We start from the raw sequence: 53,333 nt of genomic DNA, 5'->3' as shown, positions 1-53,333 counted from the left end.
ACTTTATGGAAAAAATAACCATTTTGGATAAACTTCATTCAGGTGTGAGTTATATCAGTGTTGCTTATGATTCAAAGTTAATGAATCAAAAATAAGATACACCCAGACAAAGGAAGATGAAATTCATCTCTATATGAAGCCACTCTGGAGAGTACTAAAGTAACATATGTAGCGTGTGATATAAATATGGAAAAGATGAAAAAGAGGATAAATTTGTGGAGTCAAGAGATGACAATTAATAAAAAAAAAAGTGCAATAGACAGCATTGTGGTGAGGTCAAAGATGGTTACAGTTACATCACCTGGGGTCAGAGAAAAAAAAAATCAAGCTCTTGTTGGATAGCACTGAGTTTGCTAGTACATTTCAAAAAGCAACGAGGGATATACAATATTAAACTTAGAGTCAAGGCAGATTTTGCTAATTAGGAGGCTGCAGAAGAGATTTTAAAGTGCCTATTAAGTGTACAGGAAAAGGATTATGTAGAAATCGGGTTTTCAATACCAGTGAGACTCTCTGTTGTACACAGATGTTGGTGAATGAAACACAAGTGGCCTCCAAAGCTCCTGGCTTTCGATCATTTAAAGTCTGCACGATTAATCATAAGAGCCATGACCAACCTGTAAGAACTATGTTCTTAACTTATGATTCAAAGGAAGTGTCTCTCACAGAAAAACACACATTAAAAAATGTATGTATTGATTGATTGACAAAAATGTTGTGTATTTCCCCTAAGAGCAAAGGCACCAAATTTCCTAATTCAGTGTTCAAGGTGACTTTATAGAACACAGCTACTGAGGATAGTGAGAACTGACAATGCTTGTTTGAATACATACATGTGTATACACACATACACATGCACACACACACGTGCACGCGCGTGCGCACACACACACACACACACACACACACAGATCTGGGGGCAGGCTTGCCCTTTCTTTCCCCCATGAGAGAACTCAGGGGCTGACGGAAGCTCTCCTGGGGCAGAAAAGTACCAGGCTAGGGTAGAGGGGATGTGGATAAATGAAACTTTTCTTCTATCCTTTCCAATTTGTCTTTTGTTTTATGTACCACTAGAGTCCTGTAATCTCTCATCCAAATTCTGGAACTCTCATAAAGGCCTTTACATCCATCAGTGCTTGTTAAATCTGTGTTTTTGTACTGGGAGGAGTACTGGGTCCTCCTGTCATCTTGCTGACCTAAATCTCACTCCTCTGCCTTCATTTCTTTCCAAGCCAGGGACTCCTAATAGTTCTCTCTTTTTGAATCAGAATTAGACACTAGAATCCTCAGAGACTTTGTGTTTTTTACCAAACTGGATCCAGGGAATTTCCTGTTGCAATCTCCTCCCAGGCAAAGAGCAGCACCCTCATAAAGACTGAGCAGGTGAGATAAAACAGAGACAGGATTCCATGCTGGTGCTCAGTCTGGTGAGTCTTCCCCATCTCCCAGCTCACGGAGCATCCTTACTTTACAGTGAAGGGTGAAAAGAAAGATGGCAGATAGGGGAAGAAGAGAGGAAACACGGGAAAAGTGTGGGGCAAAGACTAAGACTGGTGCTTAGAGAAGGAGTAGGATCATGATAGGAAAAACCATCCAATCCTAGTGAGAGCATTTGGATTTTAGCCTGAATCCAGTCAATGTGCATTTTAAAAATTAGTCTGCTTGAAGATATCTAGGGAAAGATGGACAACCAGTCTCTTTGGAACATGCTTCAAAGTGCTTTAAAAAATTATCAGTTAGGGGCACCTAGGTGGCTTAGTGGGTTGAGCCTCTCCCCTCAGCTCAGGACCCTGAGATCCTGGGATTGAGAGGTCCTGTGGTCCTGAGATCTCAGGACCTTGAGATCCTGGGATTGAGCCCTGCATCAGGCTCTCTGCTCACCAGGGAGCCGTCTTCCCCCTCCATCTCTGCCTGCCTCTCTGCCTACTTGTGATCTCTCTCTTTCTCTCTCTGTCAAATAAATAAATAAAATCTTTAAAAAAAATTATCACTTTAGAACTAATAACATACTTAAGGTTTTTATCTTTATTATCCCTATTTTGTGATAAAAATACATGATAAAAGGTGCTTGTTATTTACTTTCTTTGGATTACAGAGTGAGTTAAGTCATGAATCTGGGTTTCAACACAGTTGGTCAGACTGTAGAACTCTTGCTCTTAAGCACTGTAAAGTACTGTGTTATAGTAAACCTCCCAAATGATCCCATTAGGATGGAGATAAATGTACAGTTTTTAAAGATATTGGAAAAGTAGAATCAGCTTTTTGTTTGATTTGGTTTGGTTTGGTTTTTTTAATGTGTGAAAGAGAAGGAGGGTGGTTTTCAGACTTTTTTCTTCTCTCAATTTTTTTTTAAATTTTAGAAATAATTGACATAGAACATTATATTAGTTTCAGTTATACAACATCATGTATAATTGGTAAATGATCACCACCACAAGTCTGGTTAATATCCATCACCATACAGCCTTATTTAGAGTTTGATCTAGTGAGTTCATTGAGTGGTAATGATATAAACCAGACAACTACAGAATTTCATTGCTGTCTATGCTATTCATATCACTGCCTCTCTACTTAGCTACTGAGGCCTCATAGTAGGTTATAGTTATCTGAGTTGAGAAACACACTAATTTCCCTCAATAATGAATAATCAATAATCAATAATGAACTCTGTACTATGAGCTACAGTAATCTTTTTTTTTTACTGAGAATCTACTGGGTATGAGTATGATGAAATAAGGAAAGCATTGTTTTTATAGCTTTCTAAGACTATTGCATACATTTCTGATCTACAGAAATGTTACTGAGGAATACAAAAAATGTTTTAATAAAAGAATCTGCCATTAGCATTTCACTAACATTAATAAATCATAAGAAGTTAAGCCCTCATAATTGAATTTTACCTTTTATCCTTGTGTGGTTCACATCACACATTTTTAAACTATTCACTATTCCATAAAATTGATTACAAAGAGGGAAACAGAGAAAGAAGCAGGCTGCAGATGAATATTATGTACAGTCTTGCAGGACTTAACCAGCTGGGGAATCTCTGGTTTTTTAATGTTATTAATAAAATATTTATCCAAATTTGGACTTTTCTTTCACTTTTCTCAGGAGGCAATTAGAGTTGAGATATTTTCCTTCCTATCTCTCTTTAGATTCCTCTATGTTTCCTTCTGTTTTTCCTTTCTTCTTTTTTTCACTTTTCTTCCCTTCTCTTCCTATACTCATTGTTTATTTCTTTTTTCTATAGTACTAACTTATATCTGCTAGTTTTTTTTTTTCTATAGGAAGAAAGAAAGAAAGAAGAGAAGGAAAGAGAGAGAGAGAGAAAGGAAGGAGGGAGGGAAGGAGGGAAGAAGGAAAGAGGGTCGAAGGAGGGTGGAAGGAGGGAGATTGGGAGAATGAGGGAGGAAAGGAAGGAAGGAGGTAGGGTGGAAAGACGAAATAAGGAACAAAGGAAAAGACAGATATTAACTACAGTGTGGTAAGTAAGGAGCATGAATTTCTTAACCCTGATGTTGACCACCATCACTGTCATTGGAAATACATCTTTACCCCTCAAAGTTTCTCCTTTCAAAACATCTTTTCAGTATTCTTTCCCCAAACCCTTCTCCCAAACACACACAAGGATGGGTAGAATTGTTGGCTATCCAGGGACATTCTTGATTTGGCAACCAACAGAAACCTTGGAGTTCCTTATTAAGTAAATTCCTATCACAATGCTATAACAAAGAGATGCATTTCTCTCCTGGAGGTCATTTCCAGCTGCAGTATTTTACTATCTTTGCGTGTCTCTTTTAAAATCTGAGGCACAGTACAGTATACAGTGTGTCCACCCATCTTTGTGCAACTCTTACTATATTATATCTTAATATATCTTATTATATCTGAGATTCAGCACAGCACATCTGTGGGGGACATATGATTAAATATGGAGGGATGCAGTAATGAAGCACAGTTCTTCATTTTGGATCTGGTTTTCTAAATATGTATCAAAGTATACTGAACACTGAACAAGTGGTTAATGAAATCTTGTATTTGCTATAGTTCTATAGCTCTAGGTACATTTATATTCCTTTTATATTGTCATATTCTGTGTGCAGTTGTCTGTACTGTTGCTTAGTGATTTTGTGTTGATCTGTTTAGGTAAAGTGAACTTTGTCTTCAAAGAAGATTGATATTTCAGTATAAATAAACTCGTTTTATGTTTTTAAAATTTGATCCAATTTTTATTTGGGGTTTCAGCAAAGGAATATAAGATATTATTGTCCAAAATGTGAGAGGGAGGGAGACCTTTCATAAGGTTATGTTCCTTCTATCTGAAGAGTGCTAAGTCAGTTCCTGCATATTACATAGAACTCAAGCTATAGCATTAGTTTTCTGTTTTGTTTTGTTTTGTTTTAAAGAGAGAGAGATTGAGGGAAGAGGAAGGGCAGAGGGAGAAGGAGAGAGAGACTCTTAAGCAGGCTCCATACCCAGCCTTGAGCACTATGTGGGCTCGATGTCATGACCGCGAGATCATGACCTGAGCCAAAATCATGACCTGAGCCAAAATCAGGAGTTGGACATTTAACTGACTGAACCACCCAGGCCCCCCAGCATTAGCTTTTATAATAAGAAAACTACAGATAAAAATTAAGTCTACTGGAAAGTTTTGAGATATGCTCTTGTTTTTCCTTCTAGAGTAGTCAACTACTTCTCATCTTATCCGTGGCAAGATGTTCCACACAAACACTTCCATTTTCCACCCAGACACCTTCTTTATTACAGGCATCCCAGGACTTGAGAGTTCCCATGGCTGGATCTCCCTGCCTTTTTGCTCCATTTACTTAATGGCTCTGTTGGGCAATGCTACGATTTTGCTGATCATCTGGTCTGACCATACTCTGCGGGATCCTATGTTCTTCTTCCTAGTCATCTTATCAGCCATAGATCTGGCCCTCTCCACAACCTCAGTGCCCAGAATGCTGGGTATCTTCTGGTTTGATGCACATGAAATTGGTTTTGGAGCCTGTGTGGCTCAGATGTTTCTGATACACACTCTTACAGGAATGGAGTCCACTGTTCTGCTTGCTATGGCTTTTGACCGCTATGTGGCTATCTGTGTGCCACTCCATTACACAACCACCCTGACACCCCGAGTGCTAGCAGGCATTGGTGTGGGTATTATAATGCACCCTGTCCTGCTTACGTTGCCCATTCTCTACCTAACCCATCGTCTGCCCTTCTGTGAGACTCGAATTATTGCTCACTCCTACTGTGAACACATGGGCATCGCCAAGTTGGCCTGTGCCAGCATTCGAGTTAATGCCATTTATGGGCTTTTTGTGGCTTCCTTTCTTATTTTGCACGTGGCATTGGTTGGAGTCTCTTATGCCTACATCCTTCGTGCAGTTTTCCGCCTCCCATCTCGAGATGCTCGTCACAAAGCTCTGAGTACGTGTGGGTCACATGTTGGGGTCATGTGTGTTTTCTATACTCCTTCTCTCTTCTCCTTCCTCACCCACCGATTTGGCAAAAAAATTCCCCGTTATGTCCACATCCTGGTTGCCAATCTCTATGTGGTTGTTCCACCTGCCCTCAATCCTATCATCTATGGTGTGAGGACAAAGCAGATTCGTGAGTGTGTGATCCGTGTTTTCACCTCAAAATAGAATCCCTTGTTTCCTTAGTTATTGAGGACATGCACAGAACTGAAAGAAGTTGATTTTGACCCAACTCTAGGTTAATTATCTTTTGAAATGCTCCTCCTGTCAAGAGATCCTCCAGCTCCTAAAGGAACAAACTTTGGAGAATGCTTTCTGTTCTTTTTTTTTTTTTTTTGAAGAATAAGAATCTAAATTTATTCCTATCATATGTTACAATGATAACATTGAATTTCAATGATTTAGTAACAAAAAGATGAATGGAAAATAATTATTACTTTGTGTATAGTCTTTCCTTGTTGAAATAAAAACAGACTTCATTTTAAAGACTTAGTAAGAAGAATGTACAAGTAACAATGATATGTTGACGTTCTTAAATCTCAATGTTTTCTCTCCTGGTTGGTGTTGAGTACTTATTCCTTTGAATATAGGGTTTGACAACCAACTGAGAGCCTTTTACCTTTAAAGTATGGAGATTTAGTGAACCTCCATCTCTCTGTGTTTAAAATAGGATAGTATTCCAGCTGGCACACTTAGTTTAAGGCCTATCGCCATACTTTCCTGAAAAAAAGAAATAAATCTGAGTGTAAAATAAGTAAGATCCTCATAGATTTCTGTTAAAAACTTAAATGTATCTGATTTCACTGGGGACAATCCTGGGATATTTAGTGTAGTTAAAAAAAATGACTCCAGCTTTTACCTTTCATTTTAGCATCTTTTCCCTTTTCCCATAATACCTACCCTGTAGATATTATGTGCCCTCACTGTGCCACTACCACCCTTTCTGAAGAAGCATGAAATGAATGTACCTGAAAACAATACTTGTGTTAAGGAATGAAAATCCTTGTTTCTAAGAGAAGCTTGAATGTATAGAACTCTAACAGTGGTTTTCAGTTATGTTTCATTAGATTGTTTCCTTGAAAGGGTATATGTTGTGTGTGTGTGTGTGCACGTGTTAAGTGTATTTAGACAAACTTCTGTCTGAAGCACATTTCTGGCTCTCCAAAGCCCTCCTTCTTCATGGACTGCAACATACATGCATCCTTTGTGACTTCAGGCTTTGCAAAAGTAGATGAATCTCAAACAAGTTCAGGTAGAAAATAAATTTTCAAAATCTCCTACTTTTACAAGAATTTGTTGGATATCCTTACAAGTATTTTCTGTAATCCAATAGGGACGTATCTCCTCCATGATTCCTGGGCATCAAAGATCTATTATTCTTCCTGAATTTGTTGTGAGCAGAAACTGATGTGTACATAAAAAATCATGAGACAGAACATTAAAGCAACTGTTCAGGAGGGTAGGAATGTTTCCTGATGTCATGTTTGCCATCTGATGGTACAAAAATGACTGTACAACTCTGCAACATGACTGAGCCAGAATATGTACCTGCAGGGTTTGGAAATATGGAAGGTTATCTTTCAGCAAGGAGCATGGACTAGAGATATTGATGAAGGCTTTCTGAAAGGAATTAATGGAAGGTGACACAGGGATATCTAAATACAATTGTCTGAAGAATTTACTTCCTGGGAGCATCTTGAGCCCATTAAAAGCTCTTTTCTCTTAGAGAAGGAAAGATGTATATTCTAAATTATCGGTGGCCTCTTTTTCAAAAGAACAGCAACAGTGTTCTTCCCAGTGTTTTCCTTAATTTTGATGTCATGTTAAGCACAACTCAAATTTAGTAATATTTAAGAATAAAATACATAAAATAAAGATTGATATCTTTCCATTTATAAATTATTTTTATAAGTCAATTTTAAATCTCCATCCATTATGAGGTCCCCTATCTTGAAAGCCACACAGGATTACCAACAGGATTCCTCAAAGAAACTAAATTCAGTGTCCTACTTTTGAGGGAAAGTTTGTACATATTTCCAGTTATCTGAATGATAAGATTCAGATATGCCAATCTGTAAGTAATGATTTTTTCTATTAAAATGTTAATAGCTACTATATATTCATGTTCTAACCATGTCTTTTATAGTCCTAATGTTCATTGTCTCCAACCATCTCCCAAGGTTCCTTTCCATAAATTCCATACAATTAAAAAGCCAAGCAGGGTTTTGCAACAACAGCATTGAAATTATCTTTAAGTCCTACTTATAGGGTCAGCACCCCCAAACCCTATGTTGGTGGATCTTGATCCCAAACAGCACAGAAAATGGAGCACTGTTCCCCCACCCCCATGCAGTCAAAAATCCACTTCTAACTTTTGACACCCCCAAAACTTAACACTAATAGCCTACTGTTGACTTGAGCTCTAATACAAACAGTTGATTAACACCTATTTTCGTAAGTTATATGTTTTATATATGTATTCTTATAATAAAGTAAGGTAGAGAAAATAAAATGTTGTTAAGAAAATCTTAAAGAAGAGAAAACACATATATAGAGTTGTACTGTATTTAAGTGGATCCACATAGTTCAAACTCATATTACTCAATGGCCAGCTGGATATATACAAATGATATAAGGCCAACAGAAGACAATTTTCAGTTCCAAATACCTAAATATCTCCATATTTATTAAATAAGTTGCACAACTAATTAATAACCTTCCAAAACAATCAGGTTCTGAGGGTTTCACTGATAAATTCTATCAAACACTAAAGAAAGAAATTACATCAATTGTTTTAAAACATTTGAGACTATAGAAGCTAAAAAATACTTAGATTATGAAGCTGGACATACCTTAATACCAAAGTCATTTAAAGATGTCCAAAAAATATACATAGAGACTATATCTAGCTATCTATCTATATTTAGAGACTATGTATCAAAATTATCTCGTGAATAATTGCAAAAATCCTCAATGAAATATTATTAAATTAAGCTAACAATTTACAAGAATAAGTAAGTATACATGGAGCAATCATGTTTATTCTTAATATACAAGATTGATTCAATGTTCAAAAACAAACAATGTAACCTATAACATCAGCCTAAAGAAGAAAAGTCATATTGATCATATCAATGGTTAAAAAAATATACTTTCTTAAAAAAAGTGACAACACACAAAAAAATGACAACACATATTTATAAAAACACACAGCAAACAAGGATTCAAGAAGAACTCCCTCAAATCAATTCATGTTTAGATAGATGATAAATGATAGAAAGATAATAGATAAATAGATGATAGATATTTATAGATATGTATACATACAGAGGTTGGAATTTCCTTGCTTTTCCAGCTGAGAGGGTCTTAAATGAATCACAACCCAGTAGCAAAGTACATCCAGCACCCTAAAATTTGTTTATAATACCATTATCCAATTAAAGGTATCAGTAATTTTCAGAGAAATATCACATCTAAGATGGAGGCACCTGATACATGGGATACACCTGTAGCAACTTGGGGTCCCAGAAAGTAAGGATGTGACCCTTCCCACCAAAAAAAAGGACGCACAATTATGGAGGTAAGTAAAAGGATACAAGAGATAACTGAAAGAACTCCCAATAGCCAAAACTGGTCAATATGACAAAACAAAGGAGTATTGGATTACAACCTAAAGTATGAAATACATATTTGAGTCCATCTGGGTAAAATTGAATCATAAACAAATGGGGAAATAGATTATCTCTCATGCAAAAACAAATACCAAAGAAAAGAAAAACCAAAAAACAAACCAACCAAACAATATATGAGGATGTTCCATATCCAAGGAGGAGGAGCATAACTACTCACTGTTTAATTTGTGGGCTATATACTGCAAATTAGTTGCAAAGAGGAAACTTGGAAATGGAGGAGAAAGAGACCCTGACATGATCACAGCAGATGATAAAGCTCAAAATCAACAGTGATAAACCATGTAGATAGTATGTACTTTTGATATATTTTGAAATAAATAGAATTTTACCTCATTGATCTTCCCCAATCACATAACTCTGGTCTAGTCATGGGGGAAATAATCAGACTAATTTCAATTGAGGGATATTTTACAGAAACCTGACTAGTATTACTTTAACAACAAAACAACAAAAAGATTATTTGAGAGAAAGGGTGTGTGCATAGAGACAGGGAGGAGAAAGGGAAGAGGGATACAATCTAAAAGGTTTCCCCACCAAGATGAGAGCACACTGCGGGGCTCAATTCCAGCACCCATGAGATCATAAACCTGAACTGGAAACAAGAGTCAGATGCTCAACCAGCTAAGCCACCCAGGTACCCCTAAAACCTGACTAGTATTTCTAAACACTGTGAAGTTATCAAAACTAAGAAAAGCCTCAGTAATTGTCACAGTCAAGAGAACTAAGAGACATAACTAGATAAAACTAGTCAATGTAATGTGGTATCCTGGATGGGATTTCCACTAAAGAAGAACATTAGATTCAACTAAAGGATTCTGAATAACATGAACTTTAATAAAATATGAACTTTAGTTAATATTGTTTTGTTAATTATAATAAATGACCATACTAGTAAAAAGTATTACTGATAGGGGAAATTATGTATACATTTATATGAAAGCTTTCCTTACTATATTTACATTTTCTATAATCTATAGTGTTAAAAACTTTTTAAAAAAGCATATGGAAAATCAATTGGCTAGAAATTACTCTAGACTTGGGACGCCTGGGTGGCTCAGTTGGTTGGACGACTGCCTTCGGCTCAGGGCGTGATCCTGGAGTCCCGGGATCGAGTCCCGCATCGGGCTCCCAGCTCCATGGGGAGTCTGCTTCGCTCTCTGACCTTCTCCTCGCTCGTGCTCTCTCTCACTGTCTCTCTCTCTCTCAAATAAATAAATAAAATCTTTAAAAAAAAAAAAAAAAAAAAGAAATTACTCTAGACCTAGGAGAGAGAAACAGGATATGCCTATGAAATATCAGCAATTTTAGTATATTTGTATATTTAATATTTATACATTAATTATAATTTTATATATTAATTATAATAATGAATATTCTAATATTATTACATTATAATATTATATTAATATTTAATATATTGTTGGAATTATGATAAGAGAATTCTGATAAAAGAATTAACAAAAAAGGTGAATACACTGAACAGAGAACATAGAAACACATACTTAATTGTCACATGACAGTGTTGACTTTGCATACCCTCGTTTCTGCTTAGATGATCTGTCTATCGCTGAGAGTGGAGTGTTGAGGTCTCTTATTATTAACATATTATTATCAAGATGTCTCTTTATTTTGGTTAACAGTTGGCTTATGTAGTTGGCTGTTTCCGTGTTGGGGGCATAGATACTTAAAATTGTTAGATCCTCCAAAATTACTTTTATCTCCAAAATTCAGGAGTTCCATAAGTTTCCTCACAAGACTCTGCCCCTCCAACAAAAAACCTTAGCTTCTGAGGTAAGTTAAATCTGGGGGGCTTGAGAGGGCAAAGATTGTTAGAAAGCACAATTTTCCAATTTGGATGCACAACTAAACTAAGAAATACTACACAACTTTTATTCAGTAATAATGCTGATATTCTAAAAGCCATTTTTTGTACTCATATGTTTTATTCTTTATTGGCAATAAATATAGGAAGGAAAATGATGTCACATTTATCAACTCGCCTGTAACTCCAAAAATGAATCTAGGAGACATATCCATGGCAACTCCTATCAGTATGAACTTCCACAAAATACCCTTGCCTGGGAATACTGTTAGTTAAGTGGTTTAGACTATTACCAACAAATCATAATAAATTTTTTACTATACATCAGGAAATGTTTTAAGTGTTATACAGGTATTAGCTTTTTAAATCTTCACAACAATGTTTTCCACTAGATATTACCCTGCTTATTGTAGAGGAGGAAATGGAGACACAATTTCTTTCCCAAATTGATATGTCCATTAAGTAGGGAAGACAGGATTTGAACCCACATGTCTGCCTCATAGTTCATTCACTTAACCAATTTTCAGTATCTCACATTTATTTCCTTAGATCCCTTTATACCATAAATTAACCCCTCTCTTATTTTACTATTAATAAGAGCCAGAAAGCAGAAAGGATTTGTGTCCAAAACAACTGGTCTTTGTTTTATTATATTATCTCTCCCATCAAAGTTCTAACAAGTACGCTACTCCATGAAATGGGAGCTATTAGCTGGGCTTCATTTTTTTCCTGATAGTATTTAACGTTGAATTGTGTTTAGTATGGAGGTGAGAGGGTGAGGTAAGTTTTAGAGAAATTGACCTGATAACAGCAAGGTAAACAACATGGTAATGAAAAAAAAAGAGCCAGAATGACTTGCCAATCCCATACATAAAATCATCCTGATCTTCTGTGACCTGGCCATGTTCATAGGGTCCATGAAAAGGAATCTAGAATAGAGGGATCTTGAAGAGAAAGAGTGTGAGGTAAGCCCTCCTTATAGCTATTCCTGCCTAGAGATGAGCCAATTTATCACAAGTCATCCCAAGCTTGGGAAACAGTATTCAGAATCAGGATATTTTCTTCTTTCTTTCTTTTTTTCTTTCTTCCTTTCTTCTTTCTTCCTTTCTTCTTTCTTCCTTTCCTCCCTCCCTCCCTTCCTTCTTTTCTTCTTTCCTTCTTTCCCCTCTTTTTCCTCCTTTCTTTCTTTCACCAATGATTCTTTGCTTCATATTTGTTTAATAAAATATAATGTATTATTTGTTTCAGAAGTACAGGTCTGTGATTCAGTAATCTTATATAATACCAAGTGCTCATTACATCACATGACCTCCTTAATGTCCATCAGCCATTTATCCCATCTCCCCACCAGCCCTCCCCTCCAGTAACTCTCAGTTTGTCTCCTAAGATTAAGAGTCTCCTCAGGTTTCATCTTGTTTTATTTTTCTGCTTTTCCCTTATGATCCTCTGTTTTGTTTTTTATATTTCATACCAGTGAGATCATATGATCTCAACCCATGGAATGGGAGAAGATATTTGCAAATGACACTACAGATAAAGGGATGATATTCAAGATCTGTAAAGAACTTCTCAAACACGATACCCAAAAAACAAATAATCCAATCAAAAAACGGGCAGAAGACATGAACAGACACTTCTGCCCATTTCTTGATTGGATTATTTGTTCCTTGGGTGTTTGGCTTGATAAGTTCTCTGTAGATTTTGGACACTAGCTCTTTATCTGATTATACCATTTGCAAATATCATCTTTCATTCTGTAGGTTGTCTTTTGATTTTGTTGACTGCTTCCTTTGCTGTGGAAAAGCTTTTATCTTAATGAAGTCCCAATAGTTCATTTTTGCCTTTCTTTCCCTTGCCTTTGGAGATATGTCTAGCAAGAAGTCTGCTCCAATTTTTATTGCTTCTCTTCTTCTGCTAGGTTTAGGCTTTATTTGGTGTTCATTCTCCAGATCTTTTAGGTGTAAGCTTAGATTGTGTGTTTGAGAACTTTCTTGTTTCTTGAGAAGGGCTTGTATTGCTATATACTTCTCTTTTAGTACTGCCTTTGCTTCATCGCAAAGATTTTGAACAGTTATGTTTTCATTTTCATTTGTTTCCATTAATTTTATTTAATTCTTCTGTATTTCCTGGTTGAACCATTCATTAATTAGTAGGATGCTCTTTAGCCTCTATGTATTTGAGTTCTTACCAAATTCCCTCTTGTGACTTCCAGTTTCAAAGAATTGTGGTCTGAAGATATGCAGGGTGTGACCCCAATCTTTTGGTACCAGTTGAGACTTGATTTGTGACCATTATGTGGTCTATTCTGGAGAATGTTCCATGTGAACTGGAGAAGAATGTGTATTCTGTTGCGTTAGAGTGTAATATTCTGAATATATCTGTGAAGTCTATCTGGTCCAGTATTTCATGCAAAACCCTTTTTTTCTTTGTTGATCTTCTGCTTAGATGATCTGTCTATTGCAGTGAGTAGGGTGTTAAATTCCCCCATTATTACATATTAGTTTCAATATGTCTCTTTAATTTTGTTGTTAATTAGCTTATACAATTGACTGGTCCCATGTTAATGGCATACGTATTTACAATGTTTGATCTTCTTGTTGGATAGACACTTTAATTATGATATAGTGGGTGTCCTGCCTCATATCTTATTACAGTTTTTGGCTTAAAATAAAATTTGTCTGATATAATAATTGCCACTCCAGCTTTCTTTTGATGGCCTTTAACATGATAAATGGCTTTCCACCCCCCTCACTTTCAATCTGGAGGTGTCTTTGGATTTAAGTGAGTCTCTTGCAGACAGCATATTGATGGGTCTTGCTTTTTTATTCAATCTGATACCCTGTGTCTTTTGATTGGTGCATTTATCCCACTTAATTTAGTGTCATTGTATTACCTGTAAAGTGACTATTCCTGTATATTGTCTCTGTTACTTTCTGGTCTATGTTACCTTAGGACTCTCTCTTTGCTTAGAGGATCCCTTTTCATATGTCTTGTAGGGCTGATTTGGTGATCACAAATTCTTTTAGTTTTTATTTGTCCTGGAAACTTTTTGTCACTCCTTCTATTTTAAATGACACCCCAGCTGGACAGTGTATTCATGGCTGCATATTTTTCTCATTTAGCATCCTGAATAAATCATGCCAGTCCCTTCTGGCCTGCCAGGTCTTTGTGGATAGGTCTGCTGCCAATCTAGTGTTTCTACCCACAAACCTCTTGTCCTGAGCTGCGTTCAGGATTTTCTGTGTGTCTTTGAGATATTCCAGTTTCACTATTATATGTCAGGGTATTGGCTTATTTTTATTGATTTTCAGGGGGGTTCTCTGTACTACCTGGACATGGATCCCTGTTTCTTTCCCCAGATTCGGGAAGTTCTCTGCTATAATTTGTTCCAGGATACTTTCCTGTCCCTCTCTTTCTTTCTTCTTTGGGATCCCAATTATTCTAATAGTGTTTTTTCTTTATGGTATCCCTTATCTCTCAAATTCTCCACTAGTGATCCTATAGTTGTTTATCTCTCTTTTTCTCAGCTTCTTTATTCTTCATCATTTGGTCTTCTATATCACTAATTCTCTCTTCTTTCTCACTTATCCTAGCAGTTAGAGCCTCCATTTTTTAATTGACATATAATGTATTATTTGCCTCAGGGGTACATGTCTGTGAATCATCAGACTTACACATTTCACAGCACTCACCATAGCACATACCCTCCTCAGTGTCCATAACCCAGCTACCCTATCCCTCCCTCCCAGCCCCCAGCAACTCTGTTTGTTTTCTGAGATTAAGAGTCTTATGGTTTATCTTTCTGTACAGTGTAAGAGAATGGTCACGTTTCATTCTTCTACATATAGCTGTCCAGCTTTCCCAGCACCATTTATTGAAGAGACTGTCTCTTTTCCACTGTATATTTTTTCCTGTTTTGTCGAAGATTATTTGCACATAGAGTTGAGGGTCCATATCTGGGTTCTCTACTCTGTTCCACTGGTCTATGTGTCTGTTTTCATGCCAGTACCATGCTGTCTTGGTGATCACAGCTTTGTAATAAAGCTTGAAATCAGGTAACGTGATGCCACCAGTTTTATTTTTGTTTTTCAGCATTTCCTTAGTGATTCGGGGTCTCTTCTGATTCCATACAAATTTTTGGATTATTTGCTCCAGCTCTTTGAAGAATACTGGTGGAATTTTGATCAGAATGATATTAAAAGCATAGATTGTTCTAGGCAGTATAGACATTTTAACAATGTTTATTCTTCCGATCCAAGAGCATGGAATGGTCTTCCATCTTTTTGTATCTTCTTCAATTTCTTTCATGAGTCTTCTGTAGTTCCTCGAGTACAGATCCTTTACCTCTTTGATTAGGTTTAGTCCCAGGTATCTTATGGTTCTTGGTGCTATAGTAAATGGAATCGATTCTCTAATTTCCCTTTCTGTATTTTCATTGTTAGTGTATAAGAAAGCCACTGATTTCTGTACATTGACATTGTATCCTACCACATGACTGAATTGCTGTATGAGTTCTAGTAGTTTGTGGGTGGAGTCTTTTGGGTTTTCCATATAAAGAATCATGTCCACTGTGAAGAGAGAGAGTTTGACTTCTTCATTGCCAATTTGGAGACCTTTTATTTCTCTTTGTTGTCTGATTGCTGTTGCTAGGACTTCTAATACGATGTTGAACAAGAGAGCCCAGATATGGACCCTCAACTCTATGGTCAAATAATCTTTGACAAAACAGGAAAAAATATACAGTGGAAAAAAAACAGTCTCTTCAATAAATGGTGCTGGGAAAACTGGACAGCTATATGTAGAAGAATGAAACTCGACCATTCTCTTACACCGTACACAAAGATAAACTCAAAATGGATAAAAGACCTCAATGTGAGACAGGAATCCATCAGAATCCTAGAGGAGAACATAGGCAATAATCTCTTCGATATCAGCCACAGCAACTTCTTTCAAGATATGTCTCCAAAGGCAAAGAAAACAAAAGCAAAAATAAACTTTCGCAACTTCATCAAAATCAAAAGCTTCTGCACAGCCAAGGAAACAGTCAAAAAAACAAAGAGGCAACCCACGGAATGGGAGAAGATATTTGCAGATGACAGTACAGACAAAAGGTTGATATCCAGGATCTATAATGAACTCCTCAAAATCAACACACACAAAACAGACAATCCTATCAAAGAATGGGCAGAAGGGGGCGCCTGTGTGGCTCAATGGGTTAAGGCTTCTGCCTTCAGTTCAGGTCATGATCCCAGGGTCGTGGGATCAAGCCCTGCCTCAGGCTCTCTGCTTGGCAGGAAACCTGCTTCCTCCTCTCTCTGCCTGCCCCTCTGCCTACTTGTGATCTCTATCTGTCAAATAAATAAAATCTTTTAAAAAAATGGGCAGAAGATATGAACAGACACTTCTCCAATCAAGACATACAAATGGCTATCAGACACATGAAAAAATGTTCATCATCACTAGCCATCAGGGAGATTCAAATTAAAACCACATTGAGATATCACCTTACACCAGTTAGAATGGTCAATATTAACAAGATAGGAAACAACATGTGTTGGAGGGGATGTGGAGAAAGGGGAATTCTCTTCCACTGTTGGTGGGAATGCAAGTTGGTGCAGCCTCTTTGGAGAACAGTGTGGAGATTCCTCAAGAAATTAAAAATAGATCTTCCCTATGACCCTGCAATTGCACTCCTGGGTATTTACCCCAAAGATACAGATGTCGTGAAGGGCCATCTGTACCCAATGTTTATAGCAGCAATGGCCACGGTCACCAAACTATGGAAAGAACCAAGATGCCCTTTAACGGACAAATGGATAAGGAAGATGTGGTCCATGTACACTCTGGAGTATTATGCCTCCATCAGAAAGGATGAATACCCAACTTTTGTATCAACATGGATGGGACTGGAAGAGATTATGCTGAGTGAAATCAGTCAAGCAGAGAGAGTCAATTATCATATGGTTTCACTTATTTATGGAGCATAACAAATAGCATGGAGGACATGGGGAGTTAGAGAGGAGAAGGGAGTTGGGGGAAATTGGAAGGGGGGGTGAACCATGAGAGACTATGGACTCTGAAAAACAATCTGAGGGGTTTGAAGTGGCGGAGGGTGGGAGGTTGGGGTACCAGGTGGTGGGTATTATAGAGGGCACGGATTGCATGGAGCACTGGGTGTGGTGCAAAAATAATGAATACTGTTATGCTGAAAATAAAAATAAAAAAATTTTAAAAAAAGAGTCTTATGGTTTGTATCCCTCCTGATCCCATCCTTTTCTTTCCTACCCCCGACAACCCCCTGTCCTGCCTCTCAAAATCCTCATATGAGTGAGATCATATGATATTTGTCTTTCTCTGATTGACTTATTTCACCTAGCATAATACCCTCTAGTTCCATCCACATCATTGCAAATGGCAAGATTTCATTTCTTTTTATGGCTGCATAGTATTCCATTGTATATATACCACATCTTCTTTATCCACTCATCCATTGATGGACATCTAGGTTCCATAGTTTGGCTATTGTGGACATTATTGCTATAAACATTCCAGGGCACATTTCCCTTCAGATCAGTACATTTGTATCTTTAGGGTAAATACCCAGTAATACGATTGCTGGGTCATAGAGTAGCTCTACTGTCAACTTTTTGAGGAACCTCCATGCTGTTTTCCAGAGTTAGAGCCTCAATTTTTAATTGCATCTCATGAATAGCCTTTTGGTTTCAAGTTGCTTAGATTTTAGTTCTTCTATTTCTCTGGAAAGGGATTCTCTAGTGTCTTCTATGCTTTTTCAAGCTCAGCTAATGTCTTTATAATCATTCTAAATTCCAGTTCTGACATCTTACTTATATCTGTACTGATTTGGTCCCTGGCAGTCATTACTGCCCCTTGTTCTCTTTTTTGAGGTGAGGTTTTCCATGTTGTCATTCTTCCAGAAAGTAATCATCACTTTTCTATTTGCAGACTTGCAGGAATTCTTTTCTTAGGTCTCTGGTTGAGTTCACAGGTGTTCAGAATGTTTTGATAGCTATCTAGCTGAATTCCTGAGACCAGACAAAACTAAAGTCTCCTACTCCTCTGCCATCTTGGAACATTTCCCTATAAATGTATCTTAAAACACTGAATCTTATACTTTATTTTTTAATAAGACTTTATGTATTTATTTATTTATTTGAGACAGTTAGAGAAAGCACACACATGCCCATGAGTTGGGAGGAGGAGCAGAGGAAGAAATAATCTCAAGCAGACTTCTCGCTGAGCCCAGAACCCAAGGTCAGGCTCGATCTTCACAACCCTGAGACCATGACCTGAGCAGAAACCAAGAGTCAGACACCTAACACTGCAACACCCAGGCACCCCAAATTACATACTTTAATTGAATGAATTATATGTAGGTGAATTATATCTCAGAAAGCTGTTAACATTTTAAAAAAATACAGTATTTAGCAACCTAGTCACCTAAAATATATATTGAAGTAAAGGGATAGAGATAGATATAACATGCTAACATTAGTAAAAACAAACAAACAAAAAACACTAGAGAAGCTATATTAATTTCAGAAAAGACAATCTTTAAAGTGAGAAAAGCTATCAAGGATTTAGGGCATTATATTTAATAAAGTGATTTCCAAGAGACATAACAAATCTTAATATCTATGCACCCAACAAAAGAGAATCAAAATACCTGAGGTAAAAACTGAGAGAATGATGAAGAGAAATAGAAAAATCCACTCATATTTGGAAGCTCTAACAGCACTCTTTCAGTAACTGATAGATCAAAAGCCATCTTAAAATCTATTCTTCAGAAATTTAGGAACCTCCGAAAGTGTAATGAACACTTCATTAGACTGTTGACTTCATGACTCTTAGTTTCCCAAACATTTACTGCTAATTATTAAAAGAAAAATCATAATTCTGGTAAGAAGGACCTAACTTAGGTTTAGTGACCATATTCCCTAGTTGTCAACATAAAGACAAAACAAAACCATGTCTTTTTTCTCTATACTGAAAATACAGATTTTACTGCTATTGAGGTTTATATCTATCAACTTGAAATTAAAATATTATTAGCAAAATTTAATTCAAAATTCAACATTAATATGAAATACTCTCATAAATATAAAGGAGAAGGGGAAGAAATATGTCTTTTAGGTTCTCTCTCACTTAAACTTTCTGTTTCTTGAATTTCCGGAGGATTCTATCACGAATTTGCTTGGTCTTGACACTGTAGACAATGGGGTTCATTAGGGGTGGGACCAGCAAGTAAACATTGGCCATGAGCACATGGACAATTGGGGAAGCATTCTGCCCATAGCGACGGATCATAGAGAGCCCAATCATTGGTATATAGAAAGTGAGTACGGCACAGATGTGGGAGATGCAGGTGTTGAGGGCTTTCACCCTCTCTGTCTTGGAGGCTATACTCAATACTGTGCCAAGGATGAGGAGATAGGAGAGGAGAAGAAGCACTGAATCAAGTCCCATGGAGCAAATGACCACCATGAGGCCATAGATGCTGCTCACTTGACGGCTGGATACAGTTGTTTTTATGAGGTCCTGGTGTAGGCAGAATGGGTAGGAGAGAATATTGACAGGATGATATTGAAGCCTCTTTAGGAGGAAGGAAGCTGGAAAGACCAGAGCCAAGGCCCTTCCAGCAATTGCCAACCCAATTCCAATGATTACACCATTGGTTAGAATGGCCACATAGCGCAGGGGCTCTCGGATTGCTACCAAGCGGTCAAAGGCCATAGCCAACAGCACAGCTGACTCAATAATTGAGAAAACATGAATGAAGTACATCTGGATCAGGCAAGCATTAAAGGAGATCTCCCGGGCATGGAACCAGAAGATGCTGAACATTGTAGGTAAGGTAGTTGTGGATAGGCCCAGGTCAGTAAGTGCCAGCATTGATAGAAAGTAGTACATTGGTTGGTGGAGGGAAGGCTCAGTTCTGATGATAAACAGAATGGTAATGTTTCCTGATATTGAGGTGGCATAAACCAAAAAGATGGGGATGGAAATCAAGCTATATCTGCTTTCAAGGCCTGAGAAGCCTGTCAGGAGGAAGCGAGGGTACAAGACAGAGCTATTGAAGACAGACATCGTGGTGATGGAGGCGTCCTCAGTCTAAGTGGGAAGACAAGAACCTGCAACAATTCATGTACAGTCAATATTGTAAGAAGAACCAATGCTCTGATGCATACTGCTCTGCATAGTCTTTCTAGTCATTCCTTTGTTCATTATATATAATTACCACACACATTTATTATCTTCCCAATTAATCTATTTCATCACTGTACATTTATTGAAAATATATTTTATAAAAGGAAAACTGTTAATGCTAAAATGTAGAGAAATATATAAAAACAGAATTCAAATACTTATAGCCTAGTAAATGGAGAGATCTAAAATCAACGTAGTAGTTTAATACAAGCCCCAACATAGAAAGAGGAAGTTAACCTGACCCAGAGATGTCAGGGAAGATTTAATCAAGGCAGATTTATTTATTTATGACCTGATTCAAGATCTGAACCCAGTCTTGAATTAGGTCTTCAATGACAAGTATAAAATAGAGGGAACAAAAAGCTGTGTTGGCTATTCTGTGCTGATTGAAAACCAGGTAAATGCAGAAAGTTGTTAGCATTATACATGTAAATGAATGCCACTGAGCAAAACAGTAGGATAGGGTGATTTTCAGATAGTTATCAGAGTGAAGATTGAATAGAAATGGACCAGAATTTTGAAGGAATTTGTGTATAAATATAAAGAACTTAGACTTAATCTTAGAAGACACAATATAGTCATTTTAATAAAAAGTAAACAGTATGACCAGATTTATATTATATTGCCATCAAACTAGAATCATTGATAAGAATAGAATAAAGTTTGGCAATATAAGGCAGGGAAATCCTTTAGAAGTTTATCATAGTAATATTTAAAAGTGGATGAAAGTAAAATGTGGGATGATAAAGGATAAATAGATATAAATGTTGCATAGGGAGAAAAGATACTGGTTGATGATCATATGGTAGGAATGTGAAAAAGAAAAAAAAACAAGGCAATTTCAATTATTTGGTAGACTGTGGTGTCATCTATTGAAACAAACAAGCAAAAATTCAAGAGGACCTCATGAAGAACTTGTGAAACTAGCAGATAAGATTAATTTAATTTTATTAGGATAAATTTGAGGCATGCATTTCAAGGGAGCAATGGTATATTGGGTTCCATAGGGAGTTGTGGAAAGGGAAATTACTCCTACTTAAGGAAATTTGGAATGATGCCTAATAGGGCAAGGATACACAGAAATGCATTCTTAAAAAAATGAAAACAACAATAACAAAAAGAACACCTGACATTTTATATGAAGAGTGTAAGAGTTTTAGTGCTCAGGGCTCAGGTCCAAATAGATGGAATGCACTGGAGGGAACATAAGAGGCAGAACTGGCCAGGGACTGGGAAAGATGAGGCATTATAGAAAAGATCCCTAAAGACTAATTACTTAGACGTTATGGCCACCCAATTCCCATTACTTTGGACACTAAACATAAATTCTTTTTCTACTTAGCATATTTGATGTCACAGTTTCTCCAAAATTCATGTGACCCCCAATGTATCTTGCTCCACCAATACAATTGCATTCCATAGTTTTCTCTGACAGACATAATAAAAATAAGTAATTCCCTCACCCCCTACAATGACCGCAGGAGATTTTCCACTTTGATACCATCTTCCTTGCATTTTTGGAGAGATAACAATGAAGAGAAGAACTGCTTTACATATCCTCATCCTGTGATGTATACACTATACTATTCATAACATATTGGGCAATACCTTTATATACCTCTCTAATTATCCTAGCTTTTTATAGTCACAAACTTCTGGTCTGCTTCAACATCACTTGAACAATGTGTCATCATGTTGACAGTTGAGCACACTTATTTTCTTCTTCCTTGACACCCTGCCTCAAATCTTTCAAAATCTTGAGACTTCATCCTGGCCACATATGCCAAGTCTTCCCTCTGAGATCACTTTCTCCTATTACTTCAATTTAAAGACTCCTCTGACTTAGGATATTCATAATCCATCTTCCAAAAATGGGTCTATTGGATGTAGACACAGCACCCTGCTCTCAGTGGTTACTCTTCTAGAGTCAGAGGAAGTCTAATGACAACTGTCATTCACTATCTCTATCACTTTGGACAGATTAGTAAACTTCTTTGAGCATAAAATCTGGGAACCATATTACCTTACTTAAGAGATTATGTAAGAAAATGTAGCTAAAGTTCTTGCACAGAGTCTGAGACATTTGGGCTTAAGTGAAGCAAAATGTTAATGGAGATACCAAAGTACCCACAATTTTAAGTGTACCAAATTTAAGTGTAACAGGTGTGTAACAAAGGCAGGTGTGACCTGGAGTATCTAACTTATCACTTATAAAGACACTACACTTCAGGGCTTCTCTTGAGAGCTATTTTATCAAATTTCTTTTTGGCCCATAATACTGCCAAGAGTGTATGATACATGGGATAATGAGATAAAGGAGGTACTCAAATCACCATGAACACTAACATCATCATTTTTAATGGTATAATTTTTAGTTAATATCAGATACCAATGTTTCAAAGAACAGAGATTTCAGTACGTCAATTCCTATCATGTGTACTACCTATATCTGGAGATGAGTTTACAATGGTATCCCATCCTAGGGCTCTTTTGATCAGCCTTTGAAGATGATACTCTGGCTCACTTTGGAGGAAATGATACTCTATACCTCTGACTTATCCTAAAGCTGTGAATTTGCATGAGCAAATACTGGTCTTACCTCTTGACATCCTTCTACTTCTTGGATTCTTCAAATATATTAAGTACTTATCATTTCTTGCCCATTTTGCTCACTTTTGAACCCTTCCTTTAGGCATACCTGAGTCCTCAAGTGTGGACAGCCATCCACCCTGCTACAGATTTGCTGGGCTCCATTCTGCCAGGTCAAGGGAATTGTTGCAGGTAGAGAAATCCACTGAATATGGACATAAAAGAAGACTAAAAAGCACAGTAGCAGGTAGATCTCCAAGGAAAGTATAGATGTCCTGAATGAGGCATCCGTTTCTCCTTCAGCAACTCCAGAGCCAAGATAACATGTTTGCTTTCAGCATCTCTGACTCTACCCAGCTAGGTGCTTTAGCCATATTACACTTCTTGGCTTTAACTACTTTAAACTGCATTGCCCCTCTTGACTAGCTATCCCCTCAGGAACGTTCTTTTTTTTTTCTTAATATAAACTTCAGAGAGGATAAATGCCACTGGAGATTTTATTCCTGCTCAGACAAAGAAGATGATTATGCCAAATTCCCAAACTGGGAATCCAGATTTGCTAGCAACTGAGCAGTGTCCTTGGGATCCTCTGATGGAGTAAAACAGTGAATTTAGTCAGAATAGTGTACTAGAAAAAGTCTGTGCTCTGAATAAAAGACAAAGGTAGCAGTTATTTACTAGCAGTTGAATGTTGGGAAAATTACAATAGTTCCTCCTTACTTTAAAGTGGTTTCACTTTATGTGGTTTCAGTTACCCAAGATCAATTGTGGTCTGGAAGCAGATGATCCTCCTTCTAAAGTATCATCAGAAGGTCAGTTGTGGCACAGGCTTCAGTGCACTAGAAATATTAATCATAGCTTCTTTCCTCATTGCACTTTATTTGGTGCCTTGATCAAGCCTTCGCTGAAATAACCTTCTTCTAATGTCTAACGTGTGGCACCAAAAGGAAAAAAAAAAAAAAAGATGAAAATGAAAACAGACAAATAGACTAAAGAATAATTAATATGTGAGACATTCAAAGGCTCTAAAGATACACGAGAGAAGAGAACAACACAGAACCAATATCTGAGGGACAATGGCCCAGAAATTTCCATCTGAAACTAGTGTTCTGCAGATTATCAGGAATTTATGTCTTTCTTGAAACCTTATTTGAAAGTTTTATAGAAAGAAAATCCCAGGCCCAGATAGCCTTTTTGTTTGAAGATTTCATTTATTTATTTGAGATGGAGATCACAAGTAGGCAGAAAGGCAGGCAGAGAGAGAGGGGGAAGAGGCTCCCTGCCGAGCAGAGAGCCTGATGTGGGGCTCAATCCCAGGATCCCAAGATCATGACCTGAGCTGAAGGCAGAGGCTTAACCCACTGAGCCACCCGGATCCCTCCTGGATAGCATTTTTAGTGAGTAACTTAAAACAGAAAGAAGAATGATAGAAACCCTACATATGTATTTCTAGAGAATATAAAAAGAGGGATCATTTCTTCATGATTTTTATGAGGCAAGTATAACTGTATGCCATTTCCAGAAAATGATATCACAGAAAACAAATATCAAAGAGCAAAATACTCTGTAAAATTGATTATGAAATTCGAAACCAAATATTAATAACTGTAATCCAATGACTACATGCACATGCGAGCACGCGCACAGACACACACACACACACACACACACACACACACACATACACACTATGATCCTGTTGGATTTTTATGATAATACATAATCAGTATTAAATTTAGTCAAATATTTTTTCTTCATCAGTCTGGAGTAACAAATGATTTTCTCCTTTTTGCTTGTTTAAGTCAAGCATCAAAGTTGTTTTACATGCAAAAATTACACAGTATAATTAACTATATGTAATATAGTGAATAAGGCATATATAGAAAATATAGTGAGTATACTAGATATAAAATATAGTGACTAAAAGGGATAAATCACTTGGTAATGTAGATTGATGAAGAAAAAATATTTGACTAATACTGATAATCCTTAATAAAACATATTAAACTAAAAAAAATCTTGATCTGATTTTAAAAACAAAAATAAACTTGATGTCCAGTTTCTTCTGGTTCCTCATGTCCTAACAATGAGGAAAAAACTGAACAGACTGAAAATCAACCATCTCTTCTTGGATCCGTGAGAGAAAGGACACAGGGCAAAACAGCACCACCAAGAACAGAGAGTCAGGGAATATAGGGAGTCACAGCTTACAGAGTAGAGGCTCACAAGAAAGATGGCTTCAGGAGACACCACTAGTGTAGGAAAATCTGAACCAAATTAACAGGTTACTGGAACCTCAGCGTGGACAAGTCTGACAGTTAAAATCCGCAGGGGGACCCAACAATGGCCGAGGGTGGAGAGTAAAATAACGTGATATTTGCCTCCAGAAACACTGGAGAAAAATTTTCTCATGCTCCAAGCATGGAGAAGGGAAAAGGAACCATTTTGAAACATGCCATTGCTCTCTGTTCATTTTCATAAGGCCTTAGGAGAAATTAGTTAATCAGGGCCTAACCTGCTAGAGTATTAGCATCTAACTGACCTTAGGAAAGCAAAATACCCAACTCCAGCCCTCTCTAGCTTGTCCATGTGGGAGATGGAAATACCCAACTCCAGTCCATGCTAGCTATTCTATTTCATCTAAGGCAGGAGAATTAAAACAAAACAAAATAAACAAACTAAGAAACAGCTGTGAAGTTCAAATTTCAGGCGTATAGATAGGCTCACTGAAAGACTGAAACTTAATCATAAGACTATAGGATACTTCTGCCTACCCTCACATATCTTCCTGTATATTAATAAAACCCTATTTAAAGTAGTTCTTTTTACTTGGTACATCATGTCCAGCTATTAGGGGAGCGAAGGAGCTTCCTAAAAGGCTGAAAATATAATTTGAAGAAACAGAGCAAGCATCAGAACTAAGTATGACAAGGATAGTTGAATTATCAGACCAGGAATTTAAAAACCTTATTATTAATTAACATGCTAACAACTCTAATGGATAAGGTAGAAAGCATGCAAGAACAGATGAAATTTCCTTTTCTCAACCTAGCCAAATGAGAGCCTCCACAACCCTTTTCTGTCTATACTTACACACAATGCTTAGGAGTAGAGGAGTAAGAATTATGTACCTTCTCCCAGGCTTATACACTGAATTTGGCCTTTTCTTAAGGCTTAGAATAAAAAATCATGGCTATCTGCTCTTACTTTGTTCCACCTTCCTGCACAAGGATGTCTCTGTGAGAATTAAATTTCATCTTTCATCTTTATCACAGTTTTTCTGGGAACCTCTCATCCCAGGGTTTCTAAGAAAGCAAACTTTGAAATAAAATTTAGTCTGCAATATGTTTCAGATAGAGAGTCCTTGGGATAAACACCCTAAGATGAAGAGGGATAGACATAGAATTGTCAGAAGGAGAAATTGAGCTGTGAGTCATATCTGATGCTATCTATGGTCCATACCACAGAAGGTTCTAGGGGTAAAATTGCCCAAGTGAATTGTTTTGCACTGGCCAAAAAGGTCAGGGATTTATACCTTTTATCTCAGTGGTTGGATAGGTCCTGACCTTGGGTGAGGCTCATATCTGCAACTGGGGAAATTCTTGAAGAGGCTGAAAGGCAAAGGCTCTTTACTGATGGCCCTTCCAGCAGCTGAAGCTACAAATCGTTTATTGAAGTGGGATCTGGGCAGGAGCATGTCCATGTCCATTACAACTCATTTCAGAGTCATTTCTTTTCTTAGGTAATGTGAAATAGTTCAGGAAAGTCTCAAGTTTCTCCTGGAGATGGGGGTATATTACTAACACATACTCTTTCTACAGTCTTTTTTTGTTTCATTCTACCTCCCCTTCCTGGAATACCTTACCCGGTGGGGTGCTGGTAAATGCTTAACAAACAACTCTTTAGGAAAATGTTTAAAAGCTTTGGTATAGGGACGCCTGGGTGGCTCAGTTGGTTGGGCAGCTGCCTTCGGCTCGGGTCATGATCCCAGCGTCCTGGGATCGAGTCCCACATCGGGCTTCTTGCTCGGCAGGGAGCCTGCTTCTCCCTCTGCCTCTGCCTGCCGCTCTGTCTGCCTGTGCTCGCTCTCTCTCCCTCTCTCTCTGACAAATAAATAAATAAAATCTTTAAAAAAAAAAAAAAAAAAGCTTTGGTATATAGTGTTTACTTATTTTTGTTGTGTATTATATAATGTATACATAATGTATTTCCATCATGACCAGTTTCAAACTACCAATGTTTTATAGAACATAGATTTGGAACAAGATATTGCACAATTGGCTTTCATAAGCCAAAGAAGCTAGCTTCAGCACACCACTTTCTTTCACATTTAGTCTAGATGGCAAGAATGAATTTGACCCACTAGACACAGTCAAAGTGTCAATTGCTTCAATCTTTAATAACAATATTGTACTATTTACTTATTTCAATGATAGCATCTGTTAACTTTAATAATCCTTTTATAAATGTGTCTCTGCTATTAAACATTAATTCTTTAACATTAAGACCATGCATTCTATATTTTATATATCCACAGTATTGCAAGCAGTAAGTGCTGCAAAACTATTTCATTTTTCTCAGTATGTTTTACTTGGATGAACAAATAGGCAATATCATTTACACTTATGAGTACACTTATGATGGTTGGGGGAGGCCAGCCCAAGAGTGATGTGTTAGTGTAGCAGTCATGATAAATAGTAAAATATCACTAATGAAAGCATATGTGTAAAGCATATTAGTGAAAAAAGAGGAGTCACAGGTTATTGACAATAAAGAAACTGAGAAAGACAATAATACTAAAGATCTACATAGAAATGTAGAACAAGAGGAGAACATTTTTATTAAAAGATAATGATGGCTATTCTGCACAATTCCCAAACTACTCACTGAGGAAGACATGAAACTCTGTGCTGTTGAACAAAGAATCTACACATATGCCTGTCAGGCTTTCTGGAGCAACTCCCATGTGTCTTCCTCAGTATTTGCTAATAAACTGAAGAAACTGATAGACCTGCAGCGGCCAGGGGAGAAAAGATGCATCACTGTGTGATGATGAGGTGAAAACTTAGTTTAGAGCCAACAGTCACAGTAGCAGTTCAAAGTCTTGTCAAAAAACTCAATTTCCAAACTTGCCCCCAAGAAGTCAGAAATCTTTTTATTAAAAAATATGACATTTTGGCTTGAGAGACACACTATGGGCAAATGAGAGAGATTTATTTCTGGATCATAAACATGAGAAATTATATAAACAGCTACAATTTATGAAGAAAATTCTATTATTGTCATTCATAGTAATAATTTAATGATATCAACAATTTTGTAGTTTTCAAAAGTAATCTTTTTTACACACATTGTCCCTTGTAAGTCTCAATTATTTGGGGCATAGGAAAGAACATACTTAGCACAATTTGGTTATGAAAAATCTGAATCTCATAAGGGTTGATGATTAACTGAGATCATATATCAAGGGAGTGAAAGAATTATATATTTAACCTGTTGACCAAGATCCAAGTATTTTACTTCTCATCTACTCAGACAGCTGCCCCAAGATTTTGTCAGTGGGAAATCTTGAGAATATAGGTTATTTAAAACCTCCTCCCTAGCCCAAACTTGCGAAGAATTCTTAGACGAATCTGCTTTGTCCTGACACTGTAGACAATAGGGTTAAGTACTGGGGGGAAAAGCAGGTAAATATCGGCCATGATAAGGTGAACTATGGAAGACAGATGTTTCCCAAAGCGATGGACCATTGACACCCCAATAACTGGCACAAAGAAAATGAGCACCACGCAGATATGGGACACACATGTGTTGAGGGCCTTAAGCCGCTCTTCATGAGATGCGATGCCCAAAACAGCATTCAGAATCAGAACATAAGAAAGAAGTATGAAGACTGAATCCACGCCCAGTGTGGTGATAACTACACATAGTCCATAGACACTGCTGATTCTGGCATCTGAACAGGATAATTTCAGAACATCTTGGTGCAAACAAAAGGCATGTGAAAGGACATTGACATGGCAGTAGTGATAACGTCTCAGGAGCAAAGGTGTAGGAAGTACAACACCCATGCTTCTTAGCAAGCAGGCCAAACCAATCTTGCCTATTACACTGTTGTTAAGGATTGTGGTGTAGTGCAGTGGACGACAGATAGCAACAAAACGGTCGAAGGCCATGGCCAATAGCACCGAGGACTCCAGGAATGTGAATGTGTGGATGAAGAAGAGCTGAGCATAGCAAGCACTTGCCTGGATCTCCCGAGCATCCAGCCATAACACAGCAAACATGGTGGGAAGTGTGGACATGGACATACCTAGGTCAGTCAGTGCCAAGATGGAAAGGAAGTAATACATGGGTTGGTGGAGTGAGGACTCTATCCAAATGACAGAGAGGATGGTGACATTACCAATAAATGCTACCAAGTACACAAAACAGAATGGGATTGAGAACCAAGAATGGACATACTCTAATCCAGGAAATCCCCTCAGAATAAATATGGGCTCTATAGTGTTATTGTTACTCCAGACCACCATGGTGACCTTTGGCAAACAGGAAGAATGTTTTCTCGTTTTTCCTTCAAAATTATCCCGTGTGAACATGAGCAGTACAATCAGGATACAGTGTATCTTTCCTCCAACCTCACAGAGATAGGAAGGATGTACTTCTAAAGGTTCTTACATGAGAATCAGTTCCCAGTAGAGCACCAAATTCCAGAGCAAAAAGTGTGTACCATACAATCTGGTCATCTCTGACAAGAAATCTGATGAATTTGCACTGAGAACACTAAAAATTAAAGCAGTAGAAGAGTAGATAAAGAAATTTTTATCAAACATTATAATAATAAAACTAGAGAAAAGACAGAGTAAATGTCTATGAATTTGCATTGTTTCCTGTCAATGATGTTCTTGAGTTATCTTTTGTTGCTTCTACACAGTCTCTTAATTCATAACAACTGAACTGTTTCCAAGAAGTAAACATAATTTCCCTTCATATTTAGTTTTATTTAATACTTTGTAATATTTTAAAGATTGAGAATATTTAATATTTTAATAATAAAAAATAAATGTCACATTATATAAAATGGAGACATGAAAAAGAGTAAAGTCCATAATCCTAGCACACTTGCATATTTTTTGCTGTTTAATATAGCAATTCTTCCTTCATCTAAACTCCTCTCAGTAGCAGGAAAAGTATTTATTATGATCAATATATCATAAGATTACAATGTAACTATTGAAACTCTTCCTATATCACCTTCCCACAAAATAAAATTAAAACAATATATTTAAATTAAACATCTGTTAGTAATAGTGGATAATATCTGCTTCATTTCTATTGATCTTTTCCTGCATTTTTCTTTCAAAATGATGCCTATAATCATATTTTTTAAATGTTCAACTTAAATATTAAATGTTTTTCCAATTTTATGACCCAGTTCATGTACCTCCATGAACCCAGAGCAATCCCAGAGATGTCACCTTTAGCATCCACCATCAATACCTCTTAGAAACAATCAATTTTTTTTCCTTTTTCAAAATAGAATTCTAATGTCTGGCCTTACTTCCTCCCATCAGTCTTCACTGTGATCACCTCTGCTGATGCTGGTCTTGCTATTCCCCAGGCTGATAACACTGGTCACAGCAGCTAAGCCCTGTGGAATTCTCTGTCCCTTCAGTTCTCTGCTTCCTTATTTTAGCCCTGTCTAATGCCATTGACTGTACTTGAGAAAATTCTTCACTTACCCCATCTTTTCTCTTTTTTTTCCTCTCTCTCATTATAGAAAGAAAGAGAGAGAGCAAGCTTCACCAACTGAGCCACCCAGGTGCCCTTATTTCCTCCAACCCTTAAGGTCAGACATCTCTTCTGCAACATCTCAGCATCTTCCTTATCCTACCTTGTAGACACTTAGTGTCTGAACTCTTAAAAGATTTCAGCTCTGGCCTGAAGTGAAGATCTTTCCAAATGTAGCCCCAGATTGGCCATTGGTTCCATTTGTCCAGTACTGACATTTTATTGTCTCTATTTTATTTCATAAAACTTCTTTTTTTTTTTAATTTCCCCCCTTGGTGGATTCTTATCTGCATTTTTTATAGTGTTAACACTGAAAGTTCTCCAGGCTGAACAATCTGTAATTCCAAAGAACTCTTCAGCTTAGAATCTACAATCTGAAGAACAGAAGGAAATACCAAGCCATCCTTTCCATGTAGTAAGACAGACTTTTTCCCCCAAGCCCAGGCATCCCATCACCTAGGAGTGAGACACCTCCCTGGTCCTTTTCTCCAGCCCTAAGGGTCCCAAACTGAACGTTCACTGGCCCCTTGTCTTGGAGAAAGCAGTCAGCTAAGCAATTATGCATCTACCAGGCAAAATATCAGTTCCATGCATTTCTTTTTCTTTACCTCCAAGTAACATTTTTCTCTCTGGTCTTCAAAATCTACTAAAGTCCCTAGCTGCCTTTCTTTTTTCTTCCTCCTCACTCAGAAATATTTCTTCTAATTTCTGTTCTAAAGCTCAGCTCATGAAAACACTCTAGACTTTAACATTGAAGTATACAGCACACATGGGCATGTGTGTGCACACACACACCCCCACACCCACACCCACACACCCATACACCCACACAAAGAGAACGTATTGTGGCCACAAAAGGTAAGTAGTTTACTCCATGCCAGGAAATCAGTCTATGCTTTCTCTTTCAACTTTGATATAAATCACATTTTCTTTAATTCTCAGAGAAGTTGCAGAAAATAAAGTGGATCACTGGTGTCTAGAAATGGTTTTCTCCCTGGTCTGAGCCCTCTAAATTCAGATTGCAAGGTTTAGAAAACTTCAGTTGCAAACCTGTGCGTGGATTTAAAGCTCAGACATTTGTGCTCTTTCTTGTCTTTCTCTCTCACCAAGTAGCTATCATATCTTTCATTCTTTCTCAGTCCCTTTATGATTGTCCTTTCTCAGTTCATTTTTTTATGACTCTATGTCTATGTCATTCACAATGATTCTTTGTGGTTCTTGACTTATTTTAACACAACTTAGTCATGGTAAAGTAAGAAAGAAATAGTCGAAAGAGGCTGAGACTCATTTCAAGGCATTTCAAGGGCAAAGACTCACATCGCACACTCACCTATTCCAATTAAGGGAGAGCCGCTGAGGGTGAGGACACCATTTTACCACAGCCTCTCTGGGGTCTTGCTGTGGTTCTCAAAAAATCCCTTCTCCCCACTGACTAGCCTATATTAAAATTGTTGGAAAAAGACATTATGATATGTCATACACTTCATATTGTTTCTAAACCTGTTCTAAAGAAAATGACACTCACTTCCCCCTCCTGCATAAATTGTGCATTGTCTCAATGATTTTACTCTCTTTGGCCTTTGTATAATAACACAAATTGTGCCTAAATCTATCTTCTGTTTATTTGTAACTTAAAAATTACACTTACCTGACTTTATAAGATTATCACATCAGTATGAATGCTTAATCACATAACCAGGAGCCATTTTCCCAAAGGATCCAGTTTCCTTGTGTCTTTCTCTGCCTAAACTTTCCTCCATTGGAGGTAAAATCATATTCTCTTTCTGTTTCTATCTCTGGGGCTTTCTCTCTCTCTGCCACTTTAGTTTCTAAACATCTTTATCCTTCTTAATCTGCCCCTTGCTGCCATTTTCTTGTGTTTTATTTCACCTAAATCTGTGTCCTTTCACAAATTTAGGAAAAAACAAGTGTAACTATCGTTTTCCAGTCCTTTTATTGCCCCTGTCTTCTCGTTTCTTTGCTTTTAGTTCTGTTTCAGTTTAGCCCTCACTTGAGAAGAACTCTCTTCTCTATCTGAAAGTCGCTTGTGTAGTGGTTACAGATGTTACTATTATGATTATCCATGAACCTCAGGTCCTGAAAACCTTTGATTCCATGAACAGTGAGGCTTGAATACTTTTACTTCTCTATAAATACTCCTGGTTTCTCCCAGGATAGAAAAGTAGGGTTGGTTTCAGAGTCTGATGGGTCCTCAGAGATGAAATTAATATAAACAACCTTTAAGCACAGCTGTTGCAAGAGCATATGATTATGATACTGGAAATTGTATAAATGGCTCCCTCCTTCTCTCTCCACCACTCCCTGTCCTTACTTTCAAATGTAACAGTTTTCTCTCCTTGAATGAGCATTTGAGAATCAAAGAATAACTACTCCATCCCAGAGGGATATTGAAACTTCAGCTTCATTAGGGACATCCATATAGAACTGTGGTAATTAAGTGCAGAGAGCCCTTCTGTTACAAGGTACTTACAAGTTCTCACTGAACAGGATATTCATAGGGTTATGTACTTAATAATCATTTATTAAGCAACAACAGGATTCAAGTCTCCACACTAACTTCTGTAGAGGCAAAATGATTATCTAGTTCATCATTACTTCCACTGTGCTTAGTACTGAATATGACTTGCTTTTTTTTTTTTTTTGAAAGATTTTATTTATTTATTTGACAGACGAAGATCACAAGTAGGCAGAGAAGCAGGCAGAGAGAGAGGAAAGGAAGCAGGTTCCCTGATGAGCAGAGAGCCCCATGCGGGGCTCGATCCCAGGACTCTGGGATCATGACATGAGCCGAAGGCAGAGGCTTTAACCCACTGAACCACCCAGGCGCCCCTGAACATGACTTCTTAATACATTCTTTTTTTTATGCTTATACCTGACAATCCACCTCTTTGCACTTATGAATTTTATAGACAGCTTATCAATTTCCATTCACTAAGATCTGTATTGGGACTTTCATTGTGAATATATCAAATCTATAGCTCTATTTTGGGAGTATTGAAAGTTTTAGGTTACCAGGTCTTCCAATCTGAGAACACAGACCTCAATTAATTGAGGTCTTTATTTTTTCTCAGTATTGTTTTATGCTTCACAAATAAAAACTATTATATATCTTACATTGTATTTATTCCTAGCTATTTGATACTAATTTATGCTAATATGAATAGCACTTATAAATTATCTTTTTCTAAATCTTTGGTTCTGACATATATACGTGTGTGTGTGTGTGTCTCTCTCTCTATATATATACATATATATATATGTATATATATATAATGACTGCAAGATGCCTTTGGCAAGAACTATTAGCTATCTTTGAGGGAAAAAATAAAAGGTTTATTACTTATAGGACCAGGAAATTACATGGCACACCTGGGGCAACATAGCAAGGTGTGGGGTAGAGGTTGGGGGAGGGGAGAGAGCCCACTTCTGCACAGGAGCCCAGAGTTCTTCTATTGGACTAGAGTTTCTTGGGCTCACTCTTTATTGGTGATTTCTTAAAATTTAAATTCAATTAATTAACATATTGTGTAGTATTATTTTCAGGGGTAGAATTTAGTGATTCATCAGTTGTATATAACACCTGGTGCTCATTATATCGAGTGCCTTCCTTAATGCCCATCACCCAGTTACCCCATCCCCCACCCACCTCCCCTCCAGCAACCCTCAGTTTATTTCATAGAGTTAAGCATCTCTTATAGTTTGTCTCACTCTCTGATTTCATCTTATTTTTTCCCTCCCTTCCCCTATGTTCATCCGTTTTGTTTCTTTAATTTCACATATGACTGAAATCATATGATAATTTATTGGTGAATTTAAAACTTAAGAGCTGGAATTTAAAGAGAGAGAAGACAAAAAGCATGTGGCACAAATGGTCAGTCAACTAAGGAGCCTCAGAGGGAGTGAGGAGGGAGGGCATTGGTTTAGGTGACCTTGTTCTCTATCTAGTTGTGTGGCTGGCAAAGTGTTTACCTGAAATAGTCATCTTTGAAATGAATGCCTCTTTAAAGTGGAGGCTTAATCAAAGCTTAAGTCAGGTACTTGTATCAAAAAAAGAGAAACCAACTGTCAGGGTTTACACTACAATTGATTCAGTGCACTGGTTAAGATCCCTGGTATAATGTTGAGCAGAAGTGATGAAAGTTATGTTATTTTCTCTCTGTTGCTCTCACAGGTAACATGCTCACCATTTCCTTATTAATGTATGTTTGCTAGGATTTTTTTTTTGTAACACTTTTATCAGAGAACATGTTACTTTCTCTTGTTTATTTGATCAAATATTTTACCCAGAATAGATGTTGAATTTCAAAAAAGTTATTTTGTGTCCATTGAGACTTGTGATTTTTATGATTCATATGATTTTCCTTCATTATCCTATTAAGGTGATTAATTATATTGATTGATTTTCAAATATCACCCTTACATTTCTGGAACAAACCCAACTTAGGCATGTTACTTGACCTTCCCTTATTTATTAGCAGGATTAATTTGTTAATATTTTGTTCAGGATCTTCACATCTATGTTCATCAGTGAGAGTACCCTGAAATTTTCCTTATTTATAATGTTTTTGTCATGTTTTACAGAAAATAACCTTTCGTGTTTTCATGAAAATAACCTAAGAAAATTTTTTTCCTACTGGAATATTTTGCATATGGTTGGCATGATGTCTTTATTAAATGGCTATCCAGGGGTAGTTTTTATGTATAGTTTTGATAGATAATAGTTCAAAGACAGTTCAAATTTTCTTCTTTTCTGTTTTGAAAATACTTGTGAAGAAATATAATTATAGATTATATTTTTAAGCATTTGTAGGGCTACTTGGATTTTCTAGTTCTCCCTTTGCCTGTTTTTATAAGCTATGTTTAAGAATGTATATTTTAGGTATGTATTTTGATATTTATTAACTAGAAATTACTCATTACACATCTTTATGATTTTTCAATGTCTTCAGGAGTGTCAAAATATTGCCTTTTTTCATTACTGATGTTGGTTTTCTATGCATTGTCTCTTTTACACTTGCCAATCATACCACAGATAATTTCAGTGATCTTTCAAAAAGTCAATTGTCTGAATTTTGGTTCTCAAAAGTAAATATTAAGAGAATTGGGGATGTAAAGTGTAGGTACTTTGTCTAGAAAGCATGAAAGCTACCTACTTTGGTCATTTCTTTGGGTCTTAACTTTATCATTGCATTTCCATGTGCATGTAATTAATCTGTTTTCTTTCTCCTTTAGTCTCTCTCATGTCAGTTTCATTCTTAGAACAAGAAATTTAAAGTTTATTTAAATAAATTTAGAGAAATTAAAGAAATTTGAAGTAATTTTAAAAATTGAGTTATAAGGAGGTTAAATATATTTACTGAAGCTTTCAGAGCTAATAAGTGGATAGGCCACCATCCTAACACTTGGTCTTTATAGCTGTAATCTTCAATACAGCATAAACAACATTCCTCAAATGCTACCCTTGTAATTACATATGAAAGACTTATTCCTATTCTTGTTTTTTTCTTACCTTTTCAGCTAATTTGAGACTTCTATGGCCATATCTGTTAGAGTTTTCCATTCTAATATACTCTTCTCTCTTGCCTTGATCACAATGACAGAATATATGAAATGCTAAGATATACCAAATTGTAAGAACAAATTTTTACCCTTGAAAATGATCTTTATGGGGACCCAGAAGTATTTTGAGCTTTGACTCAGCTGTCTTAAATGGAATCCATTCTTTAGGGATTAGTTCAAGCAGTCCCCAATGCTATGTTAAGGCCTTGAATTCTTTGATCTCCCAGTGAAGCCACTAAAACCCAGGTTGAATGATTCTTCTGTGTTAACATTGGGGTATTTCAGATGACCATCTTTCTCCTTATAAGGACAGAAGAAAACAGTAAACTCCAAGTGGAATTTCCTGTCCAGATATCCTCTCTTCCAGCAGGGACAGACCATAGGGTTGCTGGATTATTTTGATATCATCACCATCAAGATGGAAGGTTGTAGGGTCCCAATTCACATATCTGGGGTACATTATGGAGTTCAGACTCTTGAAGTGCAGCAGGCCCTGAGAATGGCCAAGCTCATGAATAGCAACAAGGAAAAAACTAAATCCTGAAAAGGTACAGACAAATGTGTACATATTAACTATGCATAAAGAAGGCAGAAAAAGAAGGGAGGAAAAAAGAACAGAAAAGGAAGAAATAACTAATATTAGAGAGCAAGATAAAGGCAAGCAGAGAGGGAAGGAATCTAGTGGGAAACAGAATGGCAGAATAGGTGGACAGATAAACTGGAAGTGAACGAGAAGCATGGAGAAAATTGAGACAATAAATGGAAACAAAGTCATAACAGAGAAAAGAAAATGTGACAATGTGTTCATGATAGGAGCATCTTTGTTCAGAAATGATCCCAACTTCCCCCACTCAAATAGGAGACCCAGTTCCTCAACCAAACCTTCCCACCTCACCCTGACACTGAGTCCTTCACTTTACTCTCTTCACTGCATTCTAAGCCCAGGTGAAGACCATCATTACCAACACCTGTGCTGCCAGAGAGTTCTAGCATTCCTACCAGGTAGGTCTTTACTTCTGTCTGAAATTGACCAATGTTCTTCTCTGTCAAAGTGGATAACTCCTGGAGCTCCAGAATTTGGTAAAAAAGCATGACCTAAGACACCATCTGGTCCATCAAAGGGCCAACAATCTCCATGGGCTGTGGACAAAGGGCCAAAAATCTCCATGTGTTGTGGACAATGACAGAAGTTATTGTCACAATGGGGGATCAGGGAAAGGGCAGGAATGATCCTAGTAAGCCTCAGTGCCTTGGAGTACCATGCAACTGGATAACACTAGAGGTGTGAGAGGGTTAAGGCACCATCTATGCAGAAGAATGGGGTGGCACCAAAAATCTAGCCATATCTTATCTTCTGTGGTAAAAGAAGAAAAGATGGCAGAGATTGAGTGAAGGTTATAAGTTAGACACAAAAACTTCCCAAAACAGAAGGAAAATGGAGAAGGAAACTTAGACACTGCAGTGTTGATTTTTGTTTTGGGTTTTTTTTTTTTTAAGATTTTATTTATTTCTTTGACAGACAGAGGTAACAAGCAGGCAGAGAGGCAGGCAGAGAGAGAGGGAGTAAAGCAGGCACCCTGGTGAGCAGAGAGCCAGATGTGGGGCTTCATTCCAGGTCCCTGGGATCATGACCTGAGCCGAAGGCAGAGGCATTAACCCACCGAGCCACCCAGGCGCTCCAACACTGCAGTGTTTTATAAATAGGTTAGTGTTGGAGGCCACGGCATAGTTGGAGTCGAGGATCAAACCAGGCCCTGACTTGTGTCTCCTTCAAAGTCCGGACACCTTGACAAGGTTAAGGACGGGAAAGTTGAGTAACACTGAGAAAAGGGTCTGTGCTATGCGTCGGGCGCTCGCCTACGTGATTTCCCACACACTCTCCCTACAGAAGGGAACAATGTGGTCAGGGTCATGAGTTTTTAGTTGGTCCTTGTTGTTCCTGTACCTCCCATAACCCACTCCCTGGTTGATTGTCTTGCTAATGGCTTTAGCTGAGACTACCTAGCATCACGAGGTTTCCTTGTAGTTAATGTAAACTTGTTATAGAAACTTGTGGTCATCTGACTAGGTACTGATATTACTCCTCCTATTGTGGTCTGCCTTATAAATGATTGTAAGATGTGGAATAAAATCAGCACTGTTGGACATACTCCTCAGTGTCCCACCTACCCCCATCTCTTTGTCTCTTAATTTCTTTTCACCATCCTCTTACCCTCACATTTTCCTGGTTGATTTGTCATGTCAGCCATGACAGGTTAGATTAACTTTGAATAGCATTTCAACAGATTTAATGGCTACACAACTGCCTTTTGACAGGCAAATGTATAGTCACCATCCTTCACTCTGTTCACTACACAGTGCATCTCCTCCCCTAATCTCCCGCTACATTAGACTGAAGATGTCTTCTCTGTGTTATAGATTTATCAATTTCCATTAGCTTTGTCTGATTTTTTTTTTCCAAAAGCTGGAATGGTGGACTGGTTTTTTGTTTATGGATTGAAACCATTTGCCCTTTACATGGGACAACATGCCCTCCCTCCCATGTCAGTTTCTTACCTAAGTCCCAGAAAGAAACCTTGATGTCTGCATCTTGATTTTTCACTTGGAAAACCACGGGGGTTGCATTGCTCCAGATGGAAAATACATCTTGCTTAATATCTTCCACAGTGGATTGGCTTATATCTCTTGGATAATTGATAATCCTGAAAGAAGAAATGTTTAGGTGGAATAGCTCAGAGGTATGGGAATTATCTTATGTGTAAAAAAGAGCAAGTCTACTTTGTGGCAAATCACTTAATATTTGGAGGCCTCATTTTGCTCATCTGTAAATTAAAATTCCCAAAGAATTAAACCTGCAAAATATAGATTCCTAAGAATTTAGACATTTGTTAGATTTCTGAGAATTTTATCAAATTCCGCACCTTCTTATGTAAACTAAAGTCTGGAAACCGTAGACCTACAAAATAATTATGAAATATAAACAATGTGGACTCAGTTGAAAAATGTGCAGCTTTCTATATAGATTAGTATTGCTTGGCTTCAGATGTCTCTAATATGCTTTGGATCCCCCCATAGAGAGAGTAGCCTAGCCAGGGAGCAAAAATACATCAAAATCCTCTGCTATAGACACCCCACCACCACCAACACCACCACAACACATTAAAAAAAAAAAAAAAAAAAAAAAGATTTAACTAAGTAGAAGTCGGTAGAAGTACCTCCTGGAGGCACCTATCACTACCGGCCTTAACAACAAACATATGTAGGTCAGAGTGTGCGTCTTCCCTTTAGAACTTTCTGAGAAAGCAGAGTCATTAACCCTATCAGTTACTCCACAGTGGCACTTGTGTGGCACAGTCAACATCTGCTCATTCTGTAGGTCTGTCTCATTCAGATGAAATGGTGGCAGGCACTGTATCTTTTCCATCTGGGTGAAAAGTGGTGACTCTTTCTTGGTCTGGAAAATCTGATGGAAATAGCCCTGAGTGAAAGACAAGGAAGGGATAAGTAATAAGAGAGAATAAGGGCAGATGTCCATCAACAGATGAATGGATAAAGAAGATGTGGTATATATACACAATGGAATACTATGCAGCCATCAAAAGAAACGAAATCTTGCCATTTGCGACAACATGGATGGAACTAGAGCATATCATGCTCAGCGAAATAAGTCAAGGGGAGAAAGACAACTATCATATGATCTCCCTGATATGAGGAAGTGGTGATGCAACATGGGGGCTTAAGTGGGTAGGAGAAGAATCCATGAAACAAGATGGGATAGGGAGGGAGACAAACCATAAGTGACTCTTAATCTCAGGAAACAAACTGTGGGTTGCTGGGGGGAGGGGGTTAGGAGAAGGGGGGTAGGGTTATGGACATTGGGGAGGGTATGTGCTTTTGGGTAAATTGGAAGGGGAGGTGAACCATGAGAGACTATGGACTCTGAAAAACAATCTGAGGGGTTTGAAGTGGCGGGGGGGTGGGAGGTTGGGGTACCAGGTGGTGGGTATTATAGAAGGCACAGCTTGCATGGAGCACTGGGTGTGGTGAAAAAATAATGAATACTGTTTTTCTGAAAATAAATAAATTGGGAAAAAAAAAAGAGAGAGAGAGAATAAGGGCAGATGTAAACCACCAGCAACCTGGGGCAGAGCCTCATTTGAGGTTCTGGGAAGGATGGGGCTTTGGGTATCTGACCTTCGTAAAACTCCTGTTCTCAGTTGAAGGATGAAAATTATCCCTCATTTTCCTATCACAAAGAGACAATAAAATAAAACTGACCTGGATAGCCTGTTAAATATTCTCCCAAAATAAGGCATCCAGTGTCAGGATAGAGAGGCCCAAGAACAAAGACCATAAGGTATTAGGTGGCACTTGCCCAGAGAAGTTGGTGTCTTATCTTTCTGACTGATTGAGGATTGAGGTGTTCTCAGTCAGGACAGAATCTATGACTCCCATGACATAAAATTTGGTCATTTCTGCATACCCAATTCATTTGCATTTATTCATTCTATTCCATTAAAATAATTTTTTAGAGCTTATTTATGAGCTACTCCCTGTCTCCATTAAATTTCTTACCATCTGATACTGAATTTCAGCTCCTGGGGTGGGGGTGGGGAGTGCACCTTATATTATAGTTGGGCTATATCTATATCTATGTTTGAACTCTAGTACTTTAAGGGCAGTACTTATCCTATCACAACTAGGCCTACACCACAGTTCTTATAATAGTACTTGACAGAAACTCATAATTCATTTTTACAATTTGTATAAAATTACATACTTATGCCTTTATTTTATTGTGGAGTTGGCTGGGCACTCAGAGGCATATGATATAGTATATTTTTCTGGGCTAGGTATGAGGAGAAAATTTTACCCAGTCCCTGAGTGTTTACAAAGTACACAATTAACACCAGTTTCAGTTATTTTGGATGCCTAAAAATTCTGGAACAAATTTACAGTTTCTTGAGGAAGTGTGGAGTGGACAGTTTGAGAGGTTTCTCCATCCACAGGAAGGACATATTTATTAAGTCCATTTAAATGATTTCTCCTGATTGCTTACCACCTGCCAGACTCAGAGATGCCAACCCTGAGTGTTCATCCTATGCCCTTCCAGAAGGCTAAGAGTGGGGGAGAGAAGCACTGCAGTGAATTATTCACTAGGCACCATTAGAACAGTACTTTTGGGGCCCAGAAATGGTTTCATTACTTCTAAAATCAGAAGAAAAAAACCTTCGAGACTGAAGAAAGTGAAAAATAATTTAATATGTAATATTAATATATTCATTTCTGTGCCATGAGGTAACTCTATATCTATGGATGTATCACATAGTGGAAGAAGAGCCCACAGTAGTCATAATGTGACAAAATGGTATAATTGTCACACCCATCTTAATAAAGTCCAGTCCTTTAAGGTCTGAAACAGGGGGCACTGGGAAGGCTAGGCACCAAGGCAGGAAAACAATAACCTTTTTATGGCAGGCTACATGGCAAATGCTCGTTTCTCCCCCTGCCTGAACTCATGTACCTAACATTGATCATGGAGCCTTTATAGCCATGTCGGCTACATCCACTGATTCATGCTTTGAGTTGCCATTTCTTTGCACTGGTTAGTGTTGTCATTGTCTTTCCCGAGCCGAAGGCTGAGTGGTCAGCCTGGCAGGGTGATGACAACAGCTATGGGATTTATTTTCCCATTCACTTCACACCTGATGGCCTTCAGGATACCCAGCCCAGTGTATATAATATATAACATAGATATAATAGTGGTATATCTCAGGTTATAGGGGACATTATTATTTAAAAATGGAGGGGGATCCATTCATCTGTTGATGGACATCTAGGTTCTTTTCATAGTTTGGCTATTGTGGACATTGCTGCTATAAACATTCGGGTGCACGTGCCCCTTTGGATTACTACGTTTGTATCTTTAGGGTAAATACCCAGTAGTGCAATTGCTGGGTCATAGGGCAGTTCTATTTTCAACATTTTGAGGAACCTCCATGCTGTTTTCCAGAGTGGTTGCACCAGCTTGCATTCCCACCAACAGTGTAGGAGGGTTCCCCTTTCTCCGCATTCTCGCCAGCATCTGTCATTTCCTGACTTGTTGATTTTAGCCATTCTGACTGGTGTGAGGTGATATCTCATATACACAATGGAATACTATGCAGCCATCAAAAGAAACGAAATCTTGCCATTTGCGACAACATGGATGGAACTAGAGCGTATCATGCTCAGCGAAATAAGTCAAGCGGAGAAAGACAACTATCATATGATCTCCCTGATATGAGGAAGTAGTGATGCAACATGGGGGCTTAAGTGGGTAGGAGAAGAATCCATGAAACAAGATGGGATAGGGAGGGAGACAAACCATAAGTGACTCTTAATCTCAGGAAACAAACTGTGGGTTGCTGGGGGGAGGGGGGTTAGGAGAAGGGGGGTAGGGTTATGGACATTGGGGAGGGTATGTGCTTTTGGGTAAATTGGAAGGGGAGGTGAACCATGAGAGACTATGGACTCTGAAAAACAATCTGAGGGGTTTGAAGTGGCGGGGGGGTGGGAGGTTGGGGTACCAGGTGGTGGGTATTATAGAGGGCACGGCTTGCATGGAGCACTGGGTGTGGTGAAAAAATAATGAATACTGTTTTTCTGAAAATAAATAAATTGGAAAAAGAAAAAAAAAAGAAAGTTAGTCTTGCCAAAGCAATAATAAATGCCTCACATTTTTCAGTGTAAAAAAAAAAAAAATGAAGGGGGAAAAACTCAAGAAGTAGGAGACATAGGGACAATTTATTACAGCTTTGCATATAGAATAATTTCTTTACTAGTCACAGGCATATATTATCTTCCTCCAGAAGCAAAAAAGAGAGAGAGGATTATGAAAGTGAGGAGGAGGGTAACATCCACAATCTTGAAAATTTAGATTAGCATACAAAAAATCTCTGAGCCCCATATAGAAGAGTTATAGGGACACACAGAACGAGAAAGTTGCTAAAAATATGTTTGAGAAAATAAGTCAACTGACAATAAATTGAGAGAGACACAGATTTATATATACAGCAACAGATTTCAGCTCATAGCCTTTGAAATCATACAATATGAGTATGAATATTAACTCTGCTACCTAAAAGCTGATCTACCTTAAGCAAGTTATTTAAAACTGTAAAGTCTCTGTCTCTTTATCTGAAAATTAAGGAAACTAATAATATTCACATAGTTTGATGTGTAAGGGAGATAGAAACTGATCACTGTGCTTGGTAACAGTATTCACAATTAGTAAGAGCTGTTTTTACAATTATTATTACCTTGATCCTGACACAAAAATTGAAGGAGAAACAAAGACCTGGAGACACTGAGAGAGAATACTTCAAACACTTGAGCACTTTCTGAGTACCCAGACCTGAAATTGCCTCCAATGAAGAAGACAGAGTGGATGGATGTGGTTGCATTTCTTGCTATCAGGAGCTAATCCTTTGGCAACCAGGGGCACCTGCTACATGTCTTTCTCCCTCCTATTCCTGCCAATTCCTTTCAATAAATGAAAGAGGATAAGATGACTCTGAAGAGAGTGGAAATAGGATAGGGAATGGATAGAGCAAGTAGGGTGTTCATTACTTCAGACTCACCTCTAAAGCTCTAGATCCCCACCTCTACATCAATTCCTTCTGACAACTGATCTTAATCAAATTTCTCTCTTCTTCCAGGGGTGCCTACTTCCTAAACATGATACCATTCAGTCACTGTCCCTGCAAACACAGGCTCAATAAGTCAAAATGATTTGCCTTCTCCTATACTCTGAAAACGTGCCCTTCTAGGGTAGTGAAACTTCCACTGGTGCTCCTTTGGAGATGTGTAGCCCTCTGCTCTGTCTCCCCATCCCTCTCTTCTTCATGGCTAGAAAAGACACCATAAATGATTGAGATTTCACTGCCTTGGCAATATTTGGCATTGAGAAGTGGTGAGAGACCGAGGGTGTGAGGACTGTGCCAACCATGATCTTGACATAAGACCACGCTCACAATTTCATTAAATGTTAGCCTGTTAGCAAGATGTGATAGAAGCCAAAATTCTAGGACTGGGCCTATAGTAAAAAAAAAAAAAAAAAAAAAAAAAAAAAATCAAACAGGTGTTAAGGATGGGAACTGAGGATCACATAAGAACATGTAAAACAGGGGTGCCTGGGTGGCTCAGTGGGATAAACCTCGGCCTTCGGCTCAGGTCATCATCTCAGGATCCTGGAATGAAACCCCACATCAGGCTCTCTGCTCACCAGGGTGCCTGTTTCCCTTCCTCTCTCTCTGCCTACTTGTGATTTCTGTCAAATAAATAAATCTTAGAAAAAAAAAAGAACATGTAAAACATATGCATCTATTGAGGTCTGATTAAACAAGTCTGTATTTTATGTCTTTGGGGAATATTATAATAATTTTACAGATTAAAAGATAGGACTTGAAAATAAGAAATGTCATGTAGTTAAGTAGTTAAGGAATAAAGTTAGTTTCAAATTCAACACTGAAATGTACCACCAATAATCCCGAACAAAATTATATATAGATGACAGATAATTGATCAATCAATAGATGATAGCTAGGTAGAGGATAGCAGACCTCTATGCAGCAACAACAGGGAACCAATTACTGACACACACAACAAAACAGGCAACATCAAAAACATAACTTTGAGCTAAAGATGTATGGTTATATAGTAACATTTATGGGAAGTTCTAGAAAAGGCAAACTAATTTATGGAGAGAAAACTGAACAGGGATTTCCTTTGTGGAGGGGAGAGAGGATTGATGGTAAAACACACACACAAAGGAATTTTCTCAAGTGATAACACCTTCTATTTCTTGACTAGAACCTGGATAATGCAGGAGGATTCACTTCAAAACTCACTAAACTATACTCAGTTATCTTTGCCTTTACCATATGCTAATTATACTTCCATAACAATAAGTATTATTTATTTAAATAAATAAGAGAAATTGTAGATTAATAAGGTACCAGATGTTACACACATTTCATCCTGAATGATATGGGATAATGATACCATTATCCAAATAAATGGTAATATCTGTTGTTGGGAGCCATGAGTCCTGGTAGAGGACATTGCCCCACTAGGTTAAAGTTTGAACTGATGCAGGCTGGATAGACCCACAGATAAGTATGGTCTGATAGCCTCTTGCCTTTTTCTCTGATCTCCGTATCTCTCTCAGATTAAGAGCCCTTTGTTAATCTGCGGCAAACATCTCTCAGTCTTGTGGGCCAGAGCAACTCCTAGGAGGTAAATTATTCTGTACCTAAGACAATGGAGAACTTTAGATGTGTACTGCAGTAGACAGTTTCCTCCCTAGGTGATGTTTGTCCAAGGCTTTCACAGCTGAGCCATTGATATAATACCCTGCCTCCTGCAAAGTTAATGCCTTCTCGTTCCTACTTCTCTCCTATGTACTTAGTTTCTCCAGATAGCTTCCCATTTTCTATTAACTTGTATCCTGTTTTCCTGCAGTTCATTACTATCTAGTTTATCCCTAAATCTTCTCATTTTCCATTAACCTATATCCTTTTTTCCTGCAGACCCCAGAATAAGTTACCAAAAAGCACGTATCTGTGCTACCCCCCATGGCTTTCTGAGGGACTTGATTACTCATGAAGCAAACCCTGTCCCCCATCCCTGGTGCCAATCTGTACCATTATAGCTTAACTAGAATAACATGTGCTGAACAAAGAGAAATTGTCTGATGAGTGCTTGAGTCTTTTGATGTCCTTTGCCTGAATGTAGCCCTCTATCACAAATAAACTGCTTATATAAGAAGCTCACTGAATGGTAATAAACCAGAGATGCCTGACTACTGACCAGAACTCACGGTGTGGCTCTCTCATTTCTCTTGCCAATGCCACTCTTCCTTCAGGAACACCTGGACATGCCAAGGCTGGACCCCAGCAATCTGTGGTTAAATGAGCATATATATAATTATGTTGTATTTTTTTAATGTGAAAATACTATAAACTAGTTAACATTCTTAGAGAAGGAAGTTATAACCTAAAGATACGGGTAAATAAATAATGAATAATCCAACAGAAGAATTAATAAGATTGGAAGTATTATTTGTGGTAAGCTTGGAGAAGAGAATATTCTAAATCTGGAAAAGGCAAGGTGGAGTTAAGATTGCATATAGACCAGAGGTGTTTATTGTTAGGCAGGTATAATATAAAGACAGTTTATTTCGTTTTTCTTTTTAGATTTTATTTATTTATTTGACAGACAGAGATCACAAACAGACAGAGAATCAGGCAGAGAGAGAGGAGGAAGCAGGCTCCCTTCTGAGCAGAGAGCCTGATGTGGGGCTCAATCCCAGGACACCGGGATCATGACCTGAGCCAAAGGCAGAGGCTTTAACCCACTGAGCCACCCAGGTACCCTAAGACAGTTTATTTCTTTTTTTATTTTATTTTTTATTTTTCTCCCAATTTATTTATTTTCAGAAAAACAGTATTCATTATTTTTTCACCACACCCAGTGCTCCATGCAAGCTGTGCCCTCTATAATACCCACCACCTGGTACCCCAACCTCCCACCCCCCCGCCACTTCAAACCCCTCAGACTGTTTTTCAGAGTCCATAATCTCTCATGGTTCACCTCCCCTTCCAATTTACCCAAATTCCCTACTACTCTCTAACGCCCCTTGTCCTCCATGCTATTGGTTATGCTCCACAAATGAGTGAAACCATATGATAATTGACTCTCTCTGCTTGACTGATTTCACTCAGCATAATCTCTTCCAGTCCCGTCCATGTTGCTACAAAAGTTGGATATTCGTCCTTTCTGATGGAGGCATAATACTCCATAGTGTATATGGACCACATCTTCCTTATCCATTCATCCGTTGAAGGGCATCTTGGTTCTTTCCATAGTTTGGCGACTGTGGCCATTGCTGCTATAAACATTGGGGTACAGATGGCCCTTCTTTTCACGACATCTGTATCTTTGGGGTAAATACCCAGGAGTGCAATGGCAGGGTCATAGGGAAGCTCTATTTTTAATTTCTTGAGGAATCTCCACACTGTTCTCCAAAGAGGCTGCACCAACTTGCATTCTCACCAACAGTGTAAGAGGGTTCCCCTTTCTCCACATCCTCTCCAACACATGTTGTTTCCTGTTTTGTTGATTTTGGCCATTCTAACTGGTGTAAGGTGATATCTCAATGTGGTTTTAATTTGAATCTCCCTGAGGGCTAATATATAATGTATTTTTATCCCCAGGGGTACAGGTCTGTGAATCACCAGGTTTATATATTTCATAGCACTCACCATAGCACATACTCTCCCCAATGTCCATAACCCCACCCCCCTTTCCGAATCCCCCTCCCCCAAGCAACCCTCAGTTTGTTTTGTGAGATTAAGAGTCACTTATGGTTTGTCTCCCTTCCGATCCCATCTTGTTTCATTTATTCTTTTCCTACCCCTCAAACCTCCCATGTTGCATCTCTACTTCCTCATATCAGGGAGATCATATGATAGTTTTCTTTCTCTGATTGACTTATTTCACTAAGCATGATACCCTTTAGTTCCATCCATGTAGTCACAAATGGCAAGATTTCATTTCTTTTGATGGCTGCATAGTATTCCATTGTGTATATATACCACCTCTTCTTTATCCATTCATCTGTTGATGGACATCTAGGTTCTTTCCATAGTTTGGCTATTGAGGACATTGCTGCTATAAAAACTCTGGTGAACATGCCCCTTCAGATCAATACATTTGTGCCTTTAGGGTAAATATCCAGTGTTGTGATTGCTGGGTCATAGGGTAGTTCTATTTTCAACTTCTTGAGGAACTTCCATGCTGTTTTCCAGAGTGGTTGCACAAGCTTGCATTACCACCAACAGTGTAGGAGGGTTCTCCTTTCTCCACATCCTCGCCAGCATCTGTTATTTACTGACTTGTTAATGTTAGCCATTCTGACTGATGTGAGGTGATATCTCATTGTGGTTTTGATTTGTATATCCCTGATGCTGAGTGATGTGGAGTACTTTTTCATGTGTCTGTTGGCCATCTGGATGTCTTCCTTACAGAAATGTCTGTTCATGTCCTCTGCCCATTTCTTGATTGGATTATTTGTTCTTTGGGTGTTGAGTTTGCTACGTTCTTTATACATTTTGGACACTAGTCCTTTATCTGATATGTCGTTTACAAATATCTTCTCCTATTCTGTCAGTTGTCTTTTGGTTTTGTTAACTGTTTTCTTTGTTGTGCAAAAGCTTTTGATCTTGATAAAGTCCCAATAGTTCATTTTTGCCCTTGTTTCCCTTGCCTTTGGTGATGTTCCTAGGAAGATGTTGCTGTGGCTGAGGTCGAAGAGGTTGCTGCCTGTGTTCTCCTCAAGGATTTTGATGGATTCCTTTCTCACCTTGAGGTCCTTTATCCATTTTGAGTATATTTTCATGTGTGGTGTAAGGAAATGGTCCAATTTCATTTTTCTGCATGTGGCTGTCCAATTTTCCCAACACCATTTATTGAAGAGGCTGTCTTTTTTCCATTGGACATTCTTTCCTGCTTTGTCAAAGATTAGTTGACCATAGAGTTGAGGGTCTATTTCTGGGCTCTCTATTCTGTTCCATTGATCTATGTGTCTGTTTTTGTGCCAATACCATACTGTCTTGATGATGACAGCTTTGTGATAGAGCTTGAAGTCTGGAACTGTGATGCCACCAACTTTGGCTTTCTTTTTCAATATTCTTTTGGCTATTCGAGGTCTTTTCTGGTTCCATATAAATTTTAGCATTATTTGTTCCATTTCTTTGAAAAAAAAAAATGGGTGGGATTTTGATAGGGAATGCTTTAAATGTGTAGATTGCTTAAGGTAGCATAGACATTTTCATGATATTTATTCTTCCAATCCAGGAGCATGGAACATTTTTCCATTTCTTTGTGTCTTCCTCAATTTCTTTCATGAGTACTTTATAGTTTTCTGAGTATAGATTCTTAGCCTCTTTGGTTAGGTTTATTCTTATATATCTTATAGTTTTGGGTGCAATTGTAAATGGGATTGACTCCTTAATTTCTCTTTCTTCTGTGTTGTTGTTGGTGTAGAGAAATGCAACTGATTTCTGTGCATTGATTTTATATCCTGACACTTTACTAAATTCCTGTACATGTTTTAGCAGTTTGGGAGTGGAGCCTTTTGGGTTTTCCACATATCATCTACAGAGAGTGATAGTTTGACTTCTTTGCCAACTTGGATGCCTTTAATTTCTTTTTGTTATATGATTGCTGAGGCTAGGATTTCTAATACTGTGTTGAATAGCTGTGGTGATAATGAACATCCCTGCCATGTTCCTGACCTTAGCAGAAAAGTTTTCAGTTTTTCTCCATTGAGAATGATATTTGTGGTGGGTTTTTCATAGATGGCTTTGATAATATTGAGGTATGTGACCTCTATCCCTACACTTTGAAGAGTTTTGATCAGGAAGGGGAGTGGTACTTTGTCAAATGCTTTTTCAGCATCAATGGAGAGTATCATATGGTTCTTGTTCTTTCTTTTAATAATGTGTTGTATCATAATGATTTATTTGTGGACGTTGAACCAACTTTGAAGCCCTGGAATAAATCCCACTTCGTAGTGGTGAATAATCTTTTTAATTTACTGTTGAATCCTATTGGTTAGTATTTTGGTGAGAATTTTTGCATCTGTGTTCATCAGGGATATTGGTCTGTAATTCTCTTTTTTGATAGGATCCTTGTCTGGTTTTGGCATCAAGGTGATGCTAGGCTCATAAAATGAGTTTGGAAGTTTTCTTTTTGTTTCTATTTTTTGGAACAGTTTCAGGAGAATAGGAATTACTTCTTCTTTAAATGTTTGGTAGAATTCCCCTGGGAAGCCATCTGGCCCTGGACTTTTGTTTGTTTGGAGATTTTTGATGACTGTTTCAATCTCCTTACTGGTTATGTGTCTGTTCAGGCTTTCCATTTCTTCCTGGTTCAGTTGTGGTCATTTATATGCCTCTAGGAATGCATCCATTTCTTCCAGATTGTCAAATTTGTTGGCATAGAGTTCTCATAGTATATTCTTATAATTGTTTGTATTTCTTTGGTGTTCGTTGTGATCTCTCCTCTTTCGTTCATGATTTTATTTATTTGGGTCCTTTCTCTTTTCTTTTTGATAAGTCTGGTCAGGGGTTTATCAATCTTATTAATTCTTTCAAAGAACCCGCTCCTATTTTTATTGATTTGTTCTATGGGGTTTTTTTGGGGGGGGTTCTATTTCATTGATTTCTGCTCTGATCTTTACTATTTCTCTTCTCCTTCTGGTTTTAGGCTTTCTTTCTTGTTCCTTCTCCAGCTCCTTTAGGTGTAGGGTTAGGTTGTGTATTTGAAACCTTTCTTGTTTCTTGAGAAAGGCTTTTACTGCTATATTTTCCTCTCAGGATTGCCTTTGCTGTGTCCCACAGATTTTTGCTCTGTAGCCAGCAGTCACCAAATAGGACTACTGGGTGATCAGGGCAAACAGGGCTCCTAAAATCCCAGACCATTTAGTATTGAGAGGATAATCTAGGTCATGTAGCACTGATATATACTATATTGATTTTTTAGTTAACCTCATAAATAAAAGCAAAAATTTTAATTTTGAAGAGAAATAACAGAAGCTCTAGGTTCTTGGAATCCATTGAGGGATGTTACCCTACACCACACCTTCCTTAGCATCTAACTCATACCTCAATAAAGTATTTCATTGTTTCCTATTTATCTGTGCCTCAAGTGTCAGTAATTCGAGAGCCATAAGTCCTATGGTTCTAGGACTTTTCTGGTAGCATCCAATGAAACCACACCCAATGTCATCAATTATAATTGGCCGGTTGTTTCCTTGCTTCTGAGGTGGCTGACAGATTAAGTTTTCCTGAATATTTACTGCTCGAGTCTGCCCCAGCTAGTTCACTGGGTTAAAGAAGATATTCTTTTTATTATTACTACCATGCCCAGGAAATGGGCTCAGTTCTGTTTGACTCACCCCAGGTGCTGTTCCAGTCAGACCATGTCACACTTCCTTTCATTCAACTAGAGTGCTTAGCTAGAAAATGGAACTAGATTTAAAATAGGGCAGATCTGGGGTTACCTGGTTGGCTCTGGCAGTTGAGCAGCAGAGTATGGGTTTCAGCTCAAGTCAGGATCTCAGGGTTGAGAGATCCCACACTGGGCTCTGCACTAAGTGGGAAGTCTTCTTCAGATGCTCTCCCTCTCCTTCTCCCTCTACCCCTTCAGCCTTTCTCTCTCTTGTTTGACCTTCACTGAGAATATGTGCATTAGGCAACTTAGATTTTTTGCTGTCCTGTTCAAGTCCATGAATTATCATGAAAGTGCTGTGGATATTGGTTTCTTGAACTGGTCACAGGCTGGATGAGCTCAGAGCGCAGCCAAAGACCAGGGAGATGGGAATGATTGGGTGCTTTTCTCTGAGAGTGCATTGAGGAGTGGGGCCCTGAGCTCTCGGCTCCTCCGGGCCAGAGATTGGGAGGTTGCCATTTTCATTGCCCAAGACAGTTTATTTCTTATAGCCTCTTTCAAATTTGTAAAATACAACTTTGTTCACTGAAAGCTCACAGTGATATAGGCCTTAATCTTCATTTCCAAGATGAATAAACAAAGGTTTACAAAGTAATACAAACCTCTCCATAGAAATGGTAAATTTCACAAGAGTTACATCTCTATCTGGTTAACTCTAAAGCAAATTCTGTTAAATAGGCATGATGTCTATCTTTACTGGCAGATATCCATCATTATACCATCAACACATCCTTGTACTTTCAACCAGAATAAAGTCACAAGCCCTGGGCCTAAGCTCAGGGGAGTCACAATGTTAGAGATAATGCCTAACTGTGAAAAGTCACTAGAAGTTTTCCAAAATGCATGGCAACACTGAAAAGAGAAGCACAACATTTTTGAAACTCTTATGTCTCCCCGTTGCTCTGAAATACCTCTTTTTTTAACCCATCCCACTCATCAATCCCTGAAGTGCTCCTGCACACATTCCTTGTCAGTTCTTCATCCCTAGTTCCTTCCTTACTTTCCTGCCCTTCAGAAGTGGCCAGTTGGAGGTTGGCTTCTCCATCTAAGTTAGATGTCTCCAGGGAGTGAGAAGTCGGGTCCTCCCTGAACCTTGACACAACATGATCAGAGTCCCCCATAAAGGGCAGTTATTCAGTTACTCTGAATTGTTCTTCAAATTCTGGCACAGGATTGTTAATAAATGAAATACCCATATGTTTCCAGGTCTTTAAACTACTCTGTAGACTAATTAAGGATAGAAAGGGACTTTTCCAATTTGCACTGATAGATTGATGTACAGTGGTCTTTGGAACTGAGAAGGAACTCATTACTTATTAGATGAATAAATGTGCTCAGCGATAGAATATCATAGATACTCATGAGGCTAAGTTATTTGTATCTATTTTGCTAGTGGCAAATGGGAGCACATAATTCAAGTTTCTCAACCTAGGGCAGATAAAAATTACAATAGTTTATTATTATTTATATATGCCAAGCGTGTACTATCTTGTTTCATTGACAAAACCATTTGTGAAGTAGGAGTTTTATTACTTTCTTCTTAGAGTTAATGAAATGAGGTCTTCACATCATTTGGCCATCATTTGACAGCCATAATGCTCAAAAGTGACACATGAAGGTTATTAAGAAAAGAGTGTCTTACTCTTTTGTCGAAGATTAGTTGACCATAGAGTTGAGGGTCTATTTCTGGGCTCTCTATTCTGTTCCATTGGTCTATGTGTCTGTTTTTGTGCCAGTACCATGCTGTCTTGATGATGACAGCTTTGTAATAGAGCTTGAAGTCCGGAATTGTGATGCCACCAACTTTGGCTTTGTTTTTCAATATCCCTTTGGCTATTCGAGGTCTTTTCTGGTTCCATATAAATTTTAAAATTATTTGTTCCATTTCTTTGAAAAAGATGGATGGTACTTTGATAGGAATTGCATTAAATGTGTAGATTGCTTTAGGTAGCATAGACATTTTCACAATATTTATTCTTCCAATCCAGGAGCATGGAACATTTTTCCATTTCTTTGTGTCTTCCTCAATTTCTTTCATGAGTACTTTATAGTTTTCTGAGTATAGATTCTTAGTCTCTTTGGTTAGGTTTA

At 37.9% G+C, this 53,333-nt stretch overlaps 4 protein-coding genes across 4 annotated transcripts; 1 reads left to right on the top strand and 3 right to left on the bottom strand.

Annotated features, from left to right (window-relative positions):
- The first annotated feature begins 4,718 nt into the window (after positions 1-4,718).
- Positions 4,719-5,672, top strand: LOC122914130 (olfactory receptor 52J3-like). The gene has a single exon (XM_044260766.1). The coding sequence runs from the start codon at positions 4,719-4,721 to the stop codon at positions 5,652-5,654; it is 936 nt and encodes a 311-aa protein (XP_044116701.1). The 3' UTR covers positions 5,655-5,672.
- Positions 5,673-19,163: 13,491 nt separating this feature from the next.
- On the bottom strand, positions 19,164-20,105 carry LOC122914128 (olfactory receptor 51G2-like). The gene has a single exon (XM_044260765.1). The coding sequence runs from the start codon at positions 20,103-20,105 to the stop codon at positions 19,164-19,166; it is 942 nt and encodes a 313-aa protein (XP_044116700.1).
- An 8,294-nt stretch (positions 20,106-28,399) lies between these two features.
- LOC122914127 (olfactory receptor 51L1) lies at positions 28,400-29,356 on the bottom strand. Its single transcript, XM_044260764.1, has one exon. It carries the CDS (start codon positions 29,345-29,347, stop codon positions 28,400-28,402), a length of 948 nt encoding a protein of 315 aa, XP_044116699.1. The 5' UTR covers positions 29,348-29,356.
- A 7,130-nt stretch (positions 29,357-36,486) lies between these two features.
- Positions 36,487-52,363, bottom strand: MMP26 (matrix metallopeptidase 26). The gene is made up of 6 exons (XM_044260215.1): positions 52,154-52,363; positions 41,567-41,695; positions 39,401-39,663; positions 38,742-38,887; positions 37,200-37,325; positions 36,487-36,725 (listed from the first exon to the last, which is right to left on the bottom strand). The coding sequence occupies exons 1-6, from the start codon at positions 52,361-52,363 to the stop codon at positions 36,487-36,489; spliced, it is 1,113 nt and encodes a 370-aa protein (XP_044116150.1).
- Positions 52,364-53,333: the final 970 nt, after the last annotated feature.

Source organism: Neovison vison, chromosome 7 (assembly GCF_020171115.1).
Source record: "Neovison vison isolate M4711 chromosome 7, ASM_NN_V1, whole genome shotgun sequence".
Taxonomy (NCBI): domain Eukaryota; kingdom Metazoa; phylum Chordata; class Mammalia; order Carnivora; family Mustelidae; genus Neogale; species Neogale vison.
The sequence above is the reverse complement of the archived record's forward strand: the minus strand, read 5'-3'. Positions and strand labels throughout refer to the sequence as shown.

What these genes read in the sequence shown, in the direction of transcription:
- LOC122914127 (XM_044260764.1), bottom strand. Translation starts at nt 29,347, where the DNA reads ATGGTGGTCTGGAGTAACAATAACACTATAGAGCCCATATTTATTCTG.
- MMP26 (XM_044260215.1), bottom strand. Translation starts at nt 52,363, where the DNA reads ATGGGGGACTCTGATCATGTTGTGTCAAGGTTCAGGGAGGACCCGACT. An exon ending in GTGATAGGTGCCTCCAGGAG is followed by an intron (nt 38,888 to 39,400) that starts GTACTTCTACCG and finishes TTCTTCTTTCAG; the next exon opens with GATTATCAATTATCCAAGAG. An exon ending in GGTTTCTTTCTGGGACTTAG is followed by an intron (nt 37,326 to 38,741) that starts GTAAGAAACTGA and finishes CTTTGTCCACAG; the next exon opens with CCCATGGAGATTGTTGGCCC.
- LOC122914128 (XM_044260765.1), bottom strand. Translation starts at nt 20,105, where the DNA reads ATGTCTGTCTTCAATAGCTCTGTCTTGTACCCTCGCTTCCTCCTGACA.
- LOC122914130 (XM_044260766.1), top strand. Translation starts at nt 4,719, where the DNA reads ATGTTCCACACAAACACTTCCATTTTCCACCCAGACACCTTCTTTATT.